Here is a 72089-nt window from a genome sequence, read left to right on the forward strand (position 1 = left end):
CATGAAAGACCCAATGATGCTCTTTTGAAAAAGAGCGGTGGAGTCATTCTTGCTTCTGCCCAGCCCACCAAGCTATCTTGTTAACCTGCCCAGCGATCAGACTGTACATCTCCTCCCCATCCCATCTGTATACACACACGCACCCCAACGCAAGCCACTGAAGATAGAGGAGATCTGTCTGTTACATCGCAACCATCATGACAGAACATTACAGTGAGGGGAAGCCTACTAATATTTCTTCATCTCAGTCGAGTTCATTGGAACTGAAAGCAGCAACAATGGGCTTGAGGTGAGCTGTTTCTCAGGGTCATTTCAGAATTGACTGTGGAGGTGTTTGTTGGTTTAGCCTGAAAGTCCTCCAGCACAAGCAGGCTCCAGCTGTGGCTCTGAATGGGAGTTCAAAGAGCATTCACTAAGATGTGATGGCTTGTTTTAAAATTGAGAAACCTCAATCAAAGACCAAGGCCCCTTGTGCAGGACATCAGGACAGTAGAAAAGAATGAAAGAGAGCACCAAGTAAATGAGAAAGTAGTGATTAGGTGATACTGTGCTTGGGTTTTGAAAGCCAGTAGATTGTAAAAGGTAGGAAAGACATAAGACAATAAGGAATTCCCCGCTAATAAGAACATAAGAAATAGGAGCAGGAGTAGGCCATATGGCCCCTCGAGTCTGTTCTGCCATTCGATAAGATCATGGCTGATCTGATTGTGGCCTGAACTCCACTTTCCTGCCTGCCTTGACTCCCTTGTAGATCAAAAGAACTTGGATAGAGCTGCGAAATACTAGCATTTATATATAACATCTTATCAAGAATGTCTCAAATATGTTTTCCACACAATCAATTACTATGAAGTGCAGCGACTGCTGTCACGTAGGCATGGACAGCAACCACTTTGAATCCAGCAGCCACTTTAAGCACAGCAGCCAGTTTGAGATTAGCAAAATCCCGTGAACAGCAATCAGATGAATGACCAGTGAGTGTGTTTTTGGAGATCTCAGATGAGGAGGCAACATTAGACAGGACATCTACTCTTCAGGCAATCCCATGAGATTTCAGCATCCATGTAAACCATTGGAACAGGCACTGTGAGCTTTGGATTAATGTCTCATGCAAGATGTGAGTCATCCTGGTGCCTGGGAGCTACATAACATTGGATGGCCACACATTATTTGAAATAGAACCAGAGCAAAGGACGACCTTTGATTTGAAGAAAGATTGGTATGAAAAATAATAGGAAGTACTTAAATAGAAGAGTGAATCACAAGAATGCAACAAAACAGGATTTCCTTCCTTTCTCAAATTTTCTCTCCTATCTGCTTCTTATTGTGTACATTTGTCTCTGTAATTACTAAGGATTTTCATTCGTGGTGCTTTCTAACAAAAATGTCCTGTCAGAGGTACTTATCAGCTGGAGGCAGAGTCTTTGTACTGGGGTAAATCCAAAGTTAAACCAGAGGTTTGGCTGTCTTGGGCAAGGTCATTAGCATGTGCTGGCAGTGGGCAGTCGAGGGGATTATTTGGCCCGACTGCCTGCTTCTCTTCCACAGTTACGTCCATACACGGGCATCCCTAAAGAGGGAGGACACGGTCCCTGCAGGTACACTTGAGGCCTTCCGTGACCGGTGGGCAGGAGTTGCTTTATTACCACCGGGAAACAAACAGTAATTTGATCTGTTAAGTGCCCATAAAATTTTTAGGTTTTTTTTGTTAGCTTGTTAGTGATGACCCTTTAAGAAGGAGGCGCTTATTAAATTTTTTTAATTGATTGTAACAACTGTCAATCATTGTTAATATCAAAGAAGGAGCTTTGGTTGTCCTGGCAGTAGAAAGAGAGGAGGCGTTTGCTGTGGCTTTACTGTTCCAGTTGATTTAACACGACCTTTTGCTTCCCCTGACTTTTACTGTAAACGTTTTGAAGATGCCAAGATTGTGGAATGACAGGGATTGTAGCTGAGTTCTCAGAACTAGTGCATGTTATTAATACATTACATTAGGTGTCAGCTGTGGCTCAGTGGCTTGTACTCTTACATCTAAGTTAGAAGATTGTGGGTTGAAGCCCCTTGATCTCCCCCCCACCCCCAGACCCTTGAGCCCATCATCCAAGCTGGCACTCCAGTGCAGTACTGAGGCGAAGGTGCTATCGGTCAGATAAGGAATTAAACTGAAGCTGTGTTTGCCCTCTCAGGTGGGAGTGAAAAGATCCCATGGTGCTACTTGAAAAGAAAAGCAGGGGAATTCTCCCGGATGTCCTGGCGGAAAATGTTCTTCGAACCAACATCACTAAACCAGTTAGCTGATCATTACTTAAATTTCTGTCTGTGGGATCTTGCTGTTCTCAAGTTGGTTGGTATGTTTCCTGCATTGCAACAGTGACTACACTTCAAAAAGTATTTCATTGGCTGTAAAGCGCTTTAGGACATCCTGAGATTGGGAAAGGTTTTATAGAGATGCAAGTCTTTCCTCCTTCATTGTTTCAGCTCATCCTCATTCTTAACTGCTTTCTCTTGCAGAATGTAACTTTAGTGATCGGATCTTTAGTGTTCTACGTACTTAACTTTCTCCTGGTCTAACATGATTTTTTTTCACATGTAAAGGTTTTTAAAGGGGCTGGTCGAAGTCTCCAATTTCTGAATTGGAAACCAAGTTAATGGGACATGAACTCCTTAAAGGAACATTGAGTTGGCGAGAGTGAGTGAATGGGACCCCAGTGAAGGGCAGGTTGGAGGACCTGACAGGAAAAATAGAGAGTCTCATCTTCTTAGAGTGGCAGGGGGAGACAGTGCCTGACAGGGTCAAGATCAAGGTTGATCTGCACCTAAACTTCATTGAAGGTGTTTCGGCAGGATGAAGGAAGCAGAGGGACTGTGCTTTGTGGTAGGAGAGGCAGAGGGAGATGCATCTTAGACACAACACTAAATGAAGGCAGTGCATTTGCCCAAAACTAGGGAGGGAAAGTCAGAAGGAAACTTATACTATGACTACACACACACACACAAACGACTCACATTGGTTGGACGTGGAGAAAGATCTCTCCTTTCTATTAGCTGTGGGAATGGCACAAGGGTGTGGAATGCCTTGGAGAAGAGTCAAAATAGCAACAGAAAACACAGGGAAAACAACATTTTAAGAGGTTTTTTATTCATTATGAAGTATTGTATAAAATTGTGCATTACTACACATTCACACATACACACACTCACTACTCACACATATACACACACACACACACACACACAGAGTCACATTCACTCACACATACACACAGACACACAGTCACATTCACACACACACAGAGTCACATTCACTCACACATACACACATACACACAGTCACATTCACACACACACACACACACACAGACACACACACAGAGTCACATTCACTCACACATACACACAGTCACATTCACACACACACAGACACACACACAGAGTCACATTCACTCACGCACAGGCATACAGTCATATTCGCTGACACACGCACAGTCACATACACTCACACACATATAGTCACATTCACTCACTCACACACACACAGAGTCACACACACACACACACACACACACACACACAGAGTCACACACACACACACACACAGAGTCACACACACACACACTATTGCAAAGGCTATGGGTCCTGACACTATCCCGGCAATAGTACTGAAGAGCTGTGCTCCAGAACTAGCCGTTCCCCTAGCCAAGCTGTTCCAGTACATCTACAACACTGGCATCTACCCGACAATGTGGAAAATTGCCCAGATATGTCCTGTACACAAAAAGCAGGACTAAACCAACCCGGCCAATTACCGCCCCATCAGTCTACTCACGATGATCAGTGAAGTGATGAAAGGTGTCAACAAGTGCTATCAAGCGGCACCTGATTAACAATAACCTGCTCAGTGACGGTCAGTTTGGGTTCCGCCAGGGCCACTCAGCTCCTGACCTCATTACAGCCTTGGTTCAAACATGGACAAAAGAGCTGAACTCGAGAGGTGAGGTGAGAGTGACTGCCCTTGACATCAAGGCAGCATTTGACTGACTATGGCATCAAGGAGCCCTAGCAAAACTGGAGTCAATGGGAATCAGGGGAAAAACCCTCCGCTGGCTGGAGTCATACCTAGCACAAAGGAAGATGGTTGTGGTTGTTGGAGGTCCATCATCTGAGCTCCAGGACATCAATACAGGAGTTCCTCAGGGTAGTGTCCTAGGCCCAACCATCTTCAGTTGCTTCATCAATAACCTTCCTTCAATCATAAGGTCAGAAGTGGGGATGCTCGCTAATGATTGCACAACGTTCAGCACCATTCGCAACTCCTCAGATACTGAAGCAGTCCGTGTAGAAATGCAACATGACCTGGACAATATCCATGCTTAGGCTGATAAGTGGGAAGTAACATTCGCGTCACACAAGTGCCAGGCAATGACCATCTCCAACAAGAAAGAATCTAACCATCTCCCCTTGACATTCAATGGCATTACGATTGCTGAATCCCGCACCATCAACATCCTGGGGGTTATCATTGACCAGAAATTGAACTGGAGTAGCCATATAAATACCATGGCTACAAGAGTAGGTCAGAGGCTAGGAATCCTGCGGCGAGTAACTCATCTCCTGTCTCCCCAATGCCTGTCCACCATCTACAAGGCACAAGTCAGGAGTGTGATGGAATACTCTCCACTTGCCTGGATGGGTGCAGCTCCAACAACACTCAAGAAGCTCAACACCATCCAGGACAAAGCAGCCCGCTTGATTGGCACCCCATCTACAAACATTCACTCCCTCCACCACCGACGCACAGTGGCAGCAGTGTGTACCGTCTATAAGATGCACTGCAGCAAAACACCAAGGCTCCTTCGACAGCAACTTCCAAACCCGTGACCTCTACCACCTAGAAGGACAAGGACAGCAGATGCAAGGGAACATCACCACCTGCAAGTTCCCCTCCAAGACACACACCATCCTGGCTTGGAACTATATCGCCGTTCATACATTGTTGCTGGGTGAAAATCCTGGAACTCCCTTCCTAACAGCACTGTGGGTGTACCTACCCTACATGGACTGCAACGGTTCAAGAATGCAACTCACCACCACCTCATGGACAATTAGGGATGGGCAATAAATGCTGATCTCGCCAGCGATGCCCATATCCCCGTAAATGAATAAAAAAAACACTGTCACATTCAGTCACGCATACACACACTATCACATTCACACATATACACGCACTTACTCACTCATATGCAAACACACATTCACAAACACGCTCAAACTCACTCACTCACACTCACATATTCACACACTCATATGTAGACACACATGTTCATGCACACACTTGCACAAGCATTCACACGCAGGCAAACCCTCTTGCCAGTGTCCCCCCAGTTAAAATGCGCCTTAAACTTGAACTCATTTTAAATTGAAGCATAGCTCAAGGGCTCCTCCGAGTGGCTCCCTGGGTAAGTTCACTGTTTGGGGTGGCGTTGAGCTCTGCATATCTGGACGGCCACTGGGTGTGGGAAAACTCACCAATCTCAGTCTGGCCGACAGTAACAGCAACAACAACCACTAGCGGTTCTCTAGTACCATTAACATGAGCACAGGGAGGGTGGAACTGATGGCGGGGGTGAAACTGGTCTCATTCAGAAGTCACCAAAGGGGCTGGGGAGGATCTGATCGAAGAGAAGAGCCTGGAGTGGATTAGGAAGAGAATTTGAGAACCCAGACAGAAGCTATGCCAGTATTCAGGATTGAAGTTAAAAAGAGACACGCATTTCCAATTTGCCATTCATGAGCTCAAGACATCCCAAAGCACTTTACACTCAATGAAGTACTTTTCTTGAAGCATAAACACTGTTGCAATGTCGGAAATGCAGCAGCCAATTTGTGCACAGCAAGATCCCATAAACAACAATGAGATAGTAACCGAATAATCTATTTCATTGATATTGGGTGAAGCATAAACATTAGCTAGAACACCAGAGAGAACTCCCCTTCCCTTCAAATTAGTGCCATGGGATCTTTTACAGTCATCTGAGAGGGCGCCTCAGTTTAACATTTATCAAAAGACGGCACCCCCAACTGTGCAGCACTCCTTCAATACAGCAGTGGGAGTGCCAGCATAAAAGTCTGCAGCGGGACTTGGTCTCGCAACTTTCTGGCTCAGGTGATGTGTCATGGCTGACACATCAATTAAATCAACCCTCAACATTCTAAACTCAAGGAAATACAAGAGAGGTTTTTGCAACCTGCCATCATGAGTTTCATCGCTCCACCATTGGCAGCGGTACCTTCAGATGTCTAGGTTCTAACCGGTGGAATTCCCTCTCTGTCTCTTTGCCTCTCTCTCCTTCTTAAAGTCACTTCTTAAAACCTAACTCTTTGACTAAACCTTTTGGTCATCTCTAATTACGTGTCTCGGTATCAAATTTTGTCTGATGACACTCCTGTGAAGCGACTCAAGATTTTTTAACTACATTAAGGGCATTATATAAATGCAAGTTTTTATTGTTGTTGATATATATGGTGAAAACTGAGGGTCCAGTAGAGGTCCTTAGGGAACAACACTTGTCACATCCCACCAGACTATATTCCCTTCATCCCTACTCCTTGTCTCCTACCTCCCAATTACCAAGTTGTGCCAAATCCATTCTTTTGTTTTACTAATAATCTCGTGTCGAACCTTATCAAATGACTTCTACAAGCAAGTCATCATGAAGTTTCCACAATTGTTTCTTCTCATACTCTTGGGTAGAAACCATCAGATCCTGGAGACCTGTCTATCTTAAGTCCGATTACTTTCTCCAATACTATTCTCTTACTAATATAAAATTGAAGAAGATCCTCCCTTGATTTATTTTCAGCTTTCCTTGTGCTGCTTTTATTTTGACCTCTGCTGTGAAAACAGATTTCCTAATTGTCGATCACAGTATTTTCTTTAATGGGCCCACATTTCCCCTAACCACTCTCGTTTCCTTAAAGATTTATTAAATCTCTTCCTGCTAGCTTTCATAGACCTTGCAAATTTATTTTCATATTTTCTTTTTGGGCCCCTGATTACTTTCTTTATAGCCCTTTATTGCATTTTAATATCTCTCCCAATCCAATGGAATTCCACTTTTCCTTGAACTTTGTGCATGTCTTTTCATTTAACTTGATTCTGTCTCTTACCTCATTTGTTGGCTACGGTTGTATAATGACACAAGTGGAACTTTTGCCTTGTCAGGGTATGTACTGGCTTGTCTTGTACCAAATAATTCTTTGAATACTTCCCACTGTTTGTCTATAGGTTTACCATTACAAGCTCAGCCCAGTGTACTCTGGTCAGTTGATTTCCTCATCCTTTTGCCTGACTTAAATTTAAAAGCCTGGTTTGGGGCTCTCCCTTTTCCTGATATATTATGGTCAATATTCACAAAATGTTCCCTTAGTCAGATTGTTAACAAAATTTGGTTCGCTATTCATTATTGAATCTAGTATGACCTTATCCCTTGTCAGTCCTAAAACACCCTGCTCCAGAAAACTGTCCTCTATACATTCTAGATATGTGTTGCCTTTATGACTTGAGCTGTTCTACTTCTTCCAGTCTGTGATAATTAAAATCTTCCATAATAACCATATTTTTTGCTGTATGCTTCCCTGATACATGTATTTATTTATCACTGTTGTCAAAGCTGTATAGACAACTCCCACCAGGGTCTTGAATCTTTTGCTGATCCTTAACTCTACACATAGTGCTTCCACTGCCTGTTCATCCTTACTGAAATCCCTGCTTTCTATTGCTGTAATTGTGTCTTTTATCAATATTGTTATTGAAGGGAAGACATTTGTCGGGTTATGGAGAAAGCGCAGGGGAATTGGACTAATTGGATAGCTCTTTCACAAGCACAAAGGGCTGAATGGCCTCCTTCTGTGCTGTATCATAATATTCTACTTTTTTTTCGATGTAAAGATCCCATAGCCTGGAATATTTAGCTCCCATTTATACTTTGTTTGTAGCCAGATCGCTGTAATAACTACCACATCATAATCTTTAAGTGTATGTGTTTTGTTTCTTTTACCGCATGCACTTGTGGACAGAATTCTTATCTGTGTAACTGTCCCCACCCTGTTCACATGTCCTGATGATGTATTTTGATGTTATACAGGAAATTTAATGTGTTTCTTTTTTTCAATCATTTCTACTTTTTTAACAGATATTTTATTAACATGTTCTGTCCTCAGAATATTTGCAAAATCGTTCTCCCTTTATGCACTCTGACCTTCGCTCTTTCTCTCCCTCCTTTTCTTATCTTTGAAACTTATTATTTCCACTTGGACTTTCCTTTATCAGCTTATAAATGGAGAGAGAGAGGGTCGAGATGGGAAATAATAACCTTTCTGATATAATTGGGGAGAGATGGGGAGAAGGGCAGATGCCAGTCCCTCCCATCAGAATTTGGAATTTTAAAAAACAAGGTAAAGATCTGGTAGAAACAGATTCCTCTCTCATTGCCAGAGGGCAGAATTGTCGAACAATTTGCAAAAGTAGAAGATGTTCCTTTCATTTTGAATGTTGTTTGATGTATTTAGAAAAGAAAGACAAGATTTGGTCATCCTAAAGCACTTTACAGCCAATGAAGTACATTTTCAAGTGTAGTCACTGTTGTAATGAAGGAAACACACAGCCAGTTTGCACACAGCGGGCTGAATTTTACCGGCCCCTTGACACCGTGGGTCGCGGTGCGGAGGCCGGTAAAATGCTGTGGGGAGAGGCCCGCCTTGACCCACGACATCGTGAAGGGCCCGCCGCATATTACCGGCGGTGACGGGACCTCGGTGCGGCAACCCTCCGGCCACACGGCGGCTGCACCACAATTATGGTAAACGGTACTTACCTTTGCCGATTATGCAGCCCGCCACCTCTCCACTGACACGTCCGGATTTTTCAATGAACGGGCGGCCGTCACGTGCTGTCCTGTTTATGATTGGAAAAGCCGGCAGGTCCACAGAGGCAGAAGGTTTCGCGGCAGAAGGTAAGTTTCTTTTCGGGGTCTCACTCTGCATTCTTAAAGGGAGGAGGGAGGGAGGAAGATACACAGGGGTCTCACTCTGCATACTGGAAGGGAGGAGGGAGGGAGGAGGATACACAGGGGTCTCACTCTGCATACTGGAAGGGAGGAGGGAGGGAGGAGGATACACAGGGGTCTCACTCTGCATACTGGAAGGGAGGAGGGAGGGAGGGGGATACACAGGGGTCTCACTCTGCATACTGGAAGGGAGGAGGGAGGGAGGAAGATACACAGGGGTCTCACTCTGCATACTGGAAGGGGGATGGAGGGAGGGGGGATACACAGGAGTCTCACTCTGCATACTGGAAGGAGGAGGGAGGGAGGGGGATACACAGGAGTCTCACTCTGCATACTGGAAGGGAGGATGGAGGGAGGGGGATACACAGGGGTCTCACTCTGCATACTGGAAGGAGGAGGGAGGGAGGGGGATACACAGGGGTCTCACTCTGCATTCCGGAAGGGGGAGGGAGGGAGGGGGATACACAGGGGTCTCACTCTGCATACTGGAAGGGAGGAGGGAGGGGGATACACAGGGGTCTCACTCTGCATACTGGAAGGGAGGAGGGAGGGGGATACACAGGGGTCTCACTCTGCATTCTTAAAGGGAAGGGGTCTGGGATTACTGGTGGGAAAGCTCTGCTGGCATGAAGGGAGGTACCGTGTCCCATCCCTCCGTTAACAGTGTACGCTCTGTGTTTGTTCGTGTTTGTTTAGGGGCAATGGCACACTAGGCACCCTGTGTGTGGGGAGGGTACCAGAAAGGGCAGGAGCATTAAGGTTGTATGGATGGTGGGGACAATCGATTCAGCTGATAGGATCTTGATGTGGTCATGCTGTGCCATTCTGAGTGTTGGCCAAGATGAGCAATGCCATGGCGTGCCACATAGTTGATTCAGGAAAGCAGCTGATGTACCCGTCAACACCAATCCATGCCTTGTTCGGAACCTTCAAATACATGAAAGGTTCAACTTTATTTATCACATTGAAATAGGTATGGCTCATCCTCTGCTCGTGAGGATCGGTATGCATCAGAGGCAATATCAACAGGCAGGTGCGATCCACGTAGAGGCTCCCAGTCATGAGTAGCAGCCTCCAAGGGGAGCCCGCCATTACATTTGCATCTACAGGCCCCGCATGACATGCCATCGGATGTCAGAGCACCAGTGTCAGAGGCGGTCACGCATGTAGAGAGGGTGCTCAAGGATGACCTACAGCCCATGGGGTCCGGTGGACATTCCATGCCTTTGTTCCTCATAGTGGCAGTGGTTCTTAAGGCCTGACATCTCTGCACCTTTTTAGGGGCCTGCCAGAGACCTTTGTGGGGTCACACAGTCAGCAGTGCACCGCTGCATCAGGGAGGTCACCAATGCCCTGCACTGGAGGGCCAGTGAGTATATCTGCTTCAGGACGGACTCTCACAGCCAGACCCAGAGGGCCATTGGTTCTGGTACCATTGCCGGAGAACCATAGGTTGTAATGTTCATAGACTGCACTCCTGTGGCCATCAGGCCTCCCGCCAGGCTACCACCTACAGACATCACTATTAAAGGACCCCTCTCAATCTAGGTGAAGCTGGTATGTGATCACCACAGATGCTTGCTGTGAATGTGTGACCGCTTCTCAGGCAGTTGCCATGACACCCGGGTCTTGTGCTAGTCCCAGCTGCCACCGCTGTTCACTGAACTGGCTCAGATGGGGGGGGAAGTGGCTTCTTGGAGATAAGGGCTATCCTTTGCAGACATGGCTCATGACACCAGTGAGAGACTCCACCACTGCTGCAGAGGACAGATACAACGCCAGCCACTGAGCTACATGAGCCACCATTGAGCAGAAGATCAACATGCTGAAATTGCATCTCCAATGCCTGTATGGATAGGGTGATTCCCTGTACTACGGGCCGAAAAGGCCAGCACCTTTCTTTGCTGCTCTGCACAACTACGCACCCAATAGGGGCCAGGCCTGGCATGATGAGGAGAGACGTCAACAAGATTCCTCCTCGGATTATGAGGACACTGAGGACATACAATATGAAAGACGCATGGGAGGACAGATTGCACCCAGGCTCTGCACGCAGGGCTAGCAGTGAGGTAGGGACGTATGGAAGTGGCTTATCAGACAAAGGCTGTCTGCTCCATAGGAACCGATATGAGCTCTGCAAGCCACACATCACCTTCTCTCACCTGCTGTGCACCAGGCCACATCTGCAGCATCCCTGTGTAAACCATTAGAGGCAGCAGCTGACTGAGCCAATGCCCATTTCACTGCATCCGTGGAAACACTCATGAGTAATGATGACATGGCTATGATATTATTGCATACCTTGGCTCTCCTGAAGGGCCAACGGTGCAAAGGGCTGTGACATTGGCACTACATGCTGGCACACATTATTCACACAGAGAAAAGGACACACATGTTGGTAAGGAACATTTAGTGAAAGACGTATTTACATTGCTGTGACACCAGTGCATTCCCATTTGTGTCAGTGTGTTCTCTGTAAACCCCTGTAATACCGTTTATGGTCTATTTAAGTCTCACATCCTGGAATGTGCAAATTTACAATTATTCATCCAGGTGCGGCACGTCTACAAGAAGGAATGTAACACTTGAGTGGGAGAAGAGGATCACAACTTCACAGGACACTGGGACACAGCAGGGTAAGTATGTGGCAGCAAAGCAGAAAGTGCTGGGGTAACTCAGCAGGTCAGGCAGCATCAGTGGAGAGAGAAGCAGAGTTAACTTTCAGGTCTGTGAACTTGGACAAGTTAACTCTGCTGAAAATAGGGCCCTGGCATCTGCTGCACAACTGTCAAAAACTCTCGTTACGCCGAATGCCCCACCTCCCCCCACGTAATATGGGGAGGGTGGCGCGCGGCCTCTCTGGAAGGCGGTGGCCGGCGAATGTGGGTGCTCCACAGCGGCGCCCCAATAAAATTCAGCCCAGCGAGGTTCTACAAACAGCAATGTAATAAACAACCAGACAATCTGTTTAAGGTGCTCGTTCAAGGATAAATATTGGCCTGGACACTGGAGGAAACTCAACTGCTCTTCTTCTAAATAATTGCCATGGGATCTTATACGTCCACCTGAGAGGGCACATCCCAAACATCCCAAAGTCAATGCCTTGGTTTGCGTCACAACCTTACTCCCAATGTGTTGCCAGTTTGACAGTCATGCAATCAATGAGTAAGTAGAAGAGGTTTCTCTTCAAATAAATGAAGTAAATGAACGATTCATTTCCATTTCCAACTCCTCAGATACTGAAGCGGTCCGTGTCCACATGCAGCAAAACCTGGACAATATTCACTCTTGGGCTGATAAGTGGCAAGTAACTTATGCACCATACACCTCCCAGGCAATGGCCATCTCCAAAAAGAGAGAATCTAACCATCTCCCCTTGACCTTCAATGGCATTACCATTGCTGAATCCAATATAAACAACATTCTGGGGGTTACCATTCACCAGAAACGTAATTCACCAGCCATATAAATACTATGGCTACAAGACCAAGTCAGAGGTTGGGAATTCTGTGATAACTGACTTACCTCCTGTCTCCCCAATGCCTGTCCACCATCTACAAGGCACAAGTCAGGAGTGTGATGAAATACTCTCCACTTGCCTGGACGAGTGCCGCTCCAACAACACTCAAGAAGCTCGACACATCCAGGACAAAGCAACGTACTTGACCGGCACCCCATCCATCACCTTCGACACACACTCCATCCACTACTGGTGCACAATAGCAGCAGTGTGTTTCAGATACAAGATGCACTGCAGCAATTTGCTAAGCTTCTTTCAACAGCACCTTCCAAACCTGCGATCTCTACCACCTAGAAGGACAAGGGAAGCAGACACTTGGGAACATCACTATGTGCAAGTTCCTCTCCAAGTCACACACCATCCTGACTTGGAACTATATCGCCGTTCCTTCACTGTCGCTGGGTCAAAATCCTGGAACTCCCTTCCTAACAGCACTGTGGGTGTACCTACACCACATGGACTGCAGCAGTTCAAGAAGGCAGCTCACCACCACCTTCTCAAGGGCAATTAAGGATGGGGAATATATACTGGCCTGGCCAGCGATGCCCATATCCCATGAAAGAATAAAAAGAGACTAATTAGCACTGATCAGTGCGAGGGAGAATCTGCCCCCAGCTTGTTCTCTGCTCAAACCAAAAACTTTCATTTACCCGAGGACAGCTAAATCGATTTGAAATGAAACCCTTAAAGCAAGCACACCTGAGCGTTATCCAGCTGGAGAACTGCTCAAGGCTCCACCAATAGCTCAGTCAGTTACTCGAGGTAGTAGCTGAGACACAGAGAGCAAGATCGATCTCTGGTTGTGCATCGCATTCACTGGTATCAGCCCACCAGGGTGCCTATGAGCTCTGAAAAGTGCTCTGTGGATACAGTGGTAATTTGCTGACTTTGTTTAGCCAGTGGAGCACCCTTTCCCTCAAAAACCACACATCATGTTTCCTTATATCACAGAAGAAGCTCCCTGTGAACAGCAAGAACTTGAGAAATCTGAAAGTTACATTTAGTTTACCTCCTGCAGCTCTGCAACCCTCCAAGATCTCTGCATTCTTCCAATTCTGGCCCCTTACGCATCCTCAATTTTAATCCCTCCACCATTGGTCGCCTTGACTTCAGATGTTTAGGCGCTGAACTTTGGAATTGCCTCCCTAATTCTCCCTGCCTCTCTACCTGTCTCCCATCCTTTAAAGCACTGCTTAAAACCTACCTCTTGAAACAAGTTTTTGGACATCTGTCCTAATATCTTTTTCCGTGGCTCAGTGTCATTCGATAAAGCTTCTGTGAAGTACCTTGGGATGCATTACTATGTAAAGGCACTATAAAAATGCAAGTTGTTGTTGAAATATAGCAGATACAGTAGCTTCATACTTTGACCCAGCAACCATTTCCATCCAGACACAATGAGACACATCATTATTATAATCCTGCCAAGAGGAAAACAAAAGTGTGCGCTGACTCTTATTAAATCTATCTCCTCAAAGCCAGGTTTGTTGACTGCATGTTGGCTGCGTTGTCGATAGCCAATCTGAGTTAAAGGTTGTTGAAGCTTTACAGGTAGGGAAGACCAAAGTTACAATTAAAAAGCAACTTCGCTGTCCTCAGAACATCCCCAACAGCATGACAGTCAATGAATTACTTCTGAGGAGTAGTCATTGCCTACACTTACACTCTGTGCTCTGGACCCTTTTTTTGGCAATTAATAAACACCAATATGTTTCCCAGTGTGCAGAGCAAAATCTCAATCCTAAAATTTGTTAGCAAAATGAAAGGGACAGTGGCAGCACAGATATAAAACTGGCTAAGGAACAGACAGCAGAGCGGGTGTTTCTCAGACTGGAGGGAAATATACAGTGATGTTCCTCGCGAATCAGCATTGGGATCACTGCTCTTTTTCACACTTATTAATGACCTGAGCTTGGGTATACACGGCACGATTTCAAAGTATTCAGATGATATGAAACTCGGAAGTGTAGTAAACAATGAAGAGGAAAATACCAGACATCAGGAGGACATGGACTGGCTGGTGAAATGGGAAGACACATGGCAGATTAAATATAACACAGGCGAGGCAATATAAACAAAATAGTATAATTCTTAAGGTGTACTGAACCAGAGGTGGTGAGCAGTCGGATGGACAGTATGCGTTCTGAGCCATTTGAAGGTGGCTCTATCATGCTGAGCAAGGAGTTTCTGATGGCGAAGCCCACTCCATGCTGTCTTCGTTCTTCAGGATCCCTACCCTGCCAGAAGAAGGTGTAGTCTTGCTCTGCTAGAGATCCACTCGCAGGGAGGTGAGTCTCCTGAAGTGCTGCAATGTCCACATTGAGTCTACTGAGCTCGTTGTTAATGATGGCGGTCCTCCGAGAATCGTTGATTTGTGTAAGGTCTTCCGACAGGCCAGGACACATAGTTCTGACGTTCCAGCTTGCAAAGCGAAGGGCTGGTACCTACTTTCCTTTTTTCGTGTTGTTTGGTGCGGTGTATCAGTCCACCTTTCGGGCAATGACCCTGAGCTCCAAGCACCCATTGAAGCAGGTGGACTGTGGCGGGACAGAACCTTATTGACCGGGGGCTGCTCAGTTTGAGGCGGGCGGTAGCTGTCCAGTAAGGTGCAATGACCTCTCCCACCGACAAAGGCAACCTGTGGCGCCCAGTTTCTACGGCAATTTACCTGGACTTATAACCCGTAACTGCTGCCTTCCGTGTTGTTTCAGTCGCTGTGAGGCAACTATGGAGTGACCTCTCCATGGCGCATGCCTGGGCAAATTTATGGAGGTTGAGAGTTGCCCAGTCGTCAAAACCCTCCTCTCGGCCTTTATGGTGGGGTCCAAAGGAGTGCAGAGCACGACATTTGGCACCGGTATGGCTGCAGGAACTGCCGGAAACATGCCAAAGGTGACACATGACCGCCTACGGGGTTCCGCTCCGGATTTTCTGTTAGGGTTTACTCCCTTAGCCTTGGCCTCTCCCGAGACGCCCACAAAGCAGTGGGGTTGTTAGGGCCCCTACACAGGTGTAGGAGGATGCCGGTGGGAAGAGAGGATGCGAGGGGGAGGGGTGGAGGGAAGGGGGTGCGAGGGGGAGCTGGGAAGGGGGCTGTAAGGGGGTGGGGCGGGTGCAGGGGAAGGGCGTGCGGGGGGAAGATGGTGCGAGGGGGGGGCTGGGACGGGGTTGTGAGGGGGTGAGCTGAGAGAGTGGAGCAGGGAAGGGGAAGGGGGTGTGGAAGGGGGGGAAGGGGGAGGGGAAGGGGGGGGAAAGCAGGTGCAGGTAATAAGCCATTTCCTCAGTTCCCACCATCGACGTCCGGAAAGCTCATCCACGTCCTTCAGGAGGTGAAGCATCTTTTGGCAGACTTACAAAGGTGATTATATTCACTAAGGGTTTTTTGATGTGGTTTATATAAAGGCATGCAGCATTGCTGACAGTGCGCTGCAGATGCTCTCTGAGCCATCTCCTGCGGGCGCTTTGAAGTTGCGGCCGGGGAGCCGTTCGTGGATTTTTGGGTGTTCGAGGCACCTTTTCGCAAGGCCTCCCTAGGGTCCCGCTTCTCCTTCTTCTCTTCAATGGACTTACCGCACGCCGTGGCCGCGGACACTCTGGACAGTGAAGACAGCAGGATTGGAGATCAAAGTATCACCAGCTGTACTCTTCAGTTTCGTCCGGATCAATTTCGCTGAGAAAACAAAGAGCAGGTGTGGCTGGGGGAGGGCAGTGGGCCCAGGTAACATAAACTAAACTAACTGTTAGCTGGTAGTTAGGGCTAAAATGAACTGATTTAGAGAGCCAGGGGAGTTTAAACAGTTTAAGAGGGTAGATTGGGGGAGAAAACACTAAGAATGGGAGTAGATGGCCATGGATAGAGTTGAACAGCAAGGGAGCTTCCTAGGGAGCTAACAGCCCAGGAGCCATCTTGGTCAGCTGATGCTGACACTCTGCTCCCCACCTGAAGCTAAAGACCAGTTCTACGAGGAACTCCATAATATCATTAGTAGCATCCCCAACACCGAACACCTATTCCTGCTGGGGGGCTTTAATGCCAGGGTTGGGGCCGAACATGACTCATGGCCCTCCTGCCTTGGGCGCTATAGCGTTGGAAGGATGAATGAGAACGGGCAGAGACTGCTTGAGTTGTGTACCTATCATAACCTCTGCATCACCAACTCGTTCTTTCACACTAAACCCTGTCACCAGGTTTCTTGGAGGCACCCAAGATCGCGTCGTTGGCACCAGCTAGACCTCATTGTCACAAGGCGAGCAGCCTTAAACAATGTTCAAATCACACGCAGCTTCAAAACACTCCCACAGGGGATGCTGAGACCAAGTGGGCCCACATCAGAGACGCCATCTATGAGTCAGCTTTGACCACCTACGGCAAAAGTGCGAAGAGAAATGCAGACTGGTTTCAATCTCATAATGAAGAGCTGGAACCTGTCATAGCCGCTAAGCGCATTGCACTGTTGAACTACAAGAAAGCCCCCAGCGAGTTAACATCGCTTAAAGCACTTAAAGCAGCCAGAAGCACTGCACAAAGAACAGCCAGGCGCTGCGCAAGTGACTACTGGCAACACCTATGCAGTCACATTCAGCTCGCCTCAGACACCGGAAACATCAGAGGAATGTATGATGGCATTAAGAGAGCTCTTGGGCCAACCATCAAGAAGATCGCCCCCCTCAAATCTAAATCAGGGGACATAATTACTGACCAATGCAAACAAATGGACCACTGGGTTGAGCACTACCTAGAACTGTACTCCAGGGAGAATGTTGTCACTGAGACTGCCCTCAATGCAGCCCAGCCTCTACCAGTCATGGATGAGGTGGACGAACAGCCAACAAAATCGGAACTCAGTGATGCCATTGATTCTCTAGCCAGCGGAAAAGCCCCTGGGAAGGACAGCATTACCCCTGAAATAATCAAGAGTGCCAAGCCTGCTATACTCTCAGCACTACATGAACTGCTTTGCCTGTGCTGGGACGAGGGAGCAGTACCTCAGGACATGTGTGATGCCAATATCATCACCCTCTATAAAAACAAAGCTGACCGCGGTGACTGCAAGAACTACCGTGGAATCTCCCTGCTCAGCATAGTGGGGAAAGTCTTTGCTCGAGTTGCTCTAAACAGGCTCCAGAAGCTGGCCGAGTGCATCTACCCTGAGGCACAGTGTGGCTTTCGTGCAGAGAGATCGACCGTTGACACGCTGTTCTCCCTTCGTCAGATACAGGAGAAATGCCACGAACAACAGATGCCCCTCTACGTTGCTTTCATTGATCTCACCAAAGCCTTTGACCTCGTCAGCAGACGTGGTCTCTTCAGACTACTAGAAAAGATTGGATGTTCACCAAAGCTACTAAGTATCATCACCTCATTCCATGACAATATGAAAGGCACAATTCAACATGGTGGCTCCTCATCAGACCCCTTTCCTATCCTGAGTGGTGTGAAACAGGGCTGTGTTCTCGCACCCACACATTTTGGGATTTTCTTCTCCCTGCTGCTTTCACATGCGTTCAAGTCCTCTGAAGAAGGAATTTTCCTCCACACAAGATCAGGGGGCAGGTTGTTCAACCTTGCCCATCTAAGAGCGAAGTCCAAAGTACGGAAAGTCCTCATCAGGGAACTCCTCTTTGCTGATGATGCTGCTTTAACATCTCACACTGAAGAGTGTCTGCAGAGTCTCATCGACAAGTTTGCGGCTGCCTGCAATGAATTTGGCCTAACCATCAACCTCAAGAAAATGAACATCATGGGGCAGGACGTCAGAAATGCTCCATCCATCAATATTGGCGACCACGCTCTGGAAGTGGTTCAAGAGTTCACCTACCTAGGCTCAACTATCACCAGTAACCTGTCTCTAGATGCAGAAATCAACAAGCACATGGGAAAGGCTTCCACTGCTATGTCCAGACTGGCCAAGAAAGTGTGCGAAAATGGCGCACTGACACGGAACACAAAAGTCCGAGTGTATCAAGCCTGTGTCCTCAGTACCTTGCTCTATGGCAGCGAGGCCTGGACAACGTATGTCAGCCAAGAGCGACGTCTCAATTCATGCCATCTTCGCTGCCTCCAGAGAATACTTGGCATCAGGTGGCAGGACCGTATCTCCAACACAGAAGTCCTCAAGACGGCCAACATCCCCAGCTTATACACACTACTGAGTCAGTGGCGCATGAGATGGCTTGGCCATGTGAGCTGCATGGAAGATGGCAGGATCCCCAAAGACACATTGTACAGCGAGCTCGTCACTGGTATCAGACCCACCGGCCGTCCATGTCTCCGCTTTAAAGAAGTCTGCAAACGCGACATGGAGTCCTGTGACATTGATCACAAGTCGTGGGAGTCAGTTGCCAGCGATCGCCAGAGCTGGCGGGCAGCCATAAAGGCGGGCTAAAGTGTGGCGAGTCGAAGAGACTTAGCAGTTGGCAGGAAAAAAGACAGAAGCGCAAGGGGAGAGCCAACTGTGTAACAGCCCCGACAAACAAATTTTTCTGCAGCACCTGCGGAAGAGCCTGTCACTCTCGAATTGGCCTTTATAGCCACTCTAGGCGCTGCTCCACACACCACTGACCACCTCCAGGCGCTTACCCATTGTCTCTCGAGATAAGGAGGCCAAAGAAGATAATTCTTAAGTGAATGCAGGAACTGAGGCACCTAGGGGTGCACTTATACAAATAGTTAAAGGTGGAAGGACAAGTTGAGAAAGCTGTTTAAAAAAATGGGATCTTGGCTTTATTAATGGAGACATAGGCCAGGATTTTATGCTGGCGACGGGGGTCTCCACGGCCAGAGAAAGGGATGCCGAGAGCCCCGCATTGCCATTTCTGTGGCAGGCCCGCTGAATCTATGCCATATAGGCACTTAAGCGGACAATGGTGGGCCTTCCACGGGATCAAGGACCCCGGTGACTGAGGTCCTTTCCTCGGAGAGCTGCCAGCCAATCAGAGGCCGGCAGCTCATCCACTGAGCAGCGTGACTGCAGAGGCAGCGGCTGCTGCCAGTGGAACAACTACATGAGGCTCAGGAGTGTTGCTGAACCCAAGCCAGAGGTAGATCAGGGCGGAACAGGTCTCCCAGCTGGGGGTGTAGGCAGGTCATCAGTAAAGGCAGGGAGGTGGCTGTCAGTGGACCGCCCCTTTCCCGATACTTGGTCAAGCACTAAGTGCCTTTTAACAAGGGACCCCACACCCCCCCACCCCTGGAACCGGGAAGCAGCCCACACGGTTTTCCGTGCCGTGCTTCCCATGCGTCAATGGCTCATTGCGGCAGCAGCAGGATGAGGCCCTTAATTGGACATTAATTGCCCAGTTAAGGGCCTCAATTGGCAACGGAGCGGGAAGGCCATTCACAGGCCTTCCTGCCCCAGACTAAATTTCGGCGGAGGCCGGAAGGTGGCAGTGTCCCCTCCTGCCGCCATCCCACCCGATTTTATGTTCTCCCCACCTCCAAATGCGCCAAGGGAGAAAGCAAAAAATTCCCCCCATACAGTATAAAAGTATGGAAAATATGTTAACTCTTTATAAAACAATGGTTAGGTCTCAGCTAGAGTATTGTGTTCAATTCCGGACACCACACTTTAGGAAGGATGTCAAGGCTCTAAAGAGGATGCAGAGGTAATTTACTAGAATGGTACCAGGGGTGAGGGACTTCAGTTATGTGGAGAGAGTGGAGAAACTGGGATTCCTTAGAGCGGTGAATGTTAAAGCGAGACCTTATAGCGGCATTAAAAATCATGAAAGTTTTGATAGGATAACTAAGGCGAAACTGTTTCTAGTAACAGAAGAGTCGATAACCAGAGGGCACAAATTGAAGGTGATTGGCAAAGGCACCAGAGGTGAAATGAGGAAACAATTTATTTTACACAGTGAGTTGTTGTGATCTGGAATTCACTGCCTGAAAGAACGGTGGAAGCAGATTCAATATTGACTTCAAAAAGAGAATTGGTTAAATATTTGAAGGGAAAAGCTTTGCAGGACTGTGGGGAAAGAGCAGAAGAGTGAGATTAATTGAATAAGTCTACCAAAGAGCTGGCACAGGCATGTTGGGCCGAAAGGCCTCCTTTTGTGCTATGTTCTTCTATCATAGGCATAGAATAAGAGCAGGGAGGTTATGGTGGAGCTGTATAAAACGCTAGTTAGGCCACAGCTGGAGTACTGTGTATAGTTCTGGGCACCACACTATAGGAAGGATGTGATTGCATTGGAGAGGGTGCAGAGGAGATTCACCAGGATGTTGCCTGGGCTGGAGCATTTCAGTTGTGAAGAGAGACTGGATAGTCTGGGGTTGTTTTCCTTAGAGCAGAGAAGGCTGAGGGTGGGGGAGGGGGGACCTGATTGAGGTATACAAAATTATGAGGGGCATTGATAGGTTTAGATAGGAAGAAACTTTTTCCCCTTAGCGGAGGGGTCAATAACCAAGGGGCATAGATTTAAGGTAAGGGGCAGGAGGTTTAGAGGGGATTTGAGGAAAAAAAATTTCATCCAGAGGGTGAAACACGCTGCCTGAAGAGGTGGTAGAGGCAGGAACCCTCACAACATTTAAGAAGTATTTAGATGAGCACTTGAAAAGTCATAGCATGCAAGGCTAGGGGCCAAGTGCTGGAAAATGGGATTAGTATAGTTAGGTGCTTGATGGCCGGCGCAGACACAATGGGCTGAAGGGCCTGTTTCTGTGTTGTATAACTCTATGACTCTGTAATTCTAAGTGTATGGAATTCCTTTAAGTTCAGCAGCATAAGGATCACTTCCTATGTACCAATATGCAGTTCTTGTTCATCACTGTGTAATTGCAATGTGTGGCTGTGAGATGTAGCTATTTACTCATTCGGCTTTGTTACGCATTGCAACTGCATGGAGTTTCCTGTTTAGCTGTAAAGGAAGGATTAGTCACTGTCTAACAGCGCAATGTTCCCATTTATTTAGCAGATTTATCCAGTGTCTTAGTTTATTCATGAGGGTAAGGATTACTCGTTGTCATATTGTACTGCATGTCGATCTAATAAAATAAGGTGGTACTGGCTTGAAAGAATTGTGACGTGGCACTTATTTATTTTGAGATGAGCACAGTCTCATAATATATTACATCTGCCTTGTCCTGGATTAGGTGAGATCAATTTGCAGGAGAAATATAAACAAACATGTCATGGCAATCACAATGAATTTGATATTACGCTGTTAGGAAGGGAATCGCAGATATGTTAATAGCCAAAGTAATTCAACCTTCAAAAGTTAACATAGCAATTCAAATGAGGTGGGGTGGGGGGGGGGGGCATTATACCTGGAGATATCCTTTACGCGTTTGACTGTTGCACTTTGAAACATCTTTTCACATATCTTCTCTGTAAGAGTACATATAGTTTAGATCATTTTATTAAAGATGGCAACTGATGCTTTTAAAAAAACAATAAATGCATTGTTCATCTTTGATCTAACACCTGTGTGCCCCCGACAGAATCAGATTCAAAATCTGCTGCAGCATGGAAACTATTACAAGCTGTGCTTAGGCATGGGTTAGTCTGTGCTGTTACTTTGAGATTTTGTGCACTGCCTGAAATGATGGTGGAAATAGATTAAGTAATAACTTGCTAAAGGGAATTGGATAAATACTTGGAAAATGGAACATTTGCAGGACTGTGGGGAAAGTACAGGGGAGTGAGACTAATTGCATAGCTCTTCCAGGAGAGCCAAAACGGCCTGTTGCTCTGCTGTCTGATTCTATAATTATAGTCAATAATAGGGCAGTCAGTTCTTTTACAAAGGAGTGTAGAATGAGAAAAATCTATTTAGCGCATGAAGTCCAATCCCTCCAACAGATCACCTACATTTTGCACTATCATGGACCCTTCCCAACTTATGGCTGGTTTTGGAGGATTATTGGAACAATAATTTATATAGCGTTTTTAATGTTGTAAAACATCCCAAGGAGCTTCACAGTCTTGCACTACCAGACAGAATTTGGCACCAAGATATTAGGACAGGTGACCAAAGAGGTATATTTTAATGAGCAACTTAAAGGAGAGGCGGAGAGGTTTAGAGAAGGAATTCTAAAGCTTGAGGTTTGGGCAGTTGAAAGCACAGCTGCCAATGTTGGAGCATTGAAAACCGGATGATTCACCAGAGGCCAGAATTGGAGGAGTGCAGAGTTCTTGGAGTGTTATCGGGCTGGAGGAGGTTACCGAGATAGGGAGGGCGAGGCCATGGAGGGATTTGAAAACGAGTTTCAGGATTTTAATAAAAGCAAAATACTGCGGCTGCTGGAAATTCAAGATTTTAAATTTGAGGCATTGCTGGACCAGGAGCTAATGTAGGTCAGCGAGCACAGGGGCGATGAGTGAATGGGACTTGCTGCACGTGAGGACACGGGTAGCAGAGTTTTGGATGAGCTCCGTTAGAGCAGCCTGTGTAAAATTTCTCCTTGTCCCCCAAAAGCTATGGGAGAAAAACTCCATAATGCCAATCCAACAGTACAATCCACATCATCTGACTTTGATTAGTTGCATTTGCACAGTTCCACTCCAGCATCACAGGAACCATTTATGTTCTGCAGAGTGTTTGATCATCTCTGCCTGTACCTCTCACTATAGGGCTCAATTTTCTTTATAATTATCCAGCTGATCAGCTCATCAGAAGGAGTTAATCACCATAGCGCTCACATTTCATAATGGGCATTTGTTCCATGAAGCTCCTTTTCTAAAGGGGCAGGAACATATTTCCCATCCCACATTCACCATTTAGGTTTAATAAATCTCTCACATCCAACCTCCCTATTGTAACCTTCCATCTCTGGTTCTATTTTATCAATGCTACTCTGATCATTTCTTCTCTGAAATTCCCTCTCTTCTTCCTCCTACATTATAAATACTCTATGGTCGTCCTGCGTGCTGTGCTGAGGCTTGGTGCCTTGGCTATTACTCAGAGAACACAGAGGAAAAATTCAAAACTAATCTGCGGAAACAATGGGCGAAATTTTCTGCACTTGATCCCTGCCAGAACAACCTTACCATTCCTCCTGTGGGTTCCCCTTCCCGGTCGGGATGACGTGTTCATTTTGTCAAAGGAATGATTTCTAACTAAAGGGACCATGGCGTGGGTTACAAGGCCTCACCAGCACTTGGATTCTTGAGGCTGCAGCAACCCCAGGAAGAGAGAGGAGACCTGGGAGGCTGCTCCCTGCTGTGGCATCTGAGGGGCTGCAGGAGCTGAGCTCTCCCAGGGCCAGAAAGAAGAGGACAACCTCGCCAACCAAGCAAGCATGGATGGAAGTCACTGAGGAAGTCAGCAGTGGGAGACTGCGCCCTCCAACGTGAAAGCAGTGCACTGAGAGGATCCAGGAACTCAGGAAGGCGGGAAAGGTGAGTGGCATAGCATTTTCATTTGCCAAGCCCCACACTCTGACTTCAACAGCATTCTCCTGCACAGCACTCCTCAGGGTAACACACCTTGCCGCTCCACTCATTCCTCTCTCTCCAGGGGCCTCACATTCCCATCTGAACAGCCAACACTCACCCTCACCCTCAGCCTCTTGCCCGTTCACACCCATGCCTCATAGTCACCTTCCACAAATGTTGTCCTTCCCTCCTCTCCACACAAGCCAATATGAACACTTACACTTCTCTGCTTTCTCTCCTTGCAAGAGAAGACCGCACAACTTGGCAAGAAGCAGAAATCAGGCAGTGGGGGGCATGGTGGTGGGAGTTGGGGGTGGGAGGGTGGTGGCCCTCCAGTGACAGGCAGCTTATCAACCACTGGCAATGCGTGCCCACCTGATCCACTGGGAAGGTCTTGTTCCAGGAGGGTGCAGATGTCAGCAGCAATCTGCCATGACAGCCTGAGCCTCCTGAGGCACTGGTGCTCAGACATGTCGAGAGAGCTGATCCTCAGCCTCCAGACCCTGTGTTGGGGGTCTTGCTTCTTTCCAGCTGCATCTGGGTGGCAATCCCATCTGGCCTGTGGAGGGAGATGCAGCGGAGAAGAAGCCAGCTGGTGCTGCTGCTGGTGCTGCTGCTGGTGTTGCTGCTGCTTTTGCTGGTGCTGTTGTGTTGCTTCTCCTCTTGACCCTCATGAAAGGCACAAATTGGAGATCCATAAGCTGCTCCCATAATGTGGCAGCAGGGAAGTTCAGCTGAAGGTGAGTGAAGTATTAGGCAGGAGAAGTGACCTCCAAGAAGTTGGCAATCACCTGTCAAGCAGTGATAGCAATCCCTGAGAGAAGAAGTGCTTTGAACAGCAACCTCTCACCTGGCCATGGCTGCAGCTCTTCAACTTCACTGATCAAAGCCTTCCCAGCTTGTCAGTTTCAATCCCACACCAGTGAAACCTGGAAGAGGGTGGGATGGTCTCAGGATCCTGACCTGACATCACACATGCAAACCTGCCTCCCCTTACCTGAGAAAATTCCTCCCAATTTGTAAGTGAGCAAATGGTAAATCTATAAACAGGCTCCCTAGGGAGACAGTGGAAGCAGGTAGTATTAACTATTCAGAAGCAAATTACATAAATTTCTTTGGGAAAATAATATTTTGGGAATCAGTATATGAGTAATTTGAAGCATGGCATGTGGTCAGTGTAACCTGCTTTGGAGGAACAGGTGACTTTGGACCTATGGTTCCCAAAGCTCTCCAACACTGGGCATTTCCTCGCCTCATGCCTGGGTGTGGTGTAGATTAATTAATAAAGACTGTTTGCTCCGATTGGTCAGCAACTCCATTATCATTGTATCATATGACTACCAGATGGTAGAAGGCAAGCTCGATGGATCTTTATCTTATATTGTGTCGCAATTTCTATATTCCTACACTCACCAAAACATTTTCTGTCCTACTATTCCAACTCATTCGTTCCCAGATCTTCAAAACATGGAATTCCTTTCCTGCTTCTGTCTTTCCTTTCTTCTGCGGTCTAAAATTAATCCTAGCTTGGTGTCATCCAATCAATACCTCTCAACACTTCACCTTTTCTCCTATTCCATTCATGGTTAGTGATGTCTTGCACTGTAAGAGCAACCCATTCCCCACCAAGCTCTTGGACTTGCCAACATCCACATATTGGACAGGTGACCAAATGTTTGTCCAGAGATCTTAAAGAAGGAGAGAGAGCTAGACAGGTGGAGAGATTTAAGGAGGGAATTCCAGAGATTTGGGCCTAGCCAGCAGAAGATACGGGTGCCAATGTTGCAGCGATTAAAATTGGGGAGCTGCAAGAGGTCAGAATTGTGGAGCTGAAAGAAATTACAGAGATAGGGAGGAGCAAGGCCATGGAGGGATTTGAAAACAAGGATGAGAATTTTAATATCAAGATAAAACCAAAGTAGCCCTTGTGCAGCAAAAGTAACAATTCGGTTACAGAAAGCACCATGTAATTGGTTTTAAAGCGGAGAAGAAATGCTCAATTAAATTTTGGTTGCTTTCAGCCAGACAATCCTCCAATGTGTCAATTAAAGTTACATTTTTATGACAACAGGATAAGGAGCTTTGAGCCTGATCTCAAATAATGACCCAATGGGGTGGGGGGACAAAGACAGAATTACTCCCATGCATTTTAATGAAACTGGGATGCTGATTTAACAGAGTTCAGGTTTTGAATAGTGTCTGTCAGTTATTCATTCATTCTCAGAATGTGGATACCACTGACAAGGCTGGTATTTATTGCACATCTATAGCTGCCCAGCGAAGCTGGGGGTGGGTCTTCCCAAAGCTGAGGGCTTTGCTAGACCACTTCACAGGGCAAATAAGAATGACCATATTTGGTGTGGGATTGGAGTCACCTGTAAACCAGACTGGGTAAGCATGACATGTTTCCTTCTCGAAAGGATATCAGTGAACCAGTTGGGTTTTTCGGAGAATCTGACAGCCATAATCTCTACCCACTTCCAGAAGGTTTAAACCCAGAGCTAAACTTTAAACTCCACCAGGGACTGAGATCTTTTGCCACATATCAAACAGTTACATGAATTTACAACCTAGGTTCAAATGGGACTGATGGGATGAGGGGACTGTAAGAAGGAACCTGTGTGAAATGGATTTGGGTAGTGAAAGTGAAAATGTGCTTTGGTGAGGCTGGGTAACATTGGATGGGGACAGAGTGGAGGCAGCTTTACTCTGCAACACACTTGACCTGAGAGTGCTTGATAGTGCTACCAGATGCATGAAACAAAAGTCTTCTGTTTTTCTCAGTTCTAATATCCCTCACCTCAATCAACAGAACATTTATTTAAAAAATTGTTTAAATAGTACAAATTACATAGAATTATTGAGAATTACTTAGACTTTACAGCACAGAAATCGGCCATTAGGTCTAACTAGTCTATGCTGGTGTTTATGCTCCACACAAACCTCCCACCATTCTATTTACTTCAACTCACCCCACCAACCTGTCCTTCTATTCTGTCCTCCCTCATGTACTTAGCTAGCTTCCCCTTAAATGCATCTATGCTATTTGCCTCAACCTTACCAAGTGGTAGTGAGTTCCACATTCTAACCACTCTCTGGGGAAAGAAGTTTCTCCTGAATTCATTATTGGATTTCTTAGTGACTATCTTATACTTGTAGCTTCTGCATTGGACTTCCCCACAATTGGAAATAACTTGTCTATATCTACCCTACTGAACCCCTTCAGAATTTTAAAGACCTCTGTCAGGTATCAGTTGGAGACAAAAGCAGACTTTATTTTACTCCCAACAATTGCCTCTGCTATTTTAGCAATTGCTCTAATTGGTGCTGAATTATATGTTGTGAACAAACAGGCAGAACGATTCTCAGTTCGACTGGCCATTAGATCTTTATTCCATGCTTAATCGGTAATGCAATGTAAACATGACAGCAATAATCACTGTTGCACCTCAAGCTACAGAATGAGCTACTTTGAATGAACTTGTACAGACAAGTCCTGGCTGGAGGATCTCTTCCGCAGTTGCAAGCTCTCAAGTCGTTTACTACTTGTAGCTTCCTCCTCAGAAATTAACACTTGGATAAAATACATGCGATCTCATCGTGGGTCAAATGTTCTATTAGACAAATTAATCTCTCAGTTCGAAAGGTAGATTGAGTTCTCAAGGTGGAAATGTGTTTCCCTTCAGAGTTAGTACGGTTGCCAACTCTGGTTAGACACAGTCCTGGAGGTTTCATCACATGACCTCCTCCCTCCAATCACTGTGTGCCCCTCTCACCCACCATTGGTCACCTGGCCTGTCAATCCTCCAGGTGCACCACCCATCTATGCCAACCAGAAAGTGAATAGACACTTCGTTACCTGATTGGATGATTCTTCACTGTCAGTCAAACAGCCTTTATTCTCATGTCCAATATTTTTAGAACGCAATAAATAAGAGTGTTTTTTTGAATACCCCAGGATTTTTTCCCGATTTGCTCGTGGCAGTGTTCTGAAGAGCTGACTTTCAGTCTTGGAGAGGGTTGGGCAACACTGGAGGGTTGGCAGCTCCAAGCCTGGGATGTCAGATGGACAGGGCACATGTCCAGGCCTTGGGCCCAAGAAGTCAGGATGCTCTGTTCAACCTGAAGATATTACTTTCATGTTTTTCTTACTGCCAAACACGCACCATCAGGCACAAACATTGTTGTATCATTCCACTGCAGAAACCCAAGAGTCAAAGGAGTTTTACTCAGAAGTGTTAGTTCTTCCTGTCTTCATAGGTTGATTATAATTGTCATTTGGATCGTACTGTTTGGCATGATCTGTTTCTCTTCCTTACTCTGTCCAAGGGGCTCAGGATGCACTCCTTCAAAGGGTAGTGAAAATCTGGAACTCATCCCCCAAAAGCTGTTGAGGCGGGGGGCGGGTCAAGTCAAAATTTCAAAACTGACATTGATAGATTTCTGCTAGGCAAGGGTAATGAGGATTATGGAACAAAGGCTTATCGATGGAGTTAAGATACAGGTCAATCCCGATCTCATTGAATAGCAGGACAGGCTTGAGGGGACGAATGGCTTCCTCCTGTTCCTCTGTTTACCCTCTTCAATTAAACACAACCTTCGTAAAGGGTCCAAACTTGTCTCTTTCAACAACCTATCTCATTCTTTGCAGCTTTGCTTTTGTTGAAGAATTGGGCGGAGTTCTGATGAGAATTTACTTGAGGAAAAGGTAACTAAAACAGTGCTCAACAAAGCTAAGTGGCCTCCCTCCTTTTGTGTACAATTTCCTTTTGGGGCATTTGGTTCGTCACCACTGTCATGTGCCTCTTGGCTTGATGTCCAAAAGTCAACATTCCGTTTTCCAGTAAATTCTCTGGAAATGTCTGAAATGTGAACTGTTTTTTAAGATAAATGGCCAATTTTCCACCTTTCTGCTTCATGACAGGGAGCAGTTCATTATTTTGATTATTAGCGTAGCAAATTTGCTGAGTTCAGCTCAAAAGCTCCAACCCAGCTCCCCATCCTATCCTGATTCTGCTCGGAAGCCTTATCCTTTGGGTAGGGGTTATGTTGAGTGGAGTGGGGGGTGAAACAGAGACCTGTGCCCAATGCTACAGCTTCTTAAAAGAAACACAGTTGGACCCATTCGACTTGATCTATGGTCCACTGGGGCAGGCCCACCTTTGGGCTCTTGGCAGAAGGCACCAGCCAATTTGCCTTGTGGTGCTGTGCCTTGATAGATTCAGCGGGGCAGAGAGACATTTTTTCCTATCCGGCATAGACAAGTTGCTCTATTTCAAAGAGTACTTCCCCTTTAGGTTGATGCCTGTGGGCGCATCTAGAGAGGTGCAGGTGTTCAGGCGGGATGTTTGGCTGAACATGGAGCCGCTCGCCCGCTTCTTGTTGGAGGTTACTCAGATGGACCCGGAACTTGTTGTGGAGAGAGGCGTAGATGAAGGGGTTATAACAGGCAGAGCTCATGGCAACCAAATGGCAGGACACCTGGATCACGTTGATGTAGCTCTTGTCTATGATGTTGAGGTCAATGTCCCGTATCAGGTTGACTATCTGCAGAGGGATCCAGCAGAGGGCAAAGGACAGGACAGAGATGGCAAGCATCCAGAAGGTCCTCCTCCTCTGCTTTGACCACTTCTCGCGGCTGCATGCAGCCGCTCCCGGGACGCTCCTCTTCTTTAGGTGGTATGATATGGCGCAGTAAGAGATGGAGACCGCACAGAGTGGGAATATGTAGGATAGCAGGAGCATAGTACATGAGTACAGCAGCCTTTGCCTGTCCAAGTTGATCCAGGCCTCCTCACAGATGATCATATCATACCCAATCTGGTTGAGGTCAATATACTTGGTGTGCAAGGAGGAAGGCATTGAAACACCGATGGAGACCAGCCAGATGAATGCGATGATATAGGCACAGTACCGAGGCCTGAGTCTCTGGTGGATTGGGTATGCTACTACCACATACCTATCCACAGCTATGGCAGTGAGGGACAAGACAGACACAAAGACAGTGGTAGATTGCATCAGGGTTATAAAATAGCACATAAAGATTCCAAAAAGCCACCCTTGGGTTTCAAACGCATAGGAAACTGTCATTGGGACGCAGAAGATGCACATTACCAAGTCAGAGGCTGCCAGATTGCCGATCAGGAAGTTGGTAGTCGTGTGAAGCTTCTTGGTGGCGGAGATGTGAGTCACGAGGAGGAGGTTACCAACACAAGCCACAATCACTAGCAGCACATACAATGGAATGAAGAGAGGCTTCAACTCAAAGAGGAGGTTAAGGCCCAAGAACAAAGGAGCCGTGGTCATGTTGGCCATTGAAATATTCAGGGCCATGGCTGATGTGCCAGATTCATTCCAGGTCAACGCAAGCTCACCTGTGTGGAAAATACAAAGAATTAAAATGTTCAAACTGCTAGTTTGAAGCAATGGGCACCATTTTTTTTCCTCTCTCATTTTCTTCCACTACTGATCCTCAAATTGAGACACAATCCCACCAGAAGCCAAAACCCTTCCCCAAGTGTTTTACTTTATTCATTCATGGGATGCGAGCGTCACTTGTGAGGCTGGCATTTATTGCCCATCTCTAGTCGCCCTTGAGATGATGGTGGTACTAGTCTGTGTAGTGAATGAAGGTGCTCCCACTGTGTGGTTAGGTACAGAGTTCCAGGATTTGACCCAGTGACAATGAAGGAACAGCAATATATGTCCAAGTGGGAATGGTGTGTGACTTGGAGGTGATGGTGTTCCTGTGCACCTGCCACACTTGCCCTTCTAGATAGTAGAAGCTGTGGGTTTGGAAAGGGACCATTTTTCCTGGGGTTGACATCACAGCTGACCTCAACTGGCATCCATTCTCATGCAACCAGGAGGAAGATTCCAGGATGATTTCATTAGCATCCTCCCAGCCTACCTCTGGGACACTGATTCCAACTGTAGCATTTCTGCCATAGTGCTGTGGAGCTCAACTAGCCCAGCATAGACTAGGGACTGAACCTGGGCCTATCCTGACAGCTCAGGTCCCGCCCACATTCTCTGGATTTACCCACTGAGTCATCAGCTGAGGCCTCTCAATAGCAAGATTGCAATCCCGGAGGAATTTCAGTAGAACCCTGAGAATTCAGAACTCTGTCGTTCCACACAACTTCACAGTAATAAAGGTACAGAAAATACTTATTAGCTTTGTATGGTAAGAATCTTGTAGGGATTTTGAAAGAGAGAGGGCACGATGGGAAAGACCCAAATTTTAGGGGCTTTGAAAGTATCCTCTGAGAAGAGGCATTAAACCGAGACCCTGTCTGCCCTCTCAGGTGGTTGCAAAAGATCCCACAGGACTATGTGAAAGAGCAGAGCAGGGGCATCTCCTGGTCAATTTTCACCCCCAACCAGTATCACAAAAAACGAACGATCTGGTCATTATCATGTTGCTGTTTGAGGCATCTTGTTGAGCAGAAATTCACTGCCAGATTTCCTACATTATAACAACAACTACACTTCAAAAGTGTAGAGCTGGAAAGCACTTTGGTATGTCCTGATGTCATGAAACGTGTTATATAAATACAATTAATTAATGAATTTTCATATTTACTTTTGCTATATATTAGAACAGGGAATTTCAGATAAATACTTGTCCTGTGTCTGGTGGGGCAATCTCAAGGCCAGGGTACAGTGGAAAGTTCATTCTTTCAAATTCATTCAATTAACATTGGTACTATAGTACAGACCATATTGATGGTGCATTAAAAGAGTGATGAGCAAACATTAATTAAACAAGAATGATCTTTTATCACTTCATGTAATACCAGCTTGAAAGTGCTGAGCTGAAAATGTGTACAAAAAAACAACTGGTTGGCAACAGCTACAAGGACATGTTTAGACAGCTGAATTATTTCTATCTGTAATGTATTAAAAACCTTGCACCGAGTGAGAAGATTGAGAAGCATAGAAGACTTGGAGTGATCTGATCAAGGTGTTTAAAATGTTAAAAGGATTCAATAGGGTAGATTCAGAGAAATTGGTGGGGGAATCAAGAATGAGGCAGCATAACCTTAAAATTAGAGCCAGACTGTTCAGGAGGGAAATCAGGAAGTACTTCTTCATACAAAGGGCAGTGGAAATCTGGAACTCTCTCCCCCAAAAAGCAGAGGCTGAGTGTCACTTGAAAATTTCAAAACTGAGATTGATGGATTTTTGTTGGTAAGAGTTTTCAGGGTTAAGGAACTAAGGCAGGTAGATGGAATTAAAATACAGATCAAGCATGATCTAATTGAATGGTGGAACAGACTAGAGGGATTGCGTGTCCTCCATCTGTTCCTAAGGCCGGGATCTTGTGGAGCTGTCGGGGCTCACGACGTCTGACTGAAAAGGTGGGAGGATCACCGCCTCAGCCTTTCCCCACCTGGCACGATCCTCCATTGTTCCAGAGGCGAAGTTTCCAGCATCGGGATCTCTGTCCCTTTAAAGACGGGGATACCGTCTCCAAGAGCTGCCAGCCAATCAGAGGGCCAGCAGCTCAGCAGTAATGGCAGCAACACTAGGGGTGGTGGCCACTGCCGGTACTGCGGAGGCCTTGGACCCAGGCCCAGCACTGAAAGCCTAACCTCAGGTAAGTGAGGCAGGGTCGGCGGGGCCAGTCCAGAAGGCCACGGCGAGGGGGAGTTGGGGGGTGGGGAGGGGTTGGACGTGAAAGTCCGGTGGGGGGCCCATGGAGGTGGATGTTTTGCTAGCAGGGGTCCTCTGTGGGCCACAGATTGCCCATGAAGGAGGGCATCAACCCCCGCCCCCCGTCGCAGGGCTTTTTAAGGTGCCCTTCCCATGTGGCAGAGGCACCCTCTGCCATTGGTTAGATCCCAGCGGTGCTGGGAAGAGGCCCTTAAGTGGCCGTTATTAGGCGTGGGAAAATTACCAACTTGGACAAAGACGGTGGGCTTCCCTGACCCGTACTCCAGCGAGAACTCATGCCTTCAGGAGGAAAAGGGAAAAGCTGGAGGGGGGAGGAGTAGGGTAGTGAAAATCTGGAATCCTCGTCCTCAAAAAGCTGAAGAGGCTGGGGTGGGGGGCAGGGTTGGTGGGGTCAATTGAAAATTTCAAACTGAGATTGATATGTTTTTGTTAGGCAAGGGTATTAAGCTTTAAGGAGCCAAGGTGGATAGATAGAGTTAAGATTAGGATGAGCCGTGATCTAAGCAGAATTTAAGAGAGGATTTAATTAACAGGACAGGCTCAATACGTTGGGCTCTTTAGGAAAGAGAAGGCTGAGAGGTGACCCAATAGAGGTCTTTAAAATTATGAAAGGGTTTGATAGGGTAGAAGTAGAGAAAATATTTCCACTTCTGAGGAAAACCACAACTAGAGGCCATAAATATAAGACACTAATAATAAGGAATTCAGAAGAAACTTCTTAACCCAGAGAGTGGTTAGAATGTGGAATTCGCTATCACAGGGAGTGGTTGAGGTGAATAGCATAGATGCATTTACGGGAAGCTGGATAAGTACATGTGGGAGAAAGGAATAGAAAGATATTGTCATGCTCATGGGAAGTGCAGCGATGGAAATACAAAAATAAACCGATGAGTTATAAAATTTTTTAAAAAAAGACTGGTGCACTTTCCTTCAACAAGATGGAGGACAAACTCACATAACTCATACCTTCTCCTGCACAGAAATACACATCCATGTCTGCTAGAACTGAAACTCATTAACCACGTTGGCATTGAAATTAAACAGCTCATCACACATGGATATGAGCTATCCACAAAGTGAACTAAAACAAAGGCATTGGCAGACCCTCCGTCTCTATCTACAATCACTACAATAAAGTGTGAACATCCCTCACCTTACCAAAATGGGCTGAGATCATAAGCCATTGTATAGCCCCTCAAGAACCAAAAGCCTAAAGTCACATGGGCAAAACTAGCACTTTATGAATTTATCTTTGAAGGTAAACTTTTTGGAGAACAAAGTAAATCATCAAGATCATCAGTCTGTGATCTCCAGCCACAGAGAGAACATCGAAAGTCATCTTGAATTCCAGCACAAGGCTGAGACAGAGAGATGAATTCCAGCTAAGACAGTTGAACCCTGCTGAGACGAGTTGGCAACCAACTGCACAGAGAAATAAGGTAGTGCCTTTTGAACAACACCCCCGCCTGTGAAAATTGAACTAAGAAATACCAGCACCATCTTCAAACTGAAGTGTTGACTGCCAGAAGACTTCAGCAACCCAGCAAGGGCAGTACGACCAACGACCAGAATATAATATATAGTTTCAGCTTTATATTCAGGGGGCAGGTTTGAAACTTACCTTCCAAGAGGATCCCACAGGTTTTTTTCATGAAAACAGCAGACTTTTATACCTTGAACTCTTAGTGCCTCTTACCCTTTACCTTCTATATGTCTTTTCTTGAGTGTGCATGAGAGGGTGAATGCATGCGTGGGTGGTGTTGCGAATATTTCAGGTGATTATTGCTCAATAAATATTTAATCTTCTGTTTAAAACTCATGGAAAAATCTGTCACTGTCTGTTTATTTGGCCAAACACTAGTTTAAACAAAAACACCATCTGTGGTCAGCTGGGAGGTGACCAATGGAAACCAGCCTTGGCATTTCCCACCATAACAATATGTTGATAAAGTCAGGTGAAGAGGGTTGGGAGAAGGCTCGAGAGGAGCATAAAAGTTAGCACAGACAATTGGGCCAAATGGTCTATTTCTGTGCTGAAGACTCCAAGGAATTCTATGTAACGCTATATAATTGAATGGTGGAACAGGCTCGAGGGGCTGAATGGATCCCAGGAATAGGACTTGGCCAATGTTTATAATGTAATATATTGTTTCAGCTTTATCTTCAGGGGGCAGTTGATAGATTTTTGTTCATTTTTATTCAGAATAGCAATTGACTGGACAGATACTAATTCTGATTGCAATTCATTTTCTTGATCGATAATATAAGTTCACACAAGATCTTCAACTGCTGATGCCATTGCAGTAGGTCTATTGAGTAATGACCTGAAATTACTTGCTGTGCTGAGAATTCTTAAGCCCTACAAAAACTTGCCTTTATCATAATAAAATGTATTAAGGCATTTTACAGGAATGTAATCAGGCAAAAAAAATGACACCTAGCTAAAGAAAGAACCTTTAGGATAGACGACCAAAAGCACAGTCAAAATGGTAGATTTTAAGCAGCAGCTTAAAGGAGGAGAGAGAGGTAGAGAGGTTTACGGAGGGAATTCCAGAGCTTAGAGCCTAAGGGGTAGCCGCCAATGGTGCGGTGAAGAAAATGGGGGATGCACAAGAGGCCAAAACTGGAGAAAGGCAGATATCTTGGAGGTTTGTACGGCTTGAGGAGTTAATAGAGATTGGGGGGGGGGGGGGGGTGGTGGGGGGGAGGAGGTGCAGTGAGGCCATGGAGGGATTTGAACACAAGGATGAGAATTTTAAAATCGAGGCATGGCTGTAGCTAGTGTAAGTCAGCGAGCACAGGGGTGATGGGTCAATGGACCTTGATGCAAGTTAGGACAGACAGACAGCAAAGCTTTGGATGAGCTCTAGTTCTTGAGGATGGACGATGGGAGAGCAGCCAGGTAAGCAGTCCAATGTAATCACTTTGTCTGGCTTTCAATTCAAAACTGACCTGCCAATAGATTGCAAAAGGCAAATTGGGCAGAATTTAGTGAGCCCGCCGCGGGACCCAGCGCCAGACCGGGAAGTGTCCGCAGTCGCCGCTCGTCAAGTGTGCAACCGGGCGGCCACTTATCATAATGGAGGTGTGGGGCCCGTCCAATTATGCAATGGGTGCGGGTTGTTTGGCACTGATTGTGTCAGATGACAATGGAGCAGGTGCTGGCACTATATTTAAAGTCCTGCCAGCCCTGCTTGCATTACAGCCTTTGAGATATTTACAGATTGCAGATTGCTGCCGGACCCAGTGTGGTAACTCCTGGGACCCCCCCACTCACCCCAACCCCTCACTCCGCCCACTCCCTGGAGAAGGATGGCGCACTATGGTAGTGGCAAGAGACATCAGATGACAGTTTCGCAGTGCCTCCCTGGAGATAATCCTCCCGGCTGCAAGGGAAAGGCAGGAGCTCCTCCTCCCCAGGGATGGCGAGAAGAGATCCTTCCACCTGACCAAGTAAGCATGGATAGAGTTCGCAAAGGAAGTGAGCATCTGTGGGGTCACCCCCAGACATGTGTACAGTGCCGCAAGAGGGTCAATGACTTCCTTCGTTCTGCCAAGGTGAGTGCCCTACACCTCTCTCTTAGGGGTTTTCATATGGCAACGCAGAAGGAAGCAGGACAGGCAGAGAGAGGCACCACAAAGGTGCTGGCAAAGGGGGTTAGGCATCACCACGTCCTGCCAGCTGTATGGCTGCATCTCGGCCACAGGCCACCTTCTCTCACATTCACCCCCTTCACCTCCCCTGAGAGCGGACAAGGGGAGAAGCCATGTAGGAAATCCCAGCAGTAGGCGAGTGGCTGCCACTAACAGAACTGCTCTCTCACTCTTCCTGTGAGCTCTTACTATCCCCCTGTTTCCACATGCAGAACAAGCAGGTTCACATCAGGGAGATCTCAAGGACTGGCACAGGATTTCCAGACATACGGCCTCTGTTGACAGCTGAGAAGGAGGCACTGGTGTTAGCGGAGACCCAGGGCGGCCGCTCTATAGTAGATGGTGAGACTGGAGTCTCCACGCAAGAGAGTGAGGATTATCTTCATTCGACATCCACCACACTTCTGGAGATCCACATCACAAACGGCTGGCATGACGAGATCTGCACAGCCTAACCCACATGGTTGTTCTCTTACGCAGGTTGGCGTCCGTAGGAGGCTCTGACAGAAGAGGGACAGCCATCAACTTTTGGGGAGCAGCAGTCAGAGGATGCACCGTCACATGACTCTCCTGCACCTTCCACCTACACAGATACTTTCACCTTAGTGGGCTTCCACTCGGCTTTAGAATCAGGATCACAAGCTGGTGAGAGCACTGCACACACACCCAGGCAGCTGGATGAGGCTGAGATAGTCGAGGTCATTGACAGTCGGAGGACTGTGGGTGGCCAGGCCCATGCTGAACCCCAGGCTGATGAGCCTCTGGTGTCGACAGCACAGGGCATGCTGGAGTTGCAGGGAGAGGTAAGGCAACATCTGCTGGAGATGCCAGAGAGCAGGTGAAGCCATGAGCAGATGATAGAGGAGTCCATCCATGCCATGAATGCTGCCATGTCTCAGGTGTGTGAGCGCATGACTTCTTCTATCGGGAGGCTGGTGAACCTCATGGACAGTCAGATCCCGCAAATGCGCACAGACCTTTGCACCATCGCCTTGAACGCAGCAGTGGCAAGGCGAGAAAAGGACAAGGCCCCTGGGGTTTTCTCCAGCTCCTCATCCTTCTCTGGTCAGCAGAGAGGTTCAAGTGAACCTTGAAAGGGGGAGGAGAGGCTGACCTACAAAGCTGGGGACTTCCCTCAGGGCACTTTGAGTGTGGACAACGGATCTTCAACCCCTCTGCCAGTGAGTCCAGCTTCAGCAGCCGCGGCACCTGAGGAAGGTCCTGCACCTGTGCAGGAAAACCTCAGGTAACCGGAACCCTCCAGGCCTCAGACAGCCAGCGGGTGGCTACCAAGGTCATCCCAGGCCGAGGGGCAGCCGGATTAACAGTCTACCTCCAGTCAAGTTGCTAGCGCAGGGGTCAGACCTCATAGAAGCACTCGAAAATATATAAAGAAAAATACCTAGAGACACTTGGAGTTTGGTGGGTGTTTGACATTTGCCATTTGTTTTGTGTTGTAAAGTTCAACCATTATTACAGTTCACATTCATAGTGGAAAATGATTACTCTTTCATGCCTTAATTGTGAGTTACAAATTGAGGGGAGGCGGTGGCATAGTGATATTGTCACAGGACTAGGAACCCAGAGACCCAGGGTATTGCTCTGGGGACATGGGTTCGAATCCCACCACAGCAGAAGGTGGAATTTGAATTTAATTAATAAATCTGGAATTTAAAGCTAGTCTAATGATGGTCATGAAACTATTGTCAATTGTTGTAAAAACCCATCTGGTTCACTAATGTCCTTTAGGGAAGGAAATCTGCTGTCCTTACCTGGTCTGGCCTACATGTGACTATAGACCCACAGCAATGTGGTTGACTCTTACATGCTCTCTGAAATGGCCTAGCAAACCACTCAGTTGTATCTAACCGCTACAAAGTCAATAAAAAAGAATGAAACTGGACGGACCACCCGGCATCGACCTAGGCACCAGGAAGCGACAACGGCAAACCCAGCCATGTCGACCTTGCAAAGTCCTCCTTACTAACATCTGGGGACTTGTGCCAAAGTTGGGAGAACTGTCCCACAGGCTAGTCAAGCAACAGCCTGACATAGTCATACTCACAGAATCATATCTTACGGACAATGTTCCAGACACGACCATCACTATCCCCGGGTATGTCCTGTCCCACCGGCAGGACAGACCCAGCAGTGGTGGCGGCACAGTGATATATAGTCGGGAGGGAGTTGCCCTTGGAGTCCTCAACATCGACTCCGGACCCCATGCAGTCTCATGGCAACAGGTCAAACATGGGCAAGGAAACCTCCTGCTGATTACCACCTACCGCCCTCCCTCAGCTGATGAGTCAGTACTCCACCATGTTGAACAGCACTTGGAGGATGCACTGAATTGTCTGTCATGAAGACCCCACCTGCCACAAATGAGGCATATTAATTTCATCATACGAAACATTAATTTTAAACTGATGCTGGACTGAAGAGATGAATTGTTCGAAGAGATCAGCAGTGGCTGAAAAAATTTGTATACTAAGACAGTTGCCTGGAGAGACAATAGAACTGCTACCTGATCCAATTAATCCAAATGGACTTTGATCACCAGACATTGAATGTGGAAGAAGCCAGCATTCCATTTCCAACCACCACCACTTCCCCGCTGCCCCCCCCCCCCACCACCAGCCTCCAACTGTGGGTGTCTGCTAAGATGAAAGGAATCCACAAAAATACAGGAAGGTTTGTTAAAAAAAACAACTAATCACATGACTAACCTGCTGGCCCAGGTTTGGTTTTGAACTGCTCACAGAACAGTTTGTGTCTGACTGCAACTGACCTTGAAGAAAGAGCCTCTCTCTGCCTGGCTCTCTCTCTGTCTCTCATGTGAATTTCCAGATCCACTGAAGACACTTAAACCTTAAGAGAGAAGACTCCTACATCGAAACAAGTTTGGAAGCGTCCACTGAGCCCCAACGAAACAGCAAGATTTACCTGCTGTCAAAGACTCTACATCAAACTCAAAGGACAGTAAATAAATGCCAGCTATTGCTTCAAACCTTTCCCCTTTACTCTTTCTACTTTTCTGTCTCTATCAGCATGTGTGTTTAATTGCGTATGCATGCTAGCATAGTTGCGTTGCATAGTCATAGTAGTATTAACCAAATTAGAGTTTTAAGGTTAATAAACTTACACTGTTCTTGTTTAAATCTAAGAAAATCTGTCTGGTTGATTTCTTTGCCTTACAATTGGAGAGGGGGGAGCTAAAAACACAGTGTTTTTAAAATTTAAACCCTGTTACGCTCAAACCAGGCAAAGATTGAGAAGGAACCCCAAGACCCCTTTCTCACCTGGTTGTAACAGTCCAAAAAGGAATAACAGGGTTTTTGAGATGACACATGATGTGGAAGGTTCGGAAGGCGAGGATGACGATACAGATCAATCAGAAGAAATTGTACTGATCACAAGAAGCTTTGGTCCGGTAATGATTGTCCTAGGTTCATATTTGTTCAATTGTGCAGTCCTATACAGGGGTTTACATCCACGGTATGTGGTGTGGACTGGTTACAGTGTTAACTGGATTCTTTAAGTAAGGAAGACCAAAGTAAGGTCAAAGAATATGTCAGTTCTACCTGTTTCAGATTTGGGGATGACAATGCATTGAAATCACTAAAAAGAGTGTAAAATAACAGGGGTAAACCACTTTATTAGTACTGATGTAGTATCCAGTGAAATACCTTTGCTGTTAAGAAAGCTGTCCATTAAGAATGCTCAAATGAAATTGGATATGAGACATAAGTCTTTGGGAAATCTGTAGCTTTGCGGTTTACAAAGTCAGGACATTATTGTATTCCTTTAACAAGATCTAAAATCTCTAAGCAGGATGTTGAAGAGGAAGTAATGGCATCTGGGGTAGGGATTTAAAGGAGAAAAGGCAAATTATTTCAAAACTACATCGACAGTTTGCACATCCATCTTGTCATAGGTTGAAGATTCTGTTAAAAGATGCAGGGATAATAGATATATAGATAATAGACTATACTAAACATTTTGAGGATGTTAGTGAAAAATGTGATATCTGTAAAAGAAAATACAGGAGGACACCATCGTGACCTATAGTGAGTTTCCCCTTAGCAAGCGACTTTAATGAAACCGTAGCGATGGACTTGGAGCTATGGGATAAACAGTCTTCTTTTACAGTTTATAGACATAGCGACTAGATTCAGTCTATCAACGGTAATTTTACAGTAAAGACAAAAAAGTAATAGTAGACAACATAATGATGGGTCTGGGAGCACCGGCTAGATTTCTAACTGACAACGGAGGAGAATTTGCCAATGATGAGTTCAGGAGTATGTGTGAAAATATAAATATTGTAGCAATGCACACGGCAGCAGAAAGTCATTTTTAGTAATGGGATTTGTGAGAGAAATCAGGCCGTGATTGATGAAATGCTCTGAAAAAATATTAGCTCCCAACCAAATTGTAAATTGACAACTGCTCTGGTGTGGACAGTACATGCGAGAAACACGCTTCAAATGGTTGGGGGCTACAGCCCCTATCAATTAGATTATGGCAGGAATCCGAAAATAGCTTCAGTAATGTGGGATCATCCCCCGGCTTTAGAGGGGACTACAATTTGTTCCATTTTTGCAGAACATTTGAATGCCATGCATGCAGGCGAAGAGCATTTATTAAGGCAGAGGTTTCAGAAAAAATCAGGAGAGCTTTGAGGTATCGGATCAGCCCATCAGAAAAAAAATTATACCGGGGACATGGTGTATTACAAAAGAGAAGGGCAGAAAGAATGGAGAGGCCCAGGAAACGTTATCGGCACTGATGGCAAAACGGTGATTTTGCAACATGGCAACCAAACTGTTCGAGTACATTCCTTGCAGCTTATTGGCACTGATTATACACTGACAGAACCTGAACAAATGATGGACACTGAATGTGCATCATGTACTTCACATAAACATATGTCAGACCTTTACGAGCAACAGATTGTGGCAGATAATGGGCTAACCGAGAGTGGACAAAGTGATAGTGAAGATCGAGTTAAGGCCATTTATCCCAAAAGTCAACTACCGAAAGTTGGGACTAGAATGATGTTTATGCCAGAAGTGGATAGTGAATGGAGGGAAGCCACCATTATAGGAAAGGCCACAGGAAATACAAACATTGGCTGAATGTGCAAGACAAGGGACAGGATTTCAGACCTATAGATTGGCAGAAGGAAGTGAAAATGTGGAAAGCCAGAAAACGTAGTGTAAGTTCAGACAATGGGCCTGAAGATGATCATAGTCCAAGGAAAAGGTCACGAACTTGTGAGAGGATGTCTGGTCATAGGAGGGACAGGTAGAGTAGTGGCAGTCCAGAAAGGGATAGGAAATCTAGTAGGGGTGTAGTTTAATAAGAGCGAGAACCAAAGATTTGGTGAGGAGCGGCACAACAAGTACGATAGAGAAGCTCTAGTGACTACTAACAGGTTAGATGGTCAGTTGGTAAAGGATGCAAAACAAAAAGAGCTTGACAGTTGGAGAGAGTTTGGCGTATACAAAGAAGTGCCCGATAGAGGACAACCAGCTTTGTCCCATGGATGGATATCTACAAAGTATTTCCAGATGGTACGTATAAAGCAAAGGTCAGACTTGTAGCCCGGGGACTTGAGGAACGACTAGGCGACCAAGAAGTTAGAGTAGACTCCCCAACAGCAGGAAAAGTGAGTTTGAGGATTTTCCTAGCCCTTTTAGCAACACACTCATAGGAATGTAAATCTGTTGACATCAAATCAGCATTTTTGCAAGGGGACAAATTTCAAAGAGAAGTATTTTTAAAGCCACCAAAGGAAGCTGGAGATATGGAGGGGAAATTATGGAAGCTAAACAAGTGTGTTTATCAGCTCAACGATGCATCCAGGGTGTGGTATTTTTCAGTTCGGTCTGTCCTACTAAAAGCTGGTTGGATTCAACTAAAAGCAGATTCGGCAATGTTTTATTGGTACTGTGAAGAAAAGCTAGCAGGCATTTTCTTGATGCATGTAGGTGATTTTCTGTGGGGAGGATCTGCGGCATTTGAGAAATTTGTGGTAGGTAAAGTTATCAAGGAAGTTAAAATTGGAAATCGGGCTTCCGGAGCTTTTAAATTTATAAGTTTGGACGTTAGGCAGACTAAGTTGGGAGTAACCCTAAATCAACAGTCTTACCTAGAATGTTAATAGGATCCCGATAAATCAGGCCAGATCCTCACAGAAGGAAGGTTCTGCAACCAAGGAAGAAGCAGACCAGTTAGGGAGCTTAATCGGGCAGTTAAACTGGTTGTGCACACAAACTAGACCAGATGCTTACTATGATGTATTAGAATTGAGCACCATGCTGAAACATGCTACTGTTGGGGAAGTGCTGAAAGAAAATAAGACATTGAAGAGATTGAGTTTTGACAAATATACACTCAAGTTCCCAGCCTTGGGTGACCCAGAAGAAATGAAATTAGTTATTTTTAGTGACGCCTGACACGCTCATCTTTCCGATGATTGTTTGAGCACAGCAGGGTTCATTATATTTTTGGTGAGAAGAAATGATAAATGTTGTCCATTAGCCTGGGAATTGAGGAAAATAAAGAGGATAGTTAAAAGCACCTTAGCTGCTGAGAGACTTGTACTGGTAGAAGTGATAGATATGGGTATGTATTTATCGAGCATTTTAAAGGAACTCATATAAGGGGCAATCAGAGAAAGATTTTCCTATAGAATGCTATATAACTATTCTCTCTGTCCATTCGATAAAAAGTGTCACAGAAAAGAGGTTGAAGATTGATCTCGCGAGTATAAAAGAAATGTTGGAAAGAAAAGAAATTTCCAAAATTAAATGGGTCGAAGTGGGTCATCAGTTGTCGGATTGTTTTACGAAAAGAAGTGCTTGTTCAGAGAAATTGCTGGATGTCCTCGAAGAGGGCCATCTTGAGTTAAGATGAGTTGATAGACCATGGAAATTTTTATGTTAAGATTGCTATATAATTCTTTAAACAACCTTTTTTTTGTTATTTTTTAAATGGGGAGGAATATACAGTATGTTAATGGCTGGTGCTGTTGAAGGTTGATGGTATAATAATGTAAGCTAAAGAAGAATGTATAATTTTGTCTCTCTTTTTAGTTTTATATATGTATTTAATTTAAAGAGTGGAATCTGTTAGTGTCTAATAAGTTCTGTTGATGGATGTTAAATACCTAGTGGTTGAAGGTAATAGGGTGAACAGGTGTTGGGTGTTGATTTGTTAATTGTACTCAGATGTATATATAAAGAGCGAGCCAGCACTGGCTGGAGTGTGTCAGGCAAGATTTAGGATGTGTAGGATGGAGAAGGAAACTGCAGGGGATGGGCACAATTGAAATGTGGAGCTTATTCAAGGAGCAGCTACTGCGTGTCCTTGATAAGTATGTACCTGTCAGGCAGGGAGGAAGTTGTTGAGCGAGGGAGCTGTGGTTTACTAAAGAAGTTGAAGTGCTTGTCAAGAGGAAGAAGAAGGCTTATGTTAGGATGAGATGTGAAGGCTTAGTTAGGGTGCTTGAGAGTTACAAGCTAGCCAGGAAGGATCTAAAGGGAGAGCTAAGAAGAGCAAGGAGAGGACATGAGAAGTCATTGGTGGATAGGATCAGGGAAAACCCTAAGGCTTTCTATAGGTATATCAGGAATAAAAGAATGACTAGAGTTAGATTAGGGCCAATCAAGGATAGTAGTGGGAAGTTGTGTGTGGAATCAGAGGAGGTAGGGGAAGTGTTAAATGAATATTTTGTGTCAGTATTTACAGTAGAGAAAGAAAATGTTGTTGAGGAGAATACTGAGATTCAGGCTACTAGGCTAGATGGGATTGAGGTTCACAAGGAGGAGGTATTAACAATTTTGGAAAGTGTGAAAATAGATAAGTCCCCTGGGCCAGATGGGATTTATCCTAGGATTCTCTGGGAAGCTAGGGAGGAGATTGCAGAGCCTTTGTCCTTTATCTTTATGTTGTCATTGTTGACAGGAATAGTGCCGGAAGACTGGAGGATAGCAAATGTTGTCCCCTTGTTCAAGAAGGGGAGTAGAGACAGCCCTGGTAATTATAGACCTGTGAGCCTTACTTCAGTTGTGGGTAAAATGTTGGAAAAGGTTATAAGAGACAGGATTTATAATCATCTTGAAAAGAATAAGTTCATTAGTGATAGTCAGCATAGTTTTGTGACTGGTAGGTCATGCCTCACAAACCTTATTGAGTTTTTCGAGAAGGTGACCAAACAGGTGGATGAGGGTAAAGCAGTGGATGTGGTGTATATGGATTTCAGTAAGGTGTTTGATAAGGATCCCCACGGTAGGCTATTGCAGAAAATACGGAAGTATGGGGTTGAAGGTGATTTAGAGCTTTGGATCAGAAATTGGCTAGCTGAAAGAAGACGGAGTGGTGGTTGATGGCAAATGTTCATCCTGGAGTTTAGTTACTAATGGTGTACTGCAAGGATCTGTTTTGGGGCCACTGCTGTTTGTCACTTTTATAAATGACCTGGAAGAGGGTGTAGAAGGGTGGGTTAGTAAATTTGCGGATGACACTAAGGTCGGTGGCGTTGTGGATAGTGCCGAAGGATGTTGTAGGGTACAGAGGGACATAGATAGGCTGCAGAGCTGGGCTGAGATGGCAAATGGAGTTTAATGCAGAAATGTGAGGTGATTCACTTTGGAAGGAGTAACAGGAATGCAGAGTACTGGGCTAATGGGAAGATTCTTGGTAGTGTAGATGAACAGAGAGATCTTGGTGTCCAGGTGCATAAATCCCTGAAGGTTGCTACCCAGGTTAATAGGGCTGTTAAGAAGGCATATGGTGTGTTAGCTTTTATTAGTAGGGGGGATAGAGTTTCGGAGCCACGAGGTCATGCTGCAGCTGTACAAAACTTTGGGACTGCACCTGGAGTATTGCGTGCAGTTCTGGTCACCGCAAAGGGTGCAGAGGAGATTTACTAGGATGTTGCCTGGTATGGAGGGAAGGTCTTACGAGGAAAGGCTGAGGGACTTGCGGTTGTTTTTGATGGCGAGATGGAGGAGGAGAGGTGACTTAATAGAGACATATGATAATCAGAGGGTTAGATAGGGTGGATAGTGAGAGTCTTTTTCCTTGGATGGTGATGGCAAACATGAGGGAACATAGCTTTAAGTTGAGGGGTGATAGATATAGGACAGATGTCAGAGGTAGTTTCTTTACGCAGAGTAGTAGGGGTGTGGAACGCCCTGCCTGCAACAGTAGTAGACTCGCCAACTTTAAGGGCATTTAAGTGGTCATTGGATAGACATATAGATGAAAATGGAATAGTGTAGGTCAGATGGTTTCACAGGTCGGCGCAACATCGAGGGCCGAAGGGCCTGTACTGCGCTGTAATGTTCTAATTCTAAAAGGAGTGGAGTAGTGAACTCTGTGGTAAGCAATAAACAATCTCCACCAAAGCATCCAAGTCTGTGTCTTCACAAACACCCTTGGAGCTTACTCTGACACTCCGCTGCAGTGTGAAGGTTCCTCACAGGCGTCAGTAGCCATGTCTTCAATGGGTAGCCCTTGTTCCTGGGAATCCACTTGAAGGTGAGGGGGCCTGAAAAGCTGTGGTACCTGGGACTGTGGAAGTTTGTAGGTATCATGGCTGCTTCCCGGGAAGTGGGTGTACACCTGCAGGAAACACTTTTGGTGGTCACAGAACAGTTGAATGTTGATTGAGTGGAAGTCCTTCCTGCTGATGAAGGCGGCTGGCTGATCCGTGGGAGCCTTGATGGCCACGTGTGTACAATCTATCACACCTTGCACCTGGGGGAATCTGCGATGGCCCCGAACCCGATGGTCCTCTCGGCCTGACTGTCAGGGTCAGTCTGGTAGTGCACATAGTCGCCGAGCCTCTTGAACAGGGCATTGGTCACCTCCTTGATGCAGTGGTGGGCTGCTGTCTGGGAGACCCGACACCTGTCCCTGGTGGATCCCTGGAATGATCCAGACTTGCAAAAGTTTAGTGCCACTGTGATCTTCAGGATCACTAACCACCAAATCCCATAGGTCACAACTCGTCCTGCCGCACAGCACATAAATTGGTGGTGTCCTCCCTGGAGAGCTGCAATCTTCACTGAAAATGCTGCTTGGACATTTGGAGGTAGCTGATTTGATTCTGGTACATTCTTTGGTGCAGATGGACCCATCTCAGAGGTGCTGCATCACGCTATGGGGGGTCCACAGAGGCAAGGTGGATGAGACCTACTCCAGGTGATCAGTAGACCTGCAGAGAAATGTCCTTGCGGAGACTAAGTTGCCTTGGCATCTTTGCCTTTGCTGCTTCTCTTGGTTTGTGTGCTAATGGCCCTCAATGCCCACCCTTGCTGACAGCCAGCCCAGCACCCAGTAGTATGGCCACCTGGTCCTCTCCCCCTCTAATATCCCCACCTGAGACCAAGACTATCTCTGCAGAGTGCACAGTACTGTAGGCCAACAATGGCCTCTGCTTCCCCCCTCTTCCCCTGTCCACAGTTCATCATGGCTGCCTTCCCATCGCAATACTGAAACCTCGCCTCGATGCTGCCACCTTTCAACAGCTAGGGCTCCGAAGGTACGTGAGGGCCGCCCACGTTCACTTAATTCCAAGCCCCCACTGAATTGCTATCAATTGCATGCTAATGTATTATAACTAACTGTTCAGCAGTTTAAATTGCCCCCATCATGTCGGGGCAGCAATGCCACCTTGCAGATTTTCTGCTGCTGCCTAATGTTACTGACCGATGTTGGATTTCCAGGCGGACACATCTGACTCTATTCTCCAGCCCACCAACCCCGCTGCGCATCCAAAGAGTGCAATGGCCTGCGAGAACGATGTTACTTTCAGTTGCCCCCAAACATGTCCTTTTGCAGCCATGAGGCTAATATTATTGACGTTCATGAGACACCTCCAGATCAAGACCCCAGGCCAGCAAAGTCAATCATCATATAACTGGCCAAATTACTTAGCATTATTCCAAAAGAAAAGTGTAACAACCTTTTTTGTACAGCCTCCCATGCTTTTTCATACAAGAAATGTCCACCTCAGCATATGCCCATTTCCTTAAGTTCAAAGTTATCAGCTGCTTATATTTACAGCTGTTTCTCTTGATATGCCTTTTCCCAGCCCAGTGCCTCCTAGCCCTGGACCACCACCTTTCCAGCTCCACTTGACCTAGGCCCCACCTTCTTTCCAGCTCCACTTGGCCTAGACCCCACCTTCTTTCCAGCTCTACTTGACCTAGGCCCCAGCTTCTTTCCAGCGCTACTTGGCCTAGGCCCCACCTTCTTTCCAGCTCCACTTGGCCTAGGCCCCACCTTCTTGCCAGCTCCACTTGACCTAGGCCCCAGCTGCTTTCCAGCTCCACTTGGCCTAGACCCCACCTTCTTTCCAGCTCCACCTGACCTAGACCCCAGCTGCTTTCCAGCTCCACTTGGTCTAGGCCCCACCTTCTTTCCAGCTCCACTTGGTCTAGGCCCCACCTTCTTTCCAGCTCCACTTGGTCTAGGCCCCACCTTCTTTCCAGCTCCACTTGACCTAGGCCCCACCTTCTTTCCAGCTCCACTTGACCTAGGCCCCACCTTCTTTCCAGCGCTACTTGGCCTAGGCCCCACCTTCTTTCCAGCTCCACTTGGCCTAGGCCCCACCTTCTTTCCAGCTCCACCTGACCTAGGCCCCACCTTCTTTCCAGCTCCACTTGACCTAGGCCCCACCTTCTTTCCAGCTCCACTTGGCCTAGGCCCCACCTTCTTTCCAGCTCCACCTGACCTAGCCCCCACCTTCTTTCCAGCTCCACTTGACCTAGGCCCCACCTTCTTTCCAGCTCCACTTGGCCTAGGCCCCACCTTCTTTCCAGCTCCACCTGACCTAGGCCCCAGCTGCTTTCCAGCCCCATCTGGCCTAGGCCCCACCTTCTTTCCAGTTCCACCTGATCTAGGCCCCTCCTGCTTTTAAGTTCAACCTGACCTAGGCCCACCTGCTTTCCAGCCAGTCTAATTCTTCTTATCCCTCATCCCATTTCTCTGTCTTTTAATACTACTCACACATACTTCTAAACCTGGCTTCCTTCATCAATTTGACTTTGAGGAATAAAGATTGTGGCATGTGGCACCAACACATCTACAGAGTGAGTGCAGACAGAGCCAGGCAGAACGGGCTTCACTGCTAAACATCAGCACCAAGATTCAGACACAGGCTTAGTCACATCACATTCACTCACCTGAACTGACTGGAGTCTTCATGTCACCTTAGGGATGTTGATCTGTAATCACAAGTCATTATAATATAACTAATATTTCATTAATAGGGACAGAAAAGCATTTTATGACTCACTGCTATTTAGCTACACCTGATCAGAAAGGTAAACCAAATGCAGCCTTACCAAAACTGTCGAGCGTTAATCAACTATTATAAAACAGTAGGGAGTGAAATCAGTCCTTGCCAATCATGCCCAATGGGCTCTTAGCGAATTGGCAATGAGTGATTCAGGCACAGTCTAAAAGTGGGCAGCTGATTTACTATGAGCCCATTTCCCACAACTGGTAAGGACCAATTTCAACCCCATAGTGTTCATGAACAATGCCACAGGAGATCATTCAAATTACAAAACACATTCCCCATTGGACACCCACTATTATAAGATGTTGCAGTCTTTGGCCCACCGAGAGCAATGCCAATGGTGATCCACCAGTCTTGGAATACAATGAGAACTTGGTGGCAATCTTGCAATAGTGTAATATGCACAATAGTGAAGTAGCAATCCATTTTACATCACTCTCAGTTTTTATTTTACACAGAATTTACAGCACAGAAACAGGCCATTCGGCCCAACAGGTCTGTGCCAGTGTTTATGCCCTACTTGAGCCTCCTCCTATCTTTTATAACCTGATCAACATATCCTTCTATTCCTTTCTCTCACCCGCCGCCACGATATGTTTATCTAACTTCCCCTTAATTCCATCTATGTCATTCCCTCAATTACCCCTTGTGGTGTTGAGTTCCACATGCTAACCATTCTCTAATTAAAGACCTTTCTCCTGAATTCCCTATTGGATTTATTTGTGATTATCTTATATTTGCAACACTCCTTTTGGATCCCCCTATAATGGAAACATCATCTGTATATCTACCCTATCAAACCCCTCCATAATCTTCAAGGATTCTATTAGATCACCCCTCAGTCTTCTCTTTGAATAAGCTTTCCCTTCTCGATTTTTAGTAACAATTATTTAGCAATAATATGCATGCAAGAATAAATTGTAGTTTGCGAATTGTCACACAAAGCTTGAGAGGATATGTGTCAAATAAATGCTAAACTGTGAACACCAGCAAAATGCAGAGCTGGGGATAGATGTATCCAGTTATGAACTAGTGCGAAATGAATGGCTCGTGATGTGTGAAGAGTGGTGTCTCCTTAAGATATTGCATAAGATTATCATGGCTTAATTTACTAATAATTGTTTTGCAGATTCATATGTTGTAAAGATAGGATTCTGTCTTTGATCATCTGAATAAATTTTAAAGGAGCAGTAGTTTTAAAAGGTAAACTGTGTTAATTGTGTATCAATTGTTTAATTATATGCAGGTGGAGGGAGTTAATTAGGGTCTTACTTGAGCAATTACAAGCAGACACTTACCGAAGCAGGTGGAGAAGGTTTTTGAGTGAGGAGCTACATGTTTGTAATCCTTTTTTTCTGCACAATAAATGTGAAACTGAGTAAAGATAGGCTCCAGCATCATCCTTCCATGACAAGCTTTCTGGAATTTAACAAGCTGCACATTTGAAGAGATCTCCTGTCAAAACAGGATGGGTTCGGAGGAGGTGCTTGTGATTAATAACTGAAACTTGAGAGCCACATCATCAATTGGTATTGTCTGTATAAGATTGCTAATAAATGTAACAATGGTTGCTTGTTGGTCCAATTCAAAAAGGGGCAGGAAAAGCAGGATGCCTTTACAAAATGTTGGATAGAAGTGGGAAATACCTATGTAGAATTGAGCTCAAGATGTGTAAACCTGCTTAATAAGCAGGAAAACCAGAGTTTGCGCTGTGGACAAAAATGGTTGGACTTCAAAAAAAGATAATTTTTATGAACATTTACAGGACGAGCAAACAAGGAGATATAATGCTGGCAGGAATGTAACACCCATCTGGCCAAAGTGGCTCAACATGAAGGAATAGACAACACATGCTACTCTATCCAGTTACCTAACAGGTGACATCTGATCTGTTTGCAACTGTAAATTACAGCCTAGACACTTTAATGTGTTGATCTCTACTGTGTGCCAATAAAACATTTGCTGTAACCAATTGGTATCAAGTTTGAATCCCTTGAAATTCTGACAAAGTCAATGGAGAATGTCCCCTACACTCTGATTTTACACACAAACTTCTGATCAAAGTCAACTTCCCCTCCCATTAGCAATGCAGTGAGCACTGGCAAAACACTTAACACTGGCAATGCAGTGAACTCTGGCAGTGCAAGCTGGCAACATATTAAACACTGGCAACACAGGGAGCACTGGCAACTCATTGAGCACTGGCAACACATTGAGCACTGGCAATGCAGTGAGCTCTGGTCACCAGCTGCGACTATTGAAGCTATATAAATTTTCCAGGTATCCACTGGTCCAATAGTGATTGGTCCAAGTACTGAGGCAGAGAGGGCTGAAATATTTGCAGATGAACCTTCCCTTACACAACAACTCAGTGAAGATACATGAGGAAATCATGCCCTCGGCTTAACCATCCCACCATGCTATCAGACCTCCATATGGAGGAACAGCTGATGATATTTGATTTAAATTGACACTGCTGACATTATGATGCTAGCACCAGATTGTAAGAATCCTTCATTTACAAAATGGCAGGATGCTTGAGGAAGGTTGACTGGTGATCCTACTAGGTTGGAAAGATTATTTATTTTTATTTAGAGATACAGCACTGAAACAGGCCCTTTGGCCCACCGAGTCTGTGCCAACCATCAATCACCCATTTATACTAATCCTACATTAATCCCATATTCCTACCACATCCCCACCTACCTACACTAGGGGCAATTTATAATGGTCAATTTACCTATCAACCTGCAAGTCTTTGGCTGTGGGAAGAAACCGGAGCACCCGGAGGAAACCCACATGGTCAAAGGGAGAACTTGCAAACTCCGCACAGGCAGTACACAGAATCGAACCCGGGTCCCTGGAGCTGTGAGGCTGTGGTGCTAACCACTGTGCCACCCCAAATTGTAGCACAGAAGAACAATTGGGTACTTTTAAAACCATTCTAATGCAGTAAGAAGGGCAGAGAGTAAAAATAAAACCAAAATGGTGAACTCGGAATGTCTAAGGGGTGCAGGATAAAACAAATTCACCTTAGCAGTCACCTTGACAACCACAGGCAATGCTGTCCTTGCTCTGCTTTGAGGCTGCAGACATGACAGATTGTGGCAACAACTTCCTTGGTGAAGGTTTATCCACTGGGCTTCGCTGTGGTTAAGATAAGAGAATTTGTATCTAAGACCCTGGGTGAATATGGCCTCCTACTAAGAACCCTTCTCCACTTCCTCTTCCTCTCCCTTCAAGGCCTACTCTGTGTGGCCTCTCTTCATTCTTCCAGCCATGCTCAATGGCCACAGGAAATACTACCAGGCCACCCATGGCTGGAAGCAACTTCTTTCAGCACAAGATTTTAAATGGTGCCAACCCTCGACCATCTCCCTCTGCCTCCTGCCACTAAGCCAATTTTGGATCCAATTTGCCAAATTGCCCTGGATCCCATGGGCTCTTACCTTCTTAACCAATCTCTCATGTGGGACTTTATCAAAAGCTTTACTGAAGTCCATGTAGAATACATCAACTGCTTTACCCTCATCTACACACCTAGTCACCACCTCTAAAAATTCAATCAAGTTAGTTAGACATGATCTCCCCCTGACAAAGCCATGCTGACTATCCCTGATTAATCCCTGCCTCTCCAAGTGGAGATTAATCCTGTCCCTCAGAATTTTTTCCAATAGTTTCCCTACCACTGATGTTAGACAGGATGTTGGCTGGAATGTGGAATATGAAGTTCAAAAATGGCATCAAATCAGGGTTGCAAACGGATTGACATCATCGTCTCACTGCTCTGCATATCATCAGGGGGCATGCACACAGATCCCTTTACTAAGATGGTGTCCTTCCCATCGAAGTTACCAGATCCTGAGACATTTATGATGGGATATAGGGTTGGAGAACTGGGTAGTACAAGATCATGGAGACATTTCAACATGATTTATGCTTTCTTTTGTTCGCTATCATGGCGCTTTGTCATTTCCTGGTTAAAAAGGGAAAAATGTACAGAGAGAATCTAGCACTGCGTGTGTCCTGTGGAGTTTGTTCAGGGCTTTGTAAACAAACAAGGAAGAGCAGAGAAACAATAATGAGACAGATTGCAAAATCGACACTAGTGAGTGACACTGTCACACTATTCATTGGAGCTAGTGGCAAGGTTATTTATTGCTACTGTCAGAAAGCAAGTGGAAACATGTAGTTCCCTACTCCAGGGACTAAAACAAAACCTAGGGCTGACACTCCACTAAGAGAATGTTACACTGTCAGAGGTGCCATCTTTTGGTTGAGGCCTTATACTGAGGTACCGACTGGCCTCTTAGTTGGTGTAAATGTTCCCATAATATTATTTGAAGAAGAGCAGGAGACTTGCCCCCAGTGTTCCAGCCAATATTTATCTCTCAATCAACAACACTAAAATGGATTATCTGACCATTTATCTCATTGCTATTTTGTGGGATCTTGTTGTGTGCAAATTGGCTGCTGTATTTCCTACATTACAACAGTGACTACACTTGAAAAAGTACTTCACTATTTGTGAGGCACTTTGGGATGTCCTGAGGTCGTGCAAGCCACTGTATAAATGCGAGATCTTCCTTTTCTCTTTTTTATTTACACAGCTCCTTTCACACCTTGAGGGCATTCCGAAGTGTTTCACAGCCAATTAATTACTTACAAACAGTAGTCAACATTTTATAGGTAAAGAGAGGTGGACTGAAAGCAATATTCCAGTGTCCAGGTAAGTTTGTTCATTAGTTATGTTACTTGAGGCTTGAGTATTGGCAAGGACACCAGGCCAACTCCTTGATCTTTCTTGAATAGTTCTCTGGGTTAATTTGCATCCACCTCAACAGACAGACAAGGCCCGAGTTTAACATCTCATCAGAAAGACGGCCCCTCCGACAGTGAAGCTCACCCTCGGTACACCACTGGTGTGTCACCTGGATTAGGTGCTCAGGTCTCTGAACTGGAACTTGAACCCATGACCTCCTGACTAAGAGACATGAGTGCTACCAAATGGCTGTGGGATAATTGGAGCTTTCAAGGCTCAGATCGATACATTTTTGTTGGATAAGAGTATCAAGGGACATGGAACAAAGGTGCGACTATGAACATACAAATTATGATCAGGAGTAGGCCACTCGGCCCTTCAAGCCTGCTCCGCCATTCAATAAGATCATGACTGATCTGATTGTAACCTCAACTCCACATTCCCACCTACCCCCAACAACGTTTCACACACTTATCAAAAATCTATTTACCTCTGCCTTAAAAAAATTCAAAGACTCTGCTTCCACCGTCTTTTGAGGAAGAGAATTCCAAAGACTCACGACCCTCTGAGAGAAAAAATTTCTCCTCATCTCTGTTTTAAATGCATGACCCCTTATTTTTAAACAGTGACCCCTAGTTCTAGATTCTCCTACAAGAGTAAACATCCTTTCCACATCCACCCTGTAAAGACCCCTCATGATCTTATATGTTTTAATCAAGTCGCCTCTTACTCTTGTAAACTCCAGCAGATACAAGCCTAGCCTGTCCAACCTTTCCTCATAAGACAACTGTCCATTCCAGGTATTAGTCTAGTAAACATTCTCTGAACTGCTTCCAATGCATTTACATCCTTCCTTAAGTAAGGAGACCAATACTGTACATAGTACTCCAGATGTGATCTCACCAATGCCGTGTATAACCTCCCTATTTTTGCATTCAATTCCCCTCGCAATAAATGATAATATTCTGTTAGCTTTCCTAATTACTTGCTGTACCTGCATCTCAGAGCTCTGCAATCTCTCACCATTTAGATCATTTGCTCCTTTTTTATTCTTCCTGCCAAAATGGACAATTTCACACTTTCCCACATTATACTCCATTGGCCAGGTCTTTGCCCACTCTCTTAACCTATCTATATCCCTTTGTAGCCTCCTTATGTCCTCTTCACAACTTACTTTCCTACGTATCTTTGTGTCATAAGCAAATTTAGCGGCCATACCTACGGTCCCTTCATCCAATTCATTTATATAAATTGTAAAAAGTTGAGGCCCCAGCACAGATCCCTGTGGCAGACCACTCGTTACATCTTGCCAACCAGTAAATGACCCATTTATGCCTACTCTCTGTTTCCTGTTAGCTAACCAATCTTCTATCCATGCCAATATGTTATTCCCTACACCATGAGCTGTTATTTTCTGCAATAACCTTTGATGTGGCACCTTATCAAATGCCTTCTGAAAATCTAAGTACAGTACATCCACCGGGTCCCCTTTATCCGCAGAACACGTTACTTCTTCAAAGAACTCCAATAAATTGGTTAAACATGATTTCCCTTTCACAAAACCATGTTGGCTTTGCCTGATTACTTGTGAATTTTTCCAAGTGCCCTGCTATAATATCTTTAATAATAGCTTCGAACATTTTCTCTGTGACAGATGTTAAGCTAACTGTCCTGTGGTTTCCTGCTTTCTGTCTCCCTCCCCTTTTTGAATAATGAATTACATTGGCTATTTTCCAATCTAATGAAACCTTCCCCAATCTAGGGAATTTTGGAAAATTAAAACCAACGCCTCGACTATCTCACTAGCCAGCGACACCCGCATCCAAGGAACGAATAAAAAGAAAACTAGCCACTTCTTTTAAGACCCTAGGATGAAGTCCATCAGGACCTGGGGACTTGTCAGCACACAGCTCCATCAGTTTGTTCAGCTCCACTTCCCTGGTGATTGTAATTTTCTTGAGTTCCTCCCTCCCTTCCATTTCCTGATTTACAGCTATTTCTGGGATGTTACTTGTATCCTCTATAGTGAAGACTGATGCAAAATACCTGTATAGGAAGATAGAATTCAGGTACAGATCAGCCACGATCTAACTGAATGGTGGAACAGGCTTGAGGGGCTGAATGGCCTCCTCCTGTTCCTATTGTTCCCACAGGCTCAATTATAAATCAGTGGGGTATGTAAGTGAAGGTATTTTTTGTATTACAGAGCACTTACAGCACAAAAATAGGCCATTCAGCCCAGCAGGTCTATGCTAGTGTTATGCTCCACACAAACCTCCACTCATTTTACTTAACTGAACCTTACAAACATAACCCTCTATTCTTTTCTCCTTTATGTATTTATTGCATTGTGCTTCAATGCATTGACGTTATTCACCTTGAGTACTCCATGTGGTAGTGAGTTTCATACTCTAACCACTTTCCTGGTAAAGACATGTCTCCTGAATTCCTTAATGGATTTATTAGTGACAATCTTGTATTTGTGTTGTCCCAGCAACAGATCCAGAGGCCCATTAGAAGGTTTTCCACTGCCACTGCTGCTCTGTGGACCTGAATTTTAGATTTTCCTTTACAAGCCCTGCTTTTTAAGAAGTAATGTCACAAGCACTTTAAGGGCAGTCGCGACTGAGTGTGTGAATCTTCAGGAGCCTGTGTCACACTCAGGTTAGTGAGGATCGAGTGTGTGAATCTTCAGGAGCCTGTGTCACACTTATCTGCCTCTACAAGGCTGGGCACAGAGATCACGATTCATGATTAGTTTGCACCCAGTCTCGGTGAGGCAAGTAGTGTGTAAACTTCATACTGTCACCTCATTTGAAGGATTTCAGGACTTAATGCACTGCTGGTTAGCTGCAGACTCAACAGGGGGCTTAGAAGTGTGCATGGTTTGCACGCGTTTCAGCTCACCTGCCCCCCTTAAAGGGGAGAAGCTCTAATTAAACACAAGCTACTACTGACTGTGTAGGAATTGGCTACAAGGAGGAGCACACCAAAAAGGAGCAACAGGGAAAAGAGAGGGGTCTCAGGTTTCTGACACAGCACTGGAGACATGAGTACAGGAGGTGGGCAGGAGAAGAGAAGCAATGATTCTGCAGGGATCCAGGAGGCCCTCAAGGCAAATCTTGAGAAGGGAATGGCAGCAGGTGGCCATGGAGGTCAATTCCTGGAGTCTGGTCCCGAGGACCTGGCAGCAGTGCTGGAAGAAGTTCAATAACTTCACACGGGTGATCAAAGTAAGTGCATCGTCACATGACATCCCCTGCGCACTGCACCACCAACCTCTCAGGCTGCTCAATGCAGTGCACCGCCCCCATCACTCACGCATCAGCAGTCAGGACTCAGGTCGAACATTCAGAAACTCCACCTCACCCTCATACACCTTCCAGTGCCGCCAGCCTCACCCCCCCAGCTATGCCCGGCACAGCACCCAAACACATTGCAATACAATCACTGACAGGACAAGGTCACTCATAGCAGAAGGGAGCAGAGCAGAACTGGAGGAGGAACAGGCACACCTGCATCCCCTGAGCTCTGTGGAGCAGACTGTGCTCCACATCATGGGGCCAGCTGTGACAGAGCTCATTGCATCTGACATCACCAAGAGTGTTCAGGATGAGGGTATGTTCCTGCCTTTTCAAATGCCCCCTCACCCTGCTATATGGCATGAAGAGCAAACTGCAGATGGTGTGATCACAGACCTCTTGCTTTCCACCCAGCACCTTCCCTCAACACAGCCTTTCCTTTCTGCATTTCAGGTACTTAAGAACTGCCACCTGGCCAGCCAATGCAGCCTCATGAGGAATAGTGAGAGATGCAACAGATCTCTGAGGAAGAAGCACCGTCACTTGATCCGACCCTCACAGCTACCAGCTCAGATACTGGCACTGTGCATACCTAAGAGGGTAGTTTAGAGTTGGGAGATGCATGCAGTGAGTCACTGGGCGCAGTGGGCTGTAGCCAGACCAGGAGGAAAGGATGGCGCAGGAGCCAGCTCGTCAGAGGGTGAGATCACAGACAAATACTGCTGCAGAGGACTCAGATGATGACGTCAATGGGGTAGTGTACAGGAGAATGATGAATATGTGCACAGGGACGCTTGGTGCCTTGGCAGGTCTGCCAGAGAGCCTGTTGTCACTCTCAAGGAGCATGGAGGAATCCTGCTTCAACGTGGCACAGGGCCTCAAGCAGAGTTTGGAGCCCGTCCTTTCCAGTGTGGAAGTGGTGGTCAACTCCATGAGCACACTGGAGGACCCAACTGGAGGATACAACGTCTGGTGGCCACCGTCTCAGCTTCCACTGCAACACATTGAAGCTACCCAACGTCTCAGTGGAAGCTCCAACAGAGGTCATGAGATCCACTTTTTCCTGCCATGCTCAGACTGCTGTCTTCATGGCTGCAGATCTCAGTGTTCAGAGGGACTTGCAAGCCACCGAATGCCTGTTGGCAAGGGCTGTGCCCTCATGATAGCAAGGTTGTGGAGGATGCAGCAGACCACCAACAACTTGGATGCAAGGTCTGGTGAGTACCCCATTCTCTTCCAATGTACACGTGGGGCCCACAAAACTACACACACAGATGGCTCCCTGCACCATTGGCAACCCTGCAACCTGGCAAAGCAATCTGCCCACTCCTCCTGTTTCTCTCTGGTAAGAGGAAAAACGATAATATTCCCTCTCCTGGTGTACAGTACGTCTGACACCTCCCGGATGCAGCAATGGAGAGTGAACTGGAAAATGTTGGCTAAGTCACGTCGAGTTAGACTGGGACTGGAATAGACAGAGAGTGTGTTAGACAGGGACTGGTATAGATAGAGAGAGAGAAAGAGAGAGAGAGAGAGTGTTAGACTGGGATTGGTATAGACAGAGAGTGTGTTAGACAGGGACTGGTATAGATAGAGAGAGAGAAAGAGAGAGAGAGAGAGTGTTAGACTGGGATTGGTTTAGACAGAGAGTGTGTTAGACAGGGACTGGTATAGACAGAGAGAGAGTGAGAGTGTTAGACTGGGATTGGTATAGACAGAGAGTGTGTTAGACAGGGACTGGTATAGATAGAGAGAGAGAAAGAGAGAGAGAGAGAGTGTTAGACTGGGATTGGTATAGACAGAGAGTGTGTTAGACAGGGACTGGTATAGATAGAGAGAGAGAAAGAGAGAGAGAGAGAGTGTTAGACTGGGATTGGTATGGACAGAGAGTGTGTTAGACAGGGACTGGTATAGATAGAGAGAGAGAAAGAGAGAGAGAGAGAGTGTTAGACTGGGATTGGTATAGACAGAGAGTGTGTTAGACAGGGACTGGTATAGATAGAGAGAGAGAAAGAGAGAGAGAGAGAGTGTTAGACTGGGATTGGTATGGACAGAGAGTGTGTTAGACAGGGACTGGTATAGATAGAGAGAGAGAAAGAGAGAGAGAGAGAGTGTTAGACTGGGATTGGTATAGACAGAGAGTGTGTTAGACAGGGACTGGTATAGATAGAGAGAGAGAAAGAGAGAGAGAGAGAGTGTTAGACTGGGATTGGTATAGACAGAGAGTGTGTTAGACAGGGACTGGTATAGACAGAGAGAGAGTGAGAGTGTTAGACTGGGATTGGTATAGACAGAGAGTGTGTTAGACAGGGACTGGTATAGATAGAGAGAGAGAAAGAGAGAGAGAGAGAGTGTTAGACTGGGATTGGTATAGACAGAGAGTGTGTTAGACAGGGACTGGTATAGATAGAGAGAGAGAAAGAGAGAGAGAGAGAGAGTGTTAGACTGGGATTGGTATGGACAGAGAGTGTGTTAGACAGGGACTGGTATAGATAGAGAGAGAGAAAGAGAGAGAGAGAGAGTGTTAGACTGGGATTGGTATAGACAGAGAGTGTGTTAGACAGGGACTGGTATAGATAGAGAGAGAGAAAGAGAGAGAGAGAGAGAGTGTTAGACTGGGATTGGTATGGACAGAGAGTGTGTTAGACAGGGACTGGTATAGATAGAGAGAGAGTGAGAGTGTTAGACTGGGATTGGTATAGACAGAGAGTGTGTTAGACAGGGACTGGTATAGATAGAGAAAAAGAGAGAGAGAGAGTGTTAGACTGGGATTGGTATAGACAGAGAGTGTGTTAGACAGGGACTGGTATAGATAGAGAGAGAGAAAGAGAGAGAGAGAGAGTGTTAGACTGGGATTGGTATAGACAGAGAGTGTGTTAGACAGGGACTGGTATAGATAGAGAGAGAGAGAGAGTGTTAGACTGGGATTGGTATAGACAGAGAGTGTGTTAGACAGGGACTGGTATAGATAGAGAGAGAGAAAGAGAGAGAGAGAGTGTGTTAGACAGGGACTGGAATAGACAGAGAGAGAGTGAGAGTGTTAGACTGGGACTGGAATAGACAGAGAGTGTGTTAGACAGGGACTGGTATAGACAGAGAGTGTGTTAGACAGGGACTGGTATAGACAGAGAGTGTGTTAGACAGGGACTGGTATAGACAGAGAGTGTGTTAGACAGGGACTGGTATAGAAAGAGAGAGAGAGAGAGTGTTAGACTGGGATTGGTATAGACAGAGAGTGTGTTAGACAGGGACTGGTATAGATAGAGAGAGAGAAAGAGAGAGAGAGAGTGTGTTAGACAGGGACTGGAATAGACAGAGAGAGAGTGAGAGTGTTAGACTGGGACTGGAATAGACATAGAGAGAGGGAGTGTTAGACTGGGACTGGTATAGACAGAGAGTGTTAGACAGGGATTGGTATAGACATAGAGAGAGAGAGTGTTAGACTGGGATTGGTATAGACTTAGAATGTTAGACTGGGACTGGTATAGACAGAGAGAGAGAGAGAGAGTGTTCGACTGGGATTGGTATAGATAGAGAGAGAGAGAGTGTTAGACTGGGACTGGTATAGACAGAGAGTGTGTTAGACTGGGAATGGTATAGACAGAGAGTGTTTGACTGGGACTAGTATAGACAGAGAGAGAGAGTGTGTTAGACTGGGACTGATATAGACAGAGAGAGAGAGAGAGAGAGAGAGAGTGTGAGAGTGTGTGTGTTAGACTGGGACTGGTATCGACAGAGTGTTAGACTGGGACTGGTATAGACAGAGAGAGAGAGAAAGAGGCAGAGTGTAAGATTGGGACTAGTATAGACAGAGAGAGACAGACAGACAGACAGAGTGATAGACTGGGAATGGTATAGACAAGAGAGAGTTCGACTGGAACTGGTCTAGACAGAGAGTGTGTTAGAGTGGGACTGGTGTAGACAGAGAGAGACATTTAGACTGGGACTGGTATAGACAGAGAGAGACAGTTAGACTGGAACTGCGATAGACAGAGAGAGAGTTAGACTGGGATTGGTCTGGACAGAGAGAGACATTTAGCCTGGGACTGGTCTAGACAGAGAGAGACAGTTAGACTGGAACTGCGATAGACAGAGAGAGACATTTAGACTGGGACTGGTATAGACAGAGAGAGACGGTTAGACTGGAACTGGTCTAGACAGAGAGAGACAGTTAGACTGGAACTGGTATAGACAGAGAGAGAGTTAGACTGGGATTGGTCTGGACAGAGAGAGACATTTAGCCTGGGACTGGTATAGACAGAGAGAGACGGTTAGACTGGAACTGGTATAGACAGAGAGAGAGTTAGACTGGGACTGGTATAGACAGAGAGAGAGTTAGACTGGGATTGGTCTGGACAGAGAGAGACATTTAGCCTGGGACTGGTCTAGACAGAGAGAGACAGTTAGACTGGAACTGGTATAGACAGAGAGAGAGTTAGACTGGGACTGGTATAGACAGAGAGAGACATTTAGACTGGGACTGGTATAGACAGAGAGAGACGGTTAGACTGGAACTGGTATAGACAGAGAGAGACAGTTGGACTGGGACTGGTATAGACAGTGAGTGAGTTAGACTGGAACTGGTATAGACAGAGCAGACAGTTAGACTGGGACTGGTATGGACAGAGAGAGACATTTAGACTGGGACTGGTATAGACAGAGAGAGACGGTTAGACTGGAACTGGTATAGACAGAGAGAGACAGTTGGACTGGGACTGGTATAGACAGTGAGTGAGTTAGACTGGAACTGGTATAGACAGAGCAGACAGTTAGACTGGGACTGGTATGGACTGAGAGAGAGAGTTAGACTGGGACTGGTATAGACAGAGAGAGAGTTAGACTGGGACTGGTATAGACAGAGAGAGACATTTAGACTGGGACTGGTATAGACAGAGAGAGACGGTTAGACTGGGACTGGTATAGACAGAGAGAGACGGTTAGACTGGGACTGGTATAGACAGAGAGAGAGTTAGACTGGGACTGGTATAGACAGAGAGAGACATTTAGACTGGGACTGGTATAGACAGAGAGAGAGTTAGACTGGGACTGGTATAGACAGAGAGAGACATTTAGACTGGGACTGGTATAGACAGAGAGAGAGTTAGACTGGGACTGGTATAGACAGAGAGAGAGTTAGACTGGGACTGGTCTAGACAGAGAGAGACATTTAGACTGGGACTGGTATAGACAGAGAGAGAGTTAGACTGGGACTGGTATAGACAGAGAGAGACATTTAGACTGGGACTGGTATAGACAGAGAGAGAGTTAGACTGGGACTGGTATAGACAGAGAGAGAGTTAGACTGGGACTGGTATAGACAGAGAGAGACATTTAGACTGGGACTGGTATAGACAGAGAGAGACGGTTAGACTGGGACTGGTATAGACAGAGAGAGACGGTTAGACTGGGACTGGTATAGACAGAGAGAGACATTTAGACTGGGACTGGTATAGACAGAGAGAGACATTTAGACTGGGACTGGTATAGACAGAGAGAGAGTTAGACTGGGACTGGTATAGACAGAGAGAGACATTTAGACTGGGACTGGTATAGACAGAGAGAGACGGTTAGACTGGGACTGGTATAGACAGAGAGAGACATTTAGACTGGGACTGGTATAGACAGAGAGAGAGTTAGACTGGGACTGGTATAGACAGAGAGAGACATTTAGACTGGGACTGGTATAGACAGAGAGAGAGTTAGACTGGGACTGGTATAGACAGAGAGAGACATTTAGACTGGGACTGGTATAGACAGAGAGAGACGGTTAGACTGGGACTGGTATAGACAGAGAGAGACGGTTAGACTGGGACTGGTATAGACAGAGAGAGACATTTAGACTGGGACTGGTATAGACAGAGAGAGAGTTAGACTGGGACTGGTATAGACAGAGAGAGACATTTAGACTGGGACTGGTATAGACAGAGAGAGAGTTAGACTGGGACTGGTATAGACAGAGAGAGACATTTAGACTGGGACTGGTATAGACAGAGAGAGAGTTAGACTGGGACTGGTATAGACAGAGAGAGACATTTAGACTGGGACTGGTATAGACAGAGAGAGAGTTAGACTGGGACTGGTATAGACAGAGAGAGACGGTTAGACTGGAACTGGTATAGACAGAGAGAGACAGTTGGACTGGGACTGGTATAGACAGAGAGAGAGTTAGACTGGGACTGGTATAGACAGAGAGAGAGTTAGACTGGGACTGGTATAGACAGAGAGAGACATTTAGACTGGGACTGGTATAGACAGAGAGAGAGTTAGACTGGGACTGGTATAGACAGAGAGAGACATTTAGACTGGGACTGGTATAGACAGAGAGAGACGGTTAGACTGGGACTGGTATAGACAGAGAGAGACATTTAGACTGGGACTGGTATAGACAGAGAGAGAGTTAGACTGGGACTGGTATAGACAGAGAGAGACATTTAGACTGGGACTGGTATAGACAGAGAGAGAGTTAGACTGGGACTGGTATAGACAGAGAGAGAGTTAGACTGGGACTGGTATAGACAGAGAGAGAGTTAGACTGGGACTGGTATGGACTGAGAGAGAGAGTTAGACTGGGACTGGTATAGACAGAGGAAGAGTTAGACTGGGACTGGTTTGGACAGAGAGAGACAGCTAGACTGGATGTGGTATCAACAGAGACAGAGTTAGACAGAAACTGGTATAGACAGAGAGAGAGTTAGACTGGAACTGGTATAGACAGAGAGAGAGTTAGACTGGAACTGGTATAGACAGAGAGAGAGAGTTAGACTGGAACTGGTATAGACAGAGAGAGAGAGTTAGACTGGGACTGGTATAGACAGAGAGAGAGAGTTAGACTGGGACTGGTATAGAAAGAGAGAGAGTTAGACTGGGACTGGTATAGAAAGAGAGAGAGTTAGACTGGAACTGGTGTAGACAGAGAGAGACAGTTACACTGGAATAAAAACAAGAAATGTTGGAACCACTCAGCTGGTCTGGCAGCATCTGTGGAAAGAGAAGCAGAGTTAACATTTCGGGCCAGTGACCCTTCTTCGGAAATTTCTCTCTCTATACCAGTTCCAGACAGAGAGAGACAGTTAGAGTGGAACTGGTATAGACAGAGAGAGACTGTTTTACTTGGACTGGTATAGACAGCGAGAGAGTTAGACTGGGACTGGTATAGACAGCGAGAGAGTTAGACTGGGACTGGTATAGACAGAGAGAGAGTTAGAGTGGGTCTAGTACAGACAGTGAGAGACAGTTAGACTGGGACTGGTATAGACAGAGAGTGAGTAAGACTGGGACTGGTATAGACGGAGAGAGAGTTAGAGTGGGTCTAGTACAGACAGTGAGAGACAGTTAGACTGGGACTGGTATAGACAGAGAGGACTGTTAGACAGGGACTTGTCTAGACTGGGAAAGAGTTAGACCGGGACTGGTCCAAGCATAGAGAGAGAGAGAGAATTAGACTGGGACGTGTCGATACAGAGAGAGAGAGAGAGTGAGAGTGTTGAACTGGGACGTGTCTGGACAGAGAGAGAGAAAAAGTTTGACTGGGACCTGTCTAGACAGCGAGAGAGTTAGACTGGGACTGGTATAGACTGAGGGAAACAGTTAGACTGGAACTGGTATAGACAGAGAGAGACAGTTAGATTGAGACTGGTATTGACAGCGAGAGAGTTAGACTGGAACTGGTGTAGACAGAGAGAGAGCGTTAGTCTGGGACTGGTACAGACAGAGAGAGACAGTTAGACTGGGACTGGTATAGACAGAGAGAGATTTAGACTGGGACTGGTATAGACAGAGAGAGACAGTTAGACTGCGACTGGTATAGACAGAGAGAGATTTAGACTGCGACTGGCATAGACAGAGAGAGACAGTTATACTGGAACTGGTATCGACAGAGAGAGAGAGTTAGTTTGGGACTGGTATAGACAGAGAGAGACACTTAGACTGCAACTGGTCTAGACAGCGAGAGAGTTAGACTGGGACTGGTATGGACAGAGAGAGAGTTAGACTGGAACTGGTTTGGACAGAGAGAGACAGCTAGACTGGAACTGGTATCGACACAGAGAGACAGTTAGACTGCGACTGGTGTAGACAGAGAGAGACAGTTACACTGGAATAAAAACAAGAAATGCTGGAACCACTCAGCTGGTCTGGCAGCATCTGTGGAAAGAGAAGCAGAGTTAACGTTTCGGGCCAGTGACCCTTCTTCGGAAATTTCTCTCTCTATACCAGTTCCAGACAGAGAGAGACAGTTAGACTGGAACTGGTATAGACAGCGAGAGAGTTAGACTGGGACTGGTATAGACAGCGAGAGAGTTAGACTGGGACTGGTATAGACAGAGAGAGAGTTAGAATGGGACTGGTGCAGACAGAGAGAGACAGTTAGACTGGGACTGGTACAGACAGAGAGAGAGTTAGAATGGGACTGGTGCAGACAGAGAGAGACAGTTAGACTGGGACTGGTACAGACAGAGAGAGACTGTTTTACTTGGACTGGTATAGACAGCGAGAGAGTTAGACTGGGACTGGTATAGACAGCGAGAGAGTTAGACTGGGACTGGTATAGACAGAGAGAGAGTTAGAATGGGACTGGTGCAGACAGAGAGAGACAGTTAGACTGGGACTGGTATAGACAGAGAGAGACTGTTTTACTGGGACTGGTATAGACAGCGAGAGAGTTAGACTGGAACTGGTATAGACAGAGAGAGACTGTTTTACTTGGACTGGTATAGACAGCGAGAGAGTTAGACTGGGACTGGTATAGACAGAGAGAGAGTTAGACTGGGACTGGTATAGACAGAGAGAGAGTTAGAATGGGACGTGTCGATACAGAGAGAGAGAGAGAGTGAGAGTGTTGAACTGGGACGTGTCTGGACAGAGAGAGAGAAAAAGTTTGACTGGGACCTGTCTAGACAGCGAGAGAGTTAGACTGGGACTGGTATAGACTGAGGGAAACAGTTAGACTGGAACTGGTATAGACAGAGAGAGACAGTTAGATTGAGACTGGTATTGACAGCGAGAGAGTTAGACTGGAACTGGTGTAGACAGAGAGAGAGCGTTAGTCTGGGACTGGTACAGACAGAGAGAGACAGTTAGACTGGGACTGGTATAGACAGAGAGAGATTTAGACTGGGACTGGTATAGACAGAGAGAGACAGTTAGACTGCGACTGGTATAGACAGAGAGAGATTTAGACTGCGACTGGCATAGACAGAGAGAGACAGTTAGACTGGGACTGGTATAGACAGAGAGAGATTTAGACTGCGACTGGCATAGACAGAGAGAGAGTTAGACTGGGACTGGTATAGACAGAGAGAGACATTTAGACTGGGACTGGTATAGACAGAGAGAGAGTTAGACTGGGACTGGTATAGACAGAGAGAGACATTTAGACTGGGACTGGTATAGACAGAGAGAGAGTTAGACTGGGACTGGTATAGACAGAGGGAGACATTTAGACTGGGACTGGTATAGACAGAGAGAGAGTTAGACTGGGACTGGTATAGACAGAAGGAGACATTTAGACTGGGACTGGTATAGACAGAGAGAGAGTTAGACTGGGACTGGTATAGACAGAGGGAGACATTTAGACTGGGACTGGTATAGACAGAGAGAGAGTTAGACTGGGACTGGTATAGACAGAGAGAGAGAGTTAGACTGGGACTGGTATAGACAGAGGAAGAGTTAGACTGGGACTGGTATGGACTGAGAGAGAGAGTTAGACTGGGACTGGTATAGACAGAGGAAGAGTTAGACTGGGACTGGTATAGACTGAGAGCGACAGTTAGACTGGAACTGGTATAGACAGAGAGAGAGAGTTAGACTGGAACTGGTATAGACAGAGAGAGAGAGTTAGACTGGAACTGGTATAGACAGAGACAGAGTTAGACAGAAACTGGTATAGACAGAGAGAGAGAGTTAGACTGGAACTGGTATAGACAGAGAGAGAGAGTTAGACTGGAACTGGTATAGACAGAGACAGAGTTAGACAGAAACTGGTATAGACAGAGAGAGAGAGTTAGACTGGAACTGGTATAGACAGAGAGAGAGAGTTAGACTGGAACTGGTATAGACAGAGAGAGAGAGTTAGACTGGAACTGGTATAGACAGAGACAGAGTTAGACAGAAACTGGTATAGACAGAGAGAGAGAGTTAGACTGGAACTGGTATAGACAGAGAGAGAGAGTTAGACTGGAACTGGTATAGACAGAGAGAGAGTTAGACTGGAACTGGTATAGACAGAGAGAGAGAGTTAGACTGGAACTGGTATAGACAGAGAGAGAGTTAGACTGGAACTGGTATAGACAGAGAGAGAGTTAGACTGGAACTGGTATAGACAGAGAGAGAGAGTTAGACTGGAACTGGTATAGACAGAGAGAGAGTTAGACTGGAACTGGTATAGACAGAGAGAGAGAGTTAGACTGGGACTGGTATAGACAGAGAGAGAGAGTTAGACTGGGACTGGTATAGAAAGAGAGAGAGTTAGACTGGGACTGGTATAGAAAGAGAGAGAGTTAGACTGGAACTGGTGTAGACAGAGAGAGACAGTTACACTGGAATAAAAACAAGAAATGTTGGAACCACTCAGCTGGTCTGGCAGCATCTGTGGAAAGAGAAGCAGAGTTAACATTTCGGGCCAGTGACCCTTCTTCGGAAATTTCTCTCTCTATACCAGTTCCAGACAGAGAGAGACAGTTAGACTGGAACTGGTATAGACAGAGAGAGACTGTTTTACTTGGACTGGTATAGACAGCGAGAGAGTTAGACTGGGACTGGTATAGACAGCGAGAGAGTTAGACTGGGACTGGTATAGACAGAGAGAGAGTTAGAGTGGGTCGAGTACAGACAGTGAGAGACAGTTAGACTGGAACTGGTATAGACAGAGACAGAGTTAGACAGAAACTGGTATAGACAGAGAGAGAGAGTTAGACTGGAACTGGTATAGACAGAGAGAGAGAGTTAGACTGGAACTGGTATAGACAGAGACAGAGTTAGACAGAAACTGGTATAGACAGAGAGAGAGAGTTAGACTGGAACTGGTATAGACAGAGAGAGAGAGTTAGACTGGAACTGGTATAGACAGAGAGAGAGTTAGACTGGAACTGGTATAGACAGAGAGAGAGAGTTAGACTGGAACTGGTATAGACAGAGAGAGAGTTAGACTGGAACTGGTATAGACAGAGAGAGAGTTAGACTGGAACTGGTATAGACAGAGAGAGAGTTAGACTGGAACTGGTATAGACAGAGAGAGAGTTAGACTGGAACTGGTATAGACAGAGAGAGAGAGTTAGACTGGAACTGGTATAGACAGAGAGAGAGAGTTAGACTGGAACTGGTATAGACAGAGAGAGAGTTAGACTGGAACTGGTATAGACAGAGAGAGAGAGTTAGACTGGAACTGGTATAGACAGAGAGAGAGAGTTAGACTGGAACTGGTATAGACAGAGAGAGAGTTAGACTGGAACTGGTATAGACAGAGAGAGAGTTAGACTGGAACTGGTATAGACAGAGAGAGAGAGTTAGACTGGAACTGGTATAGACAGAGAGAGAGTTAGACTGGAACTGGTATAGACAGAGAGAGAGTTAGACTGGAACTGGTATAGACAGAGAGAGAGTTAGACTGGAACTGGTATAGACAGAGAGAGAGAGTTAGACTGGGACTGGTATAGACAGAGAGAGAGAGTTAGACTGGGACTGGTATAGAAAGAGAGAGAGTTAGACTGGGACTGGTATAGACAGAGAGAGAGAGTTAGACTGGAACTGGTATAGACAGAGAGAGAGAGTTAGACTGGAACTGGTATAGACAGAGAGAGAGAGTTAGACTGGAACTGGTATAGACAGAGAGAGAGAGTTAGACTGGAACTGGTATAGACAGAGAGAGAGAGTTAGACTGGAACTGGTATAGACAGAGAGAGAGAGTTAGACTGGAACTGGTATAGACAGAGAGAGAGTTAGACTGGAACTGGTATAGACAGAGAGAGAGTTAGACTGGAACTGGTATAGACAGAGAGAGAGTTAGACTGGAACTGGTATAGACAGAGAGAGAGTTAGACTGGAACTGGTATAGACAGAGAGAGAGAGTTAGACTGGGACTGGTATAGACAGAGAGAGAGAGTTAGACTGGGACTGGTATAGAAAGAGAGAGAGTTAGACTGGGACTGGTATAGAAAGAGAGAGAGTTAGACTGGAACTGGTGTAGACAGAGAGAGACAGTTACACTGGAATAAAAACAAGAAATGTTGGAACCACTCAGCTGGTCTGGCAGCATCTGTGGAAAGAGAAGCAGAGTTAACATTTCGGGCCAGTGACCCTTCTTCGGAAATTTCTCTCTCTATACCAGTTCCAGACAGAGAGAGACAGTTAGAGTGGAACTGGTATAGACAGAGAGAGACTGTTTTACTTGGACTGGTATAGACAGCGAGAGAGTTAGACTGGGACTGGTATAGACAGCGAGAGAGTTAGACTGGGACTGGTATAGACAGAGAGAGAGTTAGAGTGGGTCGAGTACAGACAGTGAGAGACAGTTAGACTGGGACTGGTATAGACAGAGAGTGAGTAAGACTGGGACTGGTATAGACGGAGAGAGAGTTAGAGTGGGTCTAGTACAGACAGTGAGAGACAGTTAGACTGGGACTGGTATAGACAGAGAGGACTGTTAGACAGGGACTTGTCTAGACTGGGAAAGAGTTAGACCGGGACTGGTCCAAGCATAGAGAGAGAGAGAGAATTAGACTGGGACGTGTCGATACAGAGAGAGAGAGAGAGTGAGAGTGTTGAACTGGGACGTGTCTGGACAGAGAGAGAGAAAAAGTTTGACTGGGACCTGTCTAGACAGCGAGAGAGTTAGACTGGGACTGGTATAGACTGAGGGAAACAGTTAGACTGGAACTGGTATAGACAGAGAGAGACAGTTAGATTGAGACTGGTATTGACAGCGAGAGAGTTAGACTGGAACTGGTGTAGACAGAGAGAGAGCGTTAGTCTGGGACTGGTACAGACAGAGAGAGACAGTTAGACTGGGACTGGTATAGACAGAGAGAGATTTAGACTGGGACTGGTATAGACAGAGAGAGACAGTTAGACTGCGACTGGTATAGACAGAGAGAGATTTAGACTGCGACTGGCATAGACAGAGAGAGACAGTTATACTGGAACTGGTATCGACAGAGAGAGAGAGTTAGTTTGGGACTGGTATAGACAGAGAGAGACACTTAGACTGCAACTGGTCTAGACAGCGAGAGAGTTAGACTGGGACTGGTATGGACAGAGAGAGAGTTAGACTGGAACTGGTTTGGACAGAGAGAGACAGCTAGACTGGAACTGGTATCGACACAGAGAGACAGTTAGACTGCGACTGGTGTAGACAGAGAGAGACAGTTACACTGGAATAAAAACAAGAAATGCTGGAACCACTCAGCTGGTCTGGCAGCATCTGTGGAAAGAGAAGCAGAGTTAACGTTTCGGGCCAGTGACCCTTCTTCGGAAATTTCTCTCTCTATACCAGTTCCAGACAGAGAGAGACAGTTAGACTGGAACTGGTATAGACAGAGAGAGAGAGTTAGACTGGGACTGGTATAGACAGCGAGAGAGTTAGACTGGGACTGGTATAGACAGAGAGAGAGTTAGAATGGGACTGGTGCAGACAGAGAGAGACAGTTAGACTGGGACTGGTACAGACAGAGAGAGACTGTTTTACTTGGACTGGTATAGACAGCGAGAGAGTTAGACTGGGACTGGTATAGACAGCGAGAGAGTTAGACTGGGACTGGTATAGACAGAGAGAGAGTTAGAATGGGACTGGTGCAGACAGAGAGAGACAGTTAGACTGGGACTGGTATAGACAGAGAGAGACTGTTTTACTGGGACTGGTATAGACAGCGAGAGAGTTAGACTGGAACTGGTATAGACAGAGAGAGACTGTTTTACTTGGACTGGTATAGACAGCGAGAGAGTTAGACTGGGACTGGTATAGACAGAGAGAGAGTTAGACTGGGACTGGTATAGACAGAGAGAGAGTTAGAATGGGACGTGTCGATACAGAGAGAGAGAGAGAGTGAGAGTGTTGAACTGGGACGTGTCTGGACAGAGAGAGAGAAAAAGTTTGACTGGGACCTGTCTAGACAGCGAGAGAGTTAGACTGGGACTGGTATAGACTGAGGGAAACAGTTAGACTGGAACTGGTATAGACAGAGAGAGACAGTTAGATTGAGACTGGTATTGACAGCGAGAGAGTTAGACTGGAACTGGTGTAGACAGAGAGAGAGCGTTAGTCTGGGACTGGTACAGACAGAGAGAGACAGTTAGACTGGGACTGGTATAGACAGAGAGAGATTTAGACTGGGACTGGTATAGACAGAGAGAGACAGTTAGACTGCGACTGGTATAGACAGAGAGAGATTTAGACTGCGACTGGCATAGACAGAGAGAGACAGTTAGACTGGGACTGGTATAGACAGAGAGAGATTTAGACTGCGACTGGCATAGACAGAGAGAGATTTAGACTGCGACTGGCATAGACAGAGAGAGACAGTTATACTGGAACTGGTATCGACAGAGAGAGAGAGTTAGTTTGGGACTGGTATAGACAGAGAGAGACACTTAGACTGCAACTGGTCTAGACAGCGAGAGAGTTAGACTGGGACTGGTATGGACAGAGAGAGAGTTAGACTGGAACTGGTATCGACACAGAGAGACAGTTAGACTGCGACTGGTGTAGACAGAGAGAGACAGTTACACTGGAATAAAAACAAGAAATGCTGGAACCACTCAGCTGGTCTGGCAGCATCTGTGGAAAGAGAAGCAGAGTTAACGTTTCGGGCCAGTGACCCTTCTTCGGAAATTTCTCTCTCTATACCAGTTCCAGACAGAGAGAGACAGTTAGAGTGGAACTGGTATAGACAGAGAGAGACTGTTTTACTTGGACTGGTATAGACAGCGAGAGAGTTAGACTGGGACTGGTATAGACAGCGAGAGAGTTAGACTGGGACTGGTATAGACAGAGAGAGAGTTAGAATGGGACTGGTGCAGACAGAGAGAGACAGTTAGACTGGGACTGGTATAGACAGAGAGAGACTGTTTTACTTGGACTGGTATAGACAGCGAGAGAGTTAGACTGGGACTGGTATAGACAGCGAGAGAGTTAGACTGGGACTGGTATAGACAGAGAGAGAGTTAGAATGGGACTGGTGCAGACAGAGAGAGACAGTTAGACTGGGACTGGTATAGACAGAGAGAGACTGTTTTACTTGGACTGGTATAGACAGCGAGTGAGTTAGACTGGGACTGGTATAGACAGCGAGAGAGTTAGACTGGGACTGGTATAGACAGAGAGAGAGTTAGAATGGGACTGGTGCAGACAGAGAGAGACAGTTAGACTGGGACTGGTATAGACAGAGAGAGACTGTTTTACTTGGACTGGTATAGACAGC

General features: G+C 46.0%; 1 protein-coding gene across 1 annotated transcript; it reads right to left on the reverse strand.

Annotated features, from left to right (window-relative positions):
• Positions 1-29233: 29233 nt before the first annotated feature.
• prlh2r (prolactin releasing hormone 2 receptor) lies at positions 29234-33826 on the reverse strand. The gene is given in 4 exon segments (XM_068038183.1): positions 29234-29348; positions 29350-30337; positions 32866-32921; positions 33801-33826. Coding segments are annotated over 4 exon segments (1185 nt in total).
• Between the last annotated feature and the right edge of the window lie 38263 nt (positions 33827-72089).

The sequence above is a fragment of the Heterodontus francisci genome, chromosome 9 (assembly GCF_036365525.1).
Source record: "Heterodontus francisci isolate sHetFra1 chromosome 9, sHetFra1.hap1, whole genome shotgun sequence".
Taxonomy (NCBI): domain Eukaryota; kingdom Metazoa; phylum Chordata; class Chondrichthyes; order Heterodontiformes; family Heterodontidae; genus Heterodontus; species Heterodontus francisci.